Source organism: Rhea pennata, chromosome Z, assembly GCF_028389875.1.
Source record: "Rhea pennata isolate bPtePen1 chromosome Z, bPtePen1.pri, whole genome shotgun sequence".
Classification (NCBI taxonomy): Eukaryota; Metazoa; Chordata; class Aves; order Rheiformes; family Rheidae; genus Rhea; species Rhea pennata.
Window position 1 is genome coordinate 50,492,801 of NC_084702.1, and position 72,089 is coordinate 50,564,889.

Here is a 72,089-nt window from a genome sequence, read left to right on the forward strand (position 1 = left end):
TTAGTGGGAGTGCAGAGTGAATGTAACTTGTATTCCCAGATATGGAAAGGGCTGGGGGAGGGGGAGGATGTAGCAAAGTAATCAGATAATGGAAGGGTTAACCAATAAGTTAAGCAAGTTTACAGCATCCACTGAAAGACAAATTTCTTCAAGATACTTGCATATTTCACTGTTTTTCTTTTCGATCTGTGTCCACAGGGTCAGATCTTCAGCTGATTTCAAGGGGGCTGCACTAGGCCCCTACTGTTATGTTTAGGATTGTTTTTGTCCCTGTTGAATTGACTTACAGTACATCTACAAGATATTTTGTAAGCAGACACAAGTTTGTTCTTCCTGCGCTCTGAGCCAGACAGATGCAAACTGGCTTCAAACCAGAAGCCATGTAGCTGCAGTTAGCAGGCACCGAGCCCAAGCTAATAAGCCTTGCTGAGAAGGCAGGATGTATTTGCTCAGGCTCAGCACTGTGCTACTGCAGCTACACAGCTTCCACTTAGCTCCGAGTGTAGACAGCGCATGCTCGTGTCTTCTTGGACTGCGGGCAAAATGAGATCTCATCTGCTGCTGAAGCCCCAAATTGACCCTACGTGCACCAAAGGCAAGCCTGATCCTTTATCTCATATGGTCTGAAGCACACAACTGGTGATTTAAAATAATTTCAAAGTTATAATGATAACCGGCGATATCATTATGGGAAACAGTTGAATTGTCCAGAAGGGCTAGGATTCACCAGAATAAATTGACTCTTACATCTAATAATCCAGTAGGTTCTGATCATACTGCTTTTTAAGGCAGCCATCTTTTCAAAAATTTTTCATGTAGCAGGACCTCTGCATAGACCTTGGTACAGGTTTCAGGAACTCCTTATAGCAGGAGGCCAGAAAGAAAGCTAGAAATGTTCCATACCCCTTTTTGTATATCTAGGGTAATCTTTTGTTCCTTCTGAATCACCTTAACAGCCTTTTCAATATTTGTTCCATGCATACTGGCATAAATGATCACCTGTAATCAGGGATGCTGTGGGGGCAGGAAAAGCAGCAAAAAAATCTGCCTGAAAATCCCCATACCATCTCTGAGGAGGAGGGAAATTGAGGGAGATCTCCAAAGGTTTGAAAATGCTTGTAATAAGCACTTACATTTTTCAGGAGATTTGCCCGTCACTAGTCAAAGGTCTTATTCATGTATCACGTGTATTTTCCCTGAGTAAAATTGTCTTTTCTTCTGGAAGATGCATCTCGTTTTAAATTGCTGCCAACTCTAATCAAAACCACCTACGCGACAATACTGAGCTTTTTTTTTCCACCTCAGTCTTAGATTTTCTTTTAGCATTGCTGAAAATTGCATACAAGCAATTCAATAGATAGGGATAAAAGAATTTAAACTAACAAGGTCTGTATCCCATGCATTTGTATTTTTGTGCTCTAGCACCATTTCTCACAGACACCTGAAAATGTATCCAGTGGCTAAAGTGTTCTTTTGCTGTCACACAGATATTTCACAATAGCATTAATACCCCTCTTTCCACTAGTAGTGTTGCATGAAGTTTAATCAATTTTCTGCATGGAAGAATGTGATCGGCAGTGAATTATTTCTGAAATTCCCACAAAAAGCTGTTGAGGTCTTGGTAAATTGTATCATAATGCAGAACTGGGCCATGGCAACCGTTTTTGGATTAAACGCGTGCAGACTTACTGAATGTAGAGGGCTCACTATATAATAGAGCTCTTCAAGTATTTTTAAGGGGGACTAATGGGATAAAAGTTGAGAGGAGGCTGGCCAGCCTGGCGTGGGTGATGGGATAGGGTTTCCCACGGTGCTTGGGCAGTAAGAGGCAGCCGCAGAAATACCTTGGCTGGTGATGGGGACCTTCCAGCACACCGTGTCTCACTTCACTTGGTTCATGTAATGCATTGATTTTACACCTTTGCTGGCTCCACCTTTGTCTGTTCAGACCTCTTTGTGCTGTTCCTTCAGTTTTCCTACAAAAGGGGTAACACCTCCTAGCACACACAAGTTCTCGGGTGGGGGCATTTCACTGACATTTTGGGATAGATGTAGCTCACCAGTCAAAAGGTGAAGAGCTCCACTACTCATTTAGCATGAGTGAGTACTGGAAGCTGATCCAGATTCAGCAAATGGTATAAGAAGTTTCTACTGATGGAGAGGAAAACACATTTTCTGAATAAGTTGTTACTGAATGTTTAAAGTCAGAGAGAGAGTAAAGGTAGGATCCAGAGTTCCACAACTTTTCCAAATAATATTTTCCAATATTATTTATAATTTCCAATTATTTTCCAAATAATATTTATTTAAGGGAGTAGCTATTTATTAGGTATTTCATTCTTGAGGTTGTTTAGCAATGTTATGCCAGGGATGTTTTATTTCTGCTATTCCTAAAATACATGTTCTGACTGTATATATCTAAGTGATATAAGTGGAAGAGGTAAGAAGATATCGCCTACATAGGAAATTACTCATGAGGTGTTACTGGTAACCTTAAAAAAAAAGATGAAAAGGTGAAAGACTACGCAAGATCAGTACTGCTTATTGTCCATAGTTTTTAATTATCGTGTTTAACTCATGGCAAGATAGTTTAGAGGTAAATAATTGAATACAGAGATTTTCTCTGCTAAGTTAATATAATTAATCTAGCCCAGGTTAAGAGTGATTGGAAGGCCTTGCCCTTCTGTGGTTCCTTAATTGTGTATTTGAAGCAAGTTGGAACTAAGTCTCCTTAGTTCACCTATAAGGTGACAGATGCCCACTTTTAATTGACAGTGTCAGCCAGTTGTAGCAGAAAAGCCAATAGCTAAATGTCCCTGAACTGTCTTTCTGTTCAGTTTGGTCCCTTCCAGGTCAAGGCTGTTGTTTATCAGAAGTTCACTGCTAGTGCCTACATGTAATGGTCTACATGTTTTGTGGATGGAATAGTTTAATTTCTGGATTTCTGAGGCTACAGGCAGACACTATGTGCACTTTACAGTGTGGCCTTCACTTATTTCAGTTGTTTTTAAGTTTGTTAGCAGCTTGAGATATATCTTGATAAAACACAAGGTGATATCCAAATGCTTAAGTAGGTAATTAATTCTGGAAAGTTGATCTATTTAACATACATTTAGCTATTTTCTCCCCCACTTCCACCCTCTCCAATTCTGAAAATCATCAGTAAGCAAATACTGACAGTTTTCCACTTTCATCTGTGGGCTAGATTCTGCCAACCTTATTTCCATGGAACATTAACTAATTCAGCAAAGATCACTCAATGAGAAAAATGCTACATCTCACTGCTCATTAGCTTTCTCAGATAACTTTGAGCAGGTAGACTGGTCACTCAAGATCTCACCACAAGTAGCTGTTACTTGAACAGTGAGTCCTTGATTAGATTTTATTAGATAAATAAGCAGTAGGGTTCCCAGTCACTGCGCAAGTTAGCATAACTCTTAGCTTTACAGTAAGAAAATAGTTGAAGATTTGCTGAAGTTCCCTGTTGAATCTGGCCTTGTAGGATTACTCTGCTGAAAAGCGGTCTCTCGGTACATATGACCAACTTTATCCTGACTGATGCTGGGGACAGTCTCATTTGCTTTTATGTAAGTAGAGCTGCATAGCATGTAATATTGCAAAGGTGATTAATGGTCTTTTGATTTGAAAACTATAGGTCTGATTTTATTCTCAGATACATTGGTTTTACTTTAGTATAACTCTATTGTTAGTGGGGGATTACTACTGATTTATACCAAAATAAAGCTTCAGAGCTCTTTTATGCCAGCTGTTTTGAAAATGCTCCAGAATAAGTTAGCTAAACTAATTTCCACCCCACCAGTTTCTTACCTCTAGCTTAAAAAGAATGATTGCAGAAACTGTATTTTTCATTGGATTGTTCTTTCAGTGGTGTCTGCAATTAAGAACCATCTCACTAAACAAACTGTAATTATTGCAAATTGTAGTAAGCAGTGGTAATTGATACGCTTTGGTAAAGCTGGCTAGTTTTAAGATGGCCTTTTAGGACAGTAAAAAATGAACTTGTGACTTTGAACAATCCTTCTTCAGATTCACGATTATTTAAAATCTAGGGCACAGCTATTCCTTACAGTGCAAAGAGTAAGCACTAGTAACAAAGTGATTTATGAGAATGTGCGTATATGATACCATGCAGCTTGTGTGCAGTCAACCCCTATCAAAAACTGCTGTAGTCGTGAATATACTCTTGAAGAGGGTCCGTACTGAATGGTTATGTTCAGATGTCTGTTTGTGAAGCTTAATACGAGGCAAAGAAACTTGAAGTTCCAGCATTATTTGTAGAGAAAAGCTGAGTTAGGCCATTTGTAGCTATTTTTGACATTTTTTACCCATATTTTTCCTTTTTGAACTTAAGGCCTGTAAAATTGGACTTGTAGGAAAGTGCATTAATTTTACAGGCAGAGGTTAGGAAATAGGCTCCCAACAATATTTTTAAACTTAGTGAAACATTTCCAAAATATTTCTCTGGGAAAGCGTATTGTTCAGTGGCAGGTGTATGAACTGTGTGATTTAACCACTCACTGTGCATCACATGTGAGTGACTTAGGCTTCCTCAGCTTATCACCAAACCACTGCACATTTTCCCCTGTCATTACTCTCTATCCTTGGCTATACAGAACGCAAAAGTTATTACGCTATCACACGTCCCTTCGGTGAGCAGATTTCTACACATCTATGTTTGTATAGCACATAAAAATGACATTAAAACATCTGTAGAGATGCACATAAAAGCCAGCGATTCAGAGTTAGGAAATGCCAGAAGGTAGCTTGTCTGTGTGACCTTCATTCCATTCCCTTGTGCACAGCACAAAGGTTTAATATGCATGTGCTTAAAAATACGTTTTCTTTCCACTCACACTTTTTTTTGTTGTATTCTTCTAAAAATTTCTGAATGGTATAACAATGGTCCCAACTACAGCAGATAGCCAGTGCAAATTCTTCAGTTCCAGTCATTTCTCCTGGGTGTTCAGGATCCTTAATTTTGTGGTAATTCCTGTTGCTGAAGCTGGTCTGTGGTGATTTGGTTAGGTTCATTACAGCACATCTAAAAGAGTCAGGCCATTAAGTCTATGATTTCTGAACAAATTTCTAAGCAAATAATTTCGCAGAGAAAATTAAACGAACAGGTAGAAAAGGGGGAAATATTTTAATCTCTCTTGAGCAGTGGAATCAGGAAATCATTTCTTGTGAGGAAACAATTGGCTTAAACATGACACGTCCTGTGTCCAGTGGTCGCACGCAGCTTCGGGAGCCTCTGGGATGCTACAGCCCGGGGCAGTGCAGAGGGAAGGGACAACCCTGTGTTTCTTACCTCGGTCTGTAGCCTGACCACAGCTACAATGCTTGAAAGGTAACTTCACATTTTTGAGGCCTGTGTAAGAAAAGACTGGGTACATTTTACTCCAGTGAAACTAAAGCCTTCTGCTGGACTCTTGGCCAGATTTGCTTAAATCTGATTGAATCTGCTTCTTCATGGTACTTCTAAAAATACCACAGGTGTGAGCACAGTTTAACAGTATTGCCAATCTATATGCAGAATATGCAAAACATTAGATCAGAAAAAAGAGCAAATTTAGAAGAGCATTATGAAAAATTGTTTCTAATACTGTGCAATGTGCAGCTATAAAAAAAGTTTTCATTCTGCTCATCTTGTTAAACAAACTTGAGTTACACTTGGAAATAAAATTTCAAAGGTATGAAGGCTTTAGCAGGAAATACACCACTCCAACATATATTTGTAATCCTTGTGTTTATTTTAATTATTGATTAGAAATGCTTATCAAGTTGTGTGAGTCCCAAGAGTGCTTCATTGCACAGGAAATGTGAGCTAGAAAATGTCAGTGCTGATCTGTCTTGAGTCTTTTTATGTCATTCTAATCCTTCTCCAAATGCTTTCACAGTCTTCATTTCACTCTGTGTTATTTAACTGAAGATGTTTTTATATAACAGTTTATCATGCTCAACAATTTGTTGAGTGAAGAATCTCGGCCAGAATAGAGTATAGCATACACTCTGGAAGCCCCTGAAATGCATGCTATTAGTAAAATGTTCAGCGTAGCTATTCCATTACTTACCTTGCCACAGGGATTTATGAGGAAGTGAGGTAGTGCAGCTGTATAAAGAAAAATACAGTTGATGATAACATTGACTTTTGGCGTATGACGTTTATGCTGAATGGCAGGGGGCACGGTTACATTAAGAGGAGACTGCAAGTTGTGAAGAAAGGAAAATTACCCTTATCCTTTGGTAGCATCAGGCATAATTAGTGAATGAGTGAATGAGTTTCCTCAATGTTAGGCAGGAGATTCCTCCCTTGCGAGGGTCTCCCTATTGTTGACAGGCATGAGAAGATCAAGACCGTCTGGCATGGCTTCTCCTTCACAAATTCTGTTTCTGTGATGTTGTGGATGCCACAAACGCTTGTTTGAGTAGATCAGAATGAAATTTTTCTCACTGGGAACCAAAATTTATAGAGAATCAGATTTAAAGGTTAAGTTGGGATTTGGTTTTTTTTTTCCTTTGTAAGAGCATTAAAGAGGCATAATTTGGTTTAAAAGTATTAAAATAGTTATTAATTTTTAAATGCTCCATTGATTGCATTTTGTGGCTAGTGTCACATGCAGAGAAAAAGGTGGCTGTTTTGAAATATAAGATCTGTAATTTTGTTGGTGGATCTTGTAGCTATGGGAAAAGGAAAAAACAAAGAGCCTTACAGATAGAAGTTCTTTTTCTGAATACCCTTAATCTTCTCTGTGGAGGAGGTTCTCTCTGAAGAGAACAGCACAACTAGTAATACCTGCTTTTAGTTCTGTGGGAATTGTCTGATACAACCGCTCAATAAAGTTGTGGCCAGTCACTTTCACCCTTACCTTTTGTCTGTCTTCAAATGCCTAAAGGTAGGAAACAGAGAGTTGTATTTAAGGAACTGTGTTAGGTTTAAGGATGATGGGAATGGAACCATCGTTTAGGACCATCATGGTCCTAAATCATATCTCCTTTTTGATCTTGGAGAGTCATCTCTGAGCCTTAATTTACAAACTGGAATTAAGAGAGCTAGCTGTTTTCTGATAAAGCAAAATTTTATCAGAAAACGCCAGCTCATCAAAACCATACTACATGATGAAAATCATCTTGGATTGAATTAAACTTTACCTTAATCCCTGTAGCATTTTCATGAGACCATTGCTTAGGCACCTGGAAAATTTCTCCATCTCCAGCTTTATAGGTCTCCAGTCCTGAGATGTGCTTGATAGGCTTTCCTAAAGAGATACAGTGCCCTATGACAGTGGCTAGAGCTAACCCAGAACTTTGGATCCTGAAAGCATTTGGTCACCAGCTTGTCCATGGTCCTGCTGTTGGCTGAGCTGGTTGGTGGCCCCCGAAATGGCGAGGTCCATGTCCACTTTCAGCCCTAGTGAAACTGACAGGAATGCCAAAGTTTACGGAGCAGCTGCAAGCTCTGCAGAGCTATTTTGTTGCAGTCACTTTGTTTCATTGCTCAAATTAATGAAAATGCATTTAGTGTGATTTGGAATAAATGATATTTCAAAAAGAAAGAGTTTTTCCTGGGAATTGGAAACCCAGACTTCTAGCAGGTCTGCTTAGTACCAGGTAGTCTCTACATACTACTGTAATAATAACAGTCAGTTCATATTACCTCAGTATTTGCAGTATTCCCTAGGAGAATATTCAAAGGAATACTTTTATTTAATATAAAATGTGAAGACAGAGGTAGCATTGTTTAATTATCTAGACAAAGTGAGCAGGACTATTGCATTCGGTACAGTTTCCTCGTAATCGTCAAAATTATTTGTACAAATACATGGTAACTTATTCAAAAACTGTGATTTTTACTTTATGAGTGGATCACATCATCATCATATTAGACTTTATAATGCTTTATACTGCAGTTGTTCAGTTTATGCTGACATATCCACAAGTTACAAGTCTAACTACACTTTAAGTATTCAGATAAAGGCAACTTGGGATTGTTTGTCATGATGAAATGATTCAGATTGTTTAGACGGATGAATGAAAGTGTCTTGGCAAGGGGCATACTTCATTCCATTTACTTTAGAATAAACTGCTATATGCTATCTACAATGTTTGATTACAATCTGACTGATTAAATTTGTCACACAAAGTATTTGATCTACAGTTTATTGTACATTTAAGAGGATGTAGTCAATGGCAAACTGCAACAAGAATGGGTCAGATGCTTGATTAAGAATGGTCTCCAGAAAGGGCACACATTCGGGCACTGGGAGTACAGCTTTAAAGTTCCTAGGTCCAGGTTTGCGCAAGGCCAGTTCTCAGTGCCAGCCAAAGAGTGAGCCACAAAGAACACTCAGCTAAAGAGTGCTCCTAAAATATGACGCAGTTCACCTAATGGCACCTGCTTTGGGGTAACTGGTCCAGTAACTCAAGTGTTACTTCAGTTTATAACGTGAAACATTTGAACTCTGCTCCAGGTGTTCTATGAGATTTGAAAGTAAAGGTAAACTAAAACTGTGTACCTGCCTCCAGATTTAGACAGCATTGGAAGAAACTTTTACTGAATCTAGTCTTAAATCTTCTGTATAAAAGATTACCATCTATGACATAAGGAGAATATCATGCCTCCGTGTCATCAAAATGTTGTGAAAACAAATATATTAAGGATGGAGAAATGCTAAGATACTTTGGTGAAGTATCTGCACAATGGTGGATCTCAATACCCTCAGTATCCTGCCTCATATAGCTATGCTGTTGTTGGTGTTTCTCCAGTAACCACTGGAAACAAATGACCCATTGCTTACCTGTTTAGTTACACTCTACTTGTTTATGTTACCCCATTTTGAATTTAGAACTGAACACTGCATCCATTTACCCATTATTCGCTCTACTAACGTAGGTAGCTCTGTTGAACCTAAGCGTGTAAGTGCTTGTGGAATACATCCATTGAGAGTCTCCAAGTGGGTGCATTATTTGTAATGAAAAATATCATCCATTACATATTTCAATACATTTAATATATTTATTCCTATTATACAATGCTGAGCCTTGGGAATGTCGTTTTGAGGTTACTAACTCTTCACATATTATGCCTTAGTGTAATGCCTTAGCTTATATGTCTTAGCATTTTAACAAAATCTATAATCATCAAAATTTGTATTGTGGAAAATAAGGATGACAAGAAAAATGATCATATGACATTAAGCAGTCCCATACTGGAATTAATAACAAGGTGATCTGTGGGAATAATGTCTTCTAAACACGATCTCTCAGCCTCCTCCTTGGTTGTTCCATTGCAGTAAAGCAGCAGGATTTTACGTAACATGCAGCAGGTTATAGGTCCTTCCTCCAGACTTTGAGCCACAGAAGCACAAGCTAAGCTGAAAAAGGTACTTCACTAAATAACGCCATTCATCTCCAAATTGGCAGATGTGGCAGGGTGGCTCTATGGCAGTCAACTTCATTGTCCATCTGTTGATTGGAGTCCTCTTTAAGGACTGCTGGGCATACTGAAGCTTCTGGAGAAGTTTCAGTACTTGGGCATCTGGACTTCCAGTGCATTTTGAGACTGTGGAGGAAAGAGAATTAGCTAAGTCTAAAACAGCCAAACCAGCCCATTAAGCTGAGTTCCCACTAGGAACTGAATTTTAACTGCACAAGCTCAAAATGTGCCCAAGTTGTAGCAGCCCAAGCTCAAAAATTGCAGAAATTCCTGTGTCACTGGCTTTCATTTGCTCCACACGCAAACACTCACGGAGGAAAATCCCACTGACCCTTTGTTCACCTCCTTGCTTCAGAACCTCGCTTCCCTTACGGAATAACGTCAAGCTGAAATACAGCACTCAGGGTTTTTTACTGAGAAGTGAGATGAATGTTATGCAGTGCATCTCTTATCAACACTGGAAATACAGCACCTAAATGAGTGCATTTATAGAAACAGGCCTAACGGCAAAACTGTTAAACTACAAGCAAAGCTGCCTTAGAGGAACACCGAGTAGGCGTCTTACTTATTTGTCTGTCCCTTAGACGAGTGGAGATTTTGGCTGCTCTTCTAGAAAAGCCTGGCCTTTTAGCTCTACCCCTCCCCACCTCAAAGCAGCGCTCTTAGGAAGGAAATGCAGTGGCTGTTGTTGCCTGGGTGAGGAGAGCAAGGGAAGAGCATTTTTCAGGGGAGCCCCTTCAGCTGTGAAATTAATTCCTTTATTGGTCCAGCAAAGCTCAAGTGTGCTGACTCTCAGGGCATGTTGCCAGCTGAAGCCTTCCTAAGAAGGGAGGGCAAATATGATAGGATAAGCTTTTATTCTAGGAGAGACTGGCAGTGGCTTACATAGTAGATCTACTCACATAGATTTCTTAATGTTTTCCACTGTAAGCTCCTATTTTGAGGAGCTTTCAGTTTTCCTACTTGGCCTGTGTTCATTGACTTTTGACTATAATAGATGAAGTTTCAGCAGAATGGTAGAGCAATATCTGAAAAAGTGAAAAACAGTTTTGCCTTACTTCTTCCATATTCCTCTAAGCTCCACAGTAAGTGTTCACAGAGGGGTTCAAGCTGCATATTTGGGACAAGAAAATGGAATTTGGTCAGTGGCAGTTTTAGAGTCCTGTTCTCATGAAAATCCATTCTGATTTAGATGAATTATGTTCTTGATAGTATTATTGCTGCATTCTCAGGAAGGATTGTTCAGAGACATGCTGCTAAAATCTCTGAATATTTAAGTCTGCATTAAACATGGAGATCCGTACTCAACTGATCACATTAGCTGTACTGAAGGTCTACAGAGAGTCCCATTCCTCTGCCATTCTCACATTCCTTGTGTGAAATTCAGCAGCGAGAGTAGTCTTTTCATCTCTACAGAAGATAGTAGCTGACATCGCTTCTCACCTACCAACTCTCAATGGCAAAATGCCATTTGATTTTGATGGGTCAAGGATTCTTATCTTTCTCAATTAGTGTTGTTAATAATTTTGTGCATTTTAAGGCCTTTATTGCTGAGCTGATGTATCTCAAGAATGATACCTGTTGAGAAGTGCACTTGTCACTCTTGTGGCGATGATGCATTGATATGCAGTAACTAGGGCAGTCAGTGTGGTCCTCATTGTACAAGATGAACACAACTTAAGAACAGTGCCTGTGCACACTTACATTGTAGGAGAACTGTAGTCTCTGCACAGCCTCCTTACTAACATCTTCTGACTGGGGGGGGGGGGGGGGGAAGAGAGACTGATCAGTATGGCCATCTTCTCTGCTTCCCTCTTTTTTTAAAAACATGTATTACTTTTCTATGTATAGCAGATCCTATTCTTCTATCTGCTGCAGTAGATTGGAAATTATTCAACTTGAAAAAAATGGAGGTATGTTCCAAGGAGGTTTGAACGCCAGAAACAAGTGCTACCTGGAACTCTCTTCAGTGTTTAGAAAGTAGGACAAGATGATGGGAATGAGCTTTTAAAGCTGTTTCCTCTATACATTCAGATTCTTTCTGTTTCTAGAGAAACTCTCCCCAGAAACAAGCAGCTGTATATTCAGTAAAGTATAGCCCACGTGCCTAGACCTTACAATAAATGACTATGCCCCTCTTTCAGAATTCTTCTGCTAGCATTAGTCTAATACTTCCCATGATCAGAGAGAGGCTGTCACAACAGCCCATTAGTGGCTTTCTGACAGGCATGAACATTCATAGCAGTATTTTTATTCACAGTCCATTTTAGGGCTAAAGTTGAGCTGATGCCATTGGTACATCTATTACTATAGCTTTATGAATTATTGCAGAAACTTTGCAAAAACCTCTAATTCATAAAGTAATTTTTTAATTAATGTCTGAGCTAGTATATTTATAGCATTCCATAAATAAAAAGAGCACGAAATAAAAATAAACACAACACTTGAAAGTAAATCAGGCCAGTGGTTTGGTGGCAACTTTTGAAGTGGGTAGTGCATATATTGTATGCACTGATGTTTATTTATGTTTGACACCCTCAGTCCGGAGGTAGGCTGTAAAATATATCATTTCTTCAGAGGCTCGGTTCATCAGATATTCAGTCATGAGGTTTACTGAGCTAACTGTCCCAAAGTCAGTTGTGGCAGACACTGGTATTAGAATCTACATAATTTTAAATGTTTCCGTTACTAATTCATTCCAGTATTCACAGATGCCATAAAGTGGACATAGGTGATTGCCACAGAAAATAAAAGATTTTCTCTCACACACACGTGCACAAACATGTATGCATTCAGGCCTTGTACCAGGTATTTTCATGGAAATGGAAAACTCATGTTTGCAACTCTTCTGATTATCTGTAACCTCTGACTGAAGCAGAGGCAAAATACTCATCTTTTGCAGCAGTTTATTAATTCCTAGCTCTAAGGTTACGTTTTTTGAAAATTTTCCATTAATTTGAGACTATTTTTAATGTTTGTCAACTAGTTCTTAAAATGCAAAATTTCAACCAATATATTTCACAGAAATGATCCCCAAAAGGCAAAGACATTTATCCTTTTTCCTACTGCCTGTCTTCTAGAGCGACATATCCAGATCCATCAGAATCTGAATTAACTCAACTCACTAAAAGTTTCACCATATCAGGAGAGAGTGAGACTGATGCAGAATACGCTAGGGAGATTAAAGTTACATGTGGGTTAAAATATAACCTTCACTGAAGGCCCAGTGTACAGTCGCATCCCTACTGCTGTGGCCCTGGATTTATTTCCGCCAAGGTCATTTCATTTTCTGAAGGGCCGAGCACAGAGAGGGTTTTTGTTTTGTAGGAGGTAGGTGGGAGCTCTGTGTGTTGGCAAAGCCCTGTGGCATTTATCAAAACTAAAACAAAAACAGAAGGTTCATCTAATAGTTCCATTCCAGAGAATCTAGTAAATCAATATAGCTGAAAGACTGGCGTGTTCTAGCTCTCTTTTCAAACAAAAAGTAGCGGGCGATACCAAGGGGCCAATCCAGTACTTCCGCTAATTGGGGCTTCCCGGGATCTTGCTGAGTGCTGGATCAGGCCCTAATTAACTGCTGCCAGATACCGGCAGCCTGGATGCTTTGCGATTGCGATTCCCCTTCAGCCGCAGAGATGCTATTGCTTTCCGCCTGTTAAAAAGCCCTCTTTTCCACGCAGACAGGGCCATCTTTGATCTCAGCTGGGGGTCCGCTGTTAACTGCTGTTGGGAAGCAGTTTCAAATCAGCAGGTCAACCAGATCTTTTGAAGATAGAGCAATTTATTCAGCAGCAAGAACAGCAACCACAGGCAGCCAGAACAGCATAAATTTTATGTCTGCTGTTGGTCATTAAAACAGGGCTTTACTGTTCGTGGTCTTAAACTGACTCAGTAACACCACTGGAATAGCGCGATGATAAATGCGTATTCATTGCAGTTACAGAATTTAGGTATTGAAGGACGTATACAGAGCAGGCGTTTGAGAGCAGGCGCGGGGTGGCGAGCCCGCGCTGGCGCCGTTGGACGCGGCGCACGCGACGGGGCAGGGCCGAGGGCAGCGCTCGCAGCTCGGGCGGCAGGAGCCGCCCGCGCGACGGGAGCGGGCCCGGCCGCAGCTCCTTGCGCCTCTGGGCCGAGCGTCTGCGGGAGGAGCTCCGGGGCATCCACTGCGAGGCCGCAGGAGACAAGGTGAACGTATCCCTAGCCTAGACTGCAGCTTTACTAATTAAGCTGCCCCTGCTGCAGCGAAGGGGGTTTCGAAGGCACTGAGTATTCGTATAATATAGGTAATGACATACCTGTGCCAAAAACATGGGGCCGAGCGCTCTCATGGTTTCTCTCCTATATACATTCAGTGCAGATGCATCGTGAGCATTTATCCCTTGCTGCCCAGGATCATGTAACCATGATTTATAGAGAGAGGTGACATTTTAACTAGTTACAGTGAAACTTCTGTTTTGATTCTTGGCAATAACGATTTAAATGTACAACTCTAGAAGGCAGTCCTACATATTTGTAAAGTTATAAAATGAGGTGGCTTTTAAGTGTGCAATATTTAGTAACAAAATAAGGCAGCTAGTCTTTTGGGATGTTTTTTTTTTTCCATGAGTACCAGCCAGATGTGAAACTCCAAGGAAGGCTGTACTATCTTTTCAACCTTTGCCATAGGCCAAAACTGTTCAGTCTTTAAGCAGATTACATCCTGTGGAAAGATACTTTGCATGCTAGACTTAGTGTTAATCCACAAGAATATTATGAAAACTGGTAAATGAACAGTGAAAAAAAAAACCCTTCGCATTCAGATTGTATGTTTTCACTGCAATCAAGAAACTAAAGCAGAGCTAGGAGGAAATTAGGATTCATTGCAGGTACTGTTAGTTTTGGAAGGTAGCAAGCACATGGCTATGTCATTAGAGACTATATTTTTGCACTCCTTCAGTCCTTTAACAAAATTACATTTGGCAACTAGAAGAACAGTGTCTCTTAAACACACAAATACTCTTTCTGTGGCTTTTCCAAGATGATGTTTCAGATTGCTCTTTTGCCTCACACTGTCTGGCAGCCCTGTTCCACCGGCAGAGTTTACAGAAGCTCGATAAAAACCCAGCGTATTTTGATGGTCTGTAACATGAATGTAAGAAAACCTGCTGTTGTTGCGGTCAGTGCAGTGTCCACAGATTTATTAGGAATGCTCTCATTCCTGGAAGTGCCAGCTATTCCTGTAACTCACTGCCGCCAATGTTTTTAACCATATTCTCCTTTCATGCACACATTACAGAACACAAAACCATGTCTGCACTCTCACCACTTGGATCAGTTCTTAGTTTGTTATTGGATCATATCGTTTTACAGTTTGTCTTGTGTAAAGGGCAATCTAAAAAGCTGTTGAGATTTTAGCTTCTCATGCCTGCTGTTAATGGCTAAGCTTTGTCGCTGTTAAGGGCTTGCTTGAAGTTTGCATTGAAGTTGTAGCTGAATATCTAATAAAATCAACAATAAATCATTAGGGCAAGCAAAAGCAGGGAAAATTGATGATAAAAAGGGGATTTTTTCTTTGCTCCATCTCTCTGAGGACTACTGGTGTTTTTAGAAATGATGGGAGCAGAACTGCATGAAGTGTGGGTACAGAGTGCATCCACTGGTGTAGTATGGTCTGTGCTTCATGGAGAAACTGCGTATCACCTGTGCAGACAGAAGAGTAAATGTCAAACATCGTGTTTTCTATCTTTTACCTCTATATATGACAGCCTAAGTATAGTTACAATATATACAGGCCATGCCAAACATGTTCTGATCATGACTTGAGAAAATGGTTGGATTTCTTTATCCTGTATCATCACTATTAACATGAAACTATACTACAATATGCAATTACTGTGTATAATATTAGAACTTTATAGGGATGGCTCTGAAGCTCCCCCCCCCGCCATTTACTTTTTCTCTTTCAGTGTTTAGGTTAGTGAAGAATTAAAACTTTAAACTACCAAGGAGGAAACATGGTGTGTTTATACCCCCACATTCAAACACTGATTTATGAATAGATGTCTGGAATGAACAATGTCAACAGCAAAATACTCCAAGTACTATTTTCTTTTCTCTGTTGCGCATTTTTGCACATAATCAAGGCTAGGATTACTAATTTAAAGATACCACTGAACTTGTTATTTACAGAGGAATCAGATAAATTTTAACTTTGACTGCAGCTGCCATATTAGTGTTCCCTGGATTCTAGAGGAATAGTATCAGGAATGAAAGAAATCTATCCAGGAAAATGCTCTATATGGTGTTTTTAGTTTAGCTGATAGATGAAACAAAAGTGCTTTATTTCAGAAAGACCCTTTATAAAAATCTTGCTGTATTCTGTACTACTGAGAGGACTACTCAATGGCAGATGCTACACCTTGGACATAGATCTTTCACAAAGGTTACCACTAAAATCCTTTAAAAAATTGTCATATTCTGACCCCATAAGGTCTGCATTTAGGGACAGCTAAATCTGATCATTCTAGTTTGCAAATTTATGGCAAATGTGCATTTGTCCAAAAGCTAAATTAATCATTTGTAATAGTTATTAGTATTATTTGTGTTTGTATTATACCATCACATAGAAAGTCCAGTAAAAATGAGTCCTCTCTTTTGGGACTCGCATAATAAGAGTTTTAAACTCTCTGGATTAGTTCTGGAGGGGGAAAAAAAAAAGAATGCAAAGGCTAAACAGAGAAATAGAGAGCTAAGAACTTACCACAGCAGCTTAGCAGGTTGGTGGAGAGGCTGGGAACAGAATTCAGGTCTCCCAGCTTCTAATCTAATAGTTTTTTCTTAAGATCATGCTGGCCTCTGTATTCCCTTGAGGTTTAGTAGAGATTTAATGAATCAGGTATCTTTAAATACTTGTGGTCCATGTGGGACAGAAGGATGTTGGCTATTTCATGATGAACCAAGATTGCTGCCCTCAAAGACATTAGAAGAAAAAATACTATGTAAACCATATAAGTCCCCCTACAGAAAACATACTTAAAATGTATGAATTTCAAGAAAAGTGGATTTAGACAGGCTAAGAGGTAGGAATGCAGACTTCAGGTCTAGTGTCTGAACCAGATTTAGAGTCCTCAGGTTTCCCTGGGATCTTTTATTGTGAAAGCTGTAATATACATGCAATATTACATATTCAGAGGAAGTGTTTATATGTTTTTGGTTCAAGAGGTCTCACTAGTTTTACTACAAATGCAATTCTTCAGAAAGCTATACCTCAGCCATGCAAATTTTCTCAAGGCTGTAACTTTGCAAATAAAATCTCAATTTGAGAATCACTATAAAAAATGTTCCAGTGTTTTTCAGTCAAGTGAGTAACAACTAAAAACAATAAAAATACTAAGAAGGATAAAACTTGTTTACTTCTGTATATTTATATTAACTAATCAAGTATGTTCTCTTAAATTTATCCATGCTGCGTAGCTTGGGGTGCCATAGGCTGCCTGAGCTAAGGAATCTATGTCAAAGCAAATAGACAGAAACAACGGTGGGAGTGCAAGCAGCTCTCCTCCTGTGTGTTATCTGGCTCCATAAAGGAGTGGGCTGATGCTAAAGCACTATTAGATATCATTATTGTATGGCCTTTTTCCTTTACCCCAGCTTATTTCTTGCTGAAGAATCATACTCCTTTGGTATTTTTCGGAAGATGTGACTCAGTGTTTAAGCTGAGAGTTTATATATTTCAAACCAAAGCAAGTAAATGTTAATAGTTCTCATTTTGTTTTCAGTTAGAGCATCATGTAGTTTTGTGTCCTAAAACAAACATTCTGTAAAATATTGAAGTAAACAACATTTAATGCTTGTGGAAAACATAATAAATTCTATAAAACAGTCTAAGTCATGTTTTGAATATTAGAAATGTCTTTTAAACAAAATGAACAAAGCTATTTGTTTTTCATGCAGACTCTCCCATTCTATTGGTGATCTATATATATATATAAATTTAAGATTTCAGTGCGATACCTAGACATCTGCACTTCAGCGCTCCCATAAACTCTCTTTGAGAAATGGTATCTCATTTGCCACAGTGTGATCATAGTATACAGTCTGTTTCACCTGGGCCTTTCAGAGCTGAAGGAGAAACGTGGCCTCTCAGTCTTTCCCAAACACTTGAAAATCTGTCAGCAAGCGAACAGACTAGGATCTTCACAGCTAACAGCATTCCCATCCTTATGTCAATAGTTGGCTGGTCCTCAGCTGTGTGAAACAGAAATCTGTCACCTAAAACCAAAGCAGTGCAGGTACTAAGATCAGTATGTAAAATATCTGTTCCCTGAATCTCTGCGAAGGCTGCAGAGCACAGCTTGCTCTGTGTGAGCCTGGCTCGATCAGTTGGGGTGAACACAGCAGTAGTGTTGGTCTGGTGTCCCTGTGTCGCAGGGACAGGCCCTCCAGCTAAAGCAGCTAGCCAGCACCTAAGTCCTGGGCTGGAAAAAAGAACTTTGTTCTACAAAGCTCAGCTCTTTTGCCTAGCTTCGAATGCTTGCTCTTGTAGCAGTATCCTCTGAGTGAGGCAATTGCTCCTCGCCAGTACATCAGACAGGTAGAAAAGACAGCATGCTGTCTAGAGAGGTGCTTAAACGTGGCCAAGAGAGAAGGGGAGAGGACACAAAAAGTATCTTAAAAGCTGCTCCACTTTGAGATCTAGGAGTCTTTATCAGTGTTAGATGTTCCCTCCATTCAGGATTCAAAGTCCAAAAACTTCTCCTGAAGGGAAATAATGATGCCTTTTTTTTTCATAAAACAGCAGAGAGGTTCACTAATTGCTTTACAAATACAAGTGGTAGAGGAGATGGTAGGCTTTCCATTATACAATAGCTCAGTGATTAGAGCCCTAACTCAACATATGGGAGACCCAGATTCAATTAATTTCTCCGCCTCAGAGGTTTCCAACCCCTACCTCTCCTGAGGGTAGCCTAGTTGTCAAATTACAGGCAATTTGCAGTAGGAGGGAACAACGTACTCATCAGCTTCTGTTGAAGCTGTTCCACTGGCCATTACAAGATGACTCAGTGAGCCAAGGGGAAACAGCAAAAAAGGTCAGGAATCTCCAGCTTCAGGCTTAGGGTTTTCATCAAGAAGCGGATGTCCATGTAGCCCTGTTCTGCCAAGTGGGTGTTTGGCTTCCTGTTGCGTGTCTGTCCAACCAGCAGTGATGATGTGGCTGAAAGGAGTCTTTCAACTCATCCAATTTCTGTAGGTTATAGCAATCACCATATATATAGCCAAAAATCCAAAATTTTTGTGTGTGTGTGTGTGTGTGCCTACAGCATCTGAAGTTTCAAGGAGATCCCAGTAAGGCGTGATTTGGCCCAGCTTCAGGTATACAAAGGCAGCTATGAAAAGACTCTGTTGGGGGTGAGGGTGGGGGGAATTATTAAATAGCTGCTCTTATCTAACTATAAGAAATGCAATGTTAAGCAGCAGCATTGGAGTAAGTGTGATATTTATGATGAATTTTTTAGATTCTGTATTTTATTTTCAGTTTCATTATTTTCATTAAGTCCAAGGACTTCAGTGGAGCTACTGATATGCAAAGAATTAACAGACATATGTTGATAATGTAGAGATGTTGCTAAACTATATGTAATGGTATGAAGTCAGGGAGGGATTAGACGATGTGAAATTATAATATCACGTGGATTTTTATACTGGATTCCCAACGATCTATTCCTACACTGCACACTTTTCAGTTTGTGAAAGGTCATTCAGATTTGTAGAAATTAAGGACAAAATATGACCATTCTCATTCTGTAACATTTTCCGTTCACTTCGTACACATTTTGTCCAGATAACTGAGTATGTAAGATATATCATAATCATTTTCCTTTTTTGTGTTTATTCACTAAGCTTTGTCTCCTGAAGCAGTGTTAAACTGTAGGAGGACCAGTCTGTGGGGCTTTGTAAGCCGCTCCAGAAAGCCACTGAAAAAAATGCTATACCAGATGACCTATGGATTTTTTAGGTTAGTCATTAAATCAGAATTAAAGATGAACAAGTAATATTTAAAAGACTAGATGTGACATATTTGAATCTTCTAAGTTTTCAGCCCTTCACCAACTCATTTCTAAAGTAAGTCAGGTAACTATTGTATTAATAGGAAAGGTACGAAGCAAAAGCATGGAAAAAATGTCACAGGCTGGTAAACTCTATATGGAGAGTGGGAGGGGAAGAAAAGTAATTTTCCCAGTTACTCCTCCATTAATCATAATATTATTGTTGGCTAATTCTGCCTTCCCTTCCCTCTCATATCTAAAGATCTTCCACTCATATTGCTGCAGGATGGCTATACTATGTATTTTTTATGGTCTTGAAAAATGACTTCCTTTTCTTTTTAAAGTCATGAATTACGGAAATGTTATACATCTTGTTTTTTTGAGGGTTATTTAGTTATGAAGATTCTATTAAAAACAGTAGGGGACAATTAAACATGGTAACCATTCTGAATTCTCTTATTCTTAATAAAAATATTTTCAATTATTAAAATAATTAAGTGTTTTTCTTTTGGGGAGGAGGGATACACAGTTCTACTTGAATCTGAATTTCTTTGAGCAGCACCAAAAGCAGCAGATAACCTCCTCCTCTGTTGTAGGAATAGTACATATATTCCGTGGGAGTCTGCTCAATGCTGTCTCCCAAACATTGCTAGTATTTGATAGTGGAGAAAGACAGGTAGGTTTAATTTGCTCTGAACTGCTTAATTTATCTTAGAGACTAAATAAAGCATGCATGCTGAGTCCCTGGTGCAAAGTAGGAACCTAGTTAATTCATTTTAAGCAACTTGGTCCTCTCATTGACATTTGGTTCTCCACCTGCTATTTGGCTCCCTTCTCTTTAAGCGTACGTTTGCTCTTCACAGGCCTGACTCTAAGGTCTTCCAGCTCCTGGGCTCCTGGATGGTAGGCAAGGAGAAAAGTCCAAAAAAATATCATGTAATACCTCTAAACCAACTCTTGTAATAATAAGAACATGTGATCTTGGTATGTTTCTTAAAGAAGGGAAGACTCTGAGAATAAATCATATTATTCAACCTCACTTCTTAATTTAGATGATAAATGTTTTTCTGAAGTCATTACAATATGAATAGTGAAATCAAGGACATACAAGTCAGCCTGGTCATCTTGTTTTTAATCCAATAAGCGATTTATAAGGCAATACCCCCTGATTTGCTGCTATGGGAGAATGAAGAATAATGTTCTACTGTGATAGCAGTAGCTGTCAAAAAGCCTTTTGGTAAGGTGGTTTTCGAAGGAATGGCTTTGAAATTGCTTTCAAAGGATTTTAGAAATCTTCTCTGGAAGCTGTATTGTGACATTTCTGTTGTGCAAAACATTGTGAAATACTCAGTTTAGTTCCTTGTGAAGTGGCTGGGGGTATGGATTGCTACCGTGCTGTTTTTATTTCAAAAACTGTTTCTTGGCTTAGTTCCTTATAGTAAGCTGGGTCTGTTTCTAAAGTCACCTCTGTTTTATATGGCTGTGATTTATTTTGCTTTGATGGAGTCACTTCAGATTTTACCAGGGTAAAGGAAAACAGAATTCAACCTACAGCAAGAAGAGGCTACAAAACAGCAAATGAGTCTCTCTCTGCCTTACTTATAAACATATATATGTGTGCATATGTATATATGCACACATATATATAGTGGGAGATTGAGTTGCACAAGCCTTTAGCCATCTGAAGAACTCTTGACCTACCACTCTTATATTGCTTCCATCTGAATGCAACTTAAGAAAGCCTCTTATGCAAAATAAACTATGCCCCTGGCCATGACTAAAATCACTTCAGTTGTGTTCTCTTTCCTAATGCTACTAGCAGCCACCCAGACCTTGCATGTGTGTCCTCAACCAGAAGCACTTTGAAACAAAACTTCCGACTCTGGTTAGCTCAGGCTGTCTTGAGAAATCAATCTTTGTAAATGCCTCCAATGGGCCTTCCAAATAAAGTGAGGTTAGTCTTGGCTACTGCAACAGTGTTGTGGGATTTGAAAATGGTTAGTAGAAGTTACCATAAATTAACATAATGTTTCTTGAGGTTTGGATTCAAGCGCAATTAGTTTGAGGGTCTTAGCTTACTCCTTGTTAAGTATTTTGTCTATTGAAAGAAATAGAAACCCAGAGTTCCCCTGGAATGGGAGAGTTTTGTGGTTTCAGTGGAGATACGTGAACAGTGGAGCTGGGGCTTTGAGCTGTGGAAGGGAAGAGGGCATGCCTACTCACTTCCTCCATGAAAGTGATAGATCACAAGCACAGCGCCATGAATAGCTTGTGTTGTACACTTTGAGCATTTCATTCAGTTCTCTTTGTTCACGATCCATCTACAAAAATACACATTTTCTCCAGTGTATTTGCTGTTTGAAGTTACTTGGATCTTTTCCCATAAATTGATTTTATTTTGTAAAGCTAGTCTTAACTGGTTGGTGAGTGTGTCACAAAGTTAATTAGATTTTGTCTTATCTAAATGGTGCTGGTGCATGGTTTTGACCTCTTCTTGAGTTTTATCTTCCATATTTGAAGATCCATACCTTCCCTACATGGTTGATCACTTAACTTCTTCCTTTTATGACAACCATTTGGAAGTCTCAGAAAAATCACTTACTTGTTCATCTGCACTTGACTTTATAATCGGTCTGTCTACATGGATGGTTAGAAAAAGAGACACAGGCTATTCCATGCCAGATCCAATCTGAAAGCTGTCTAGCTGGTTAGCGTGACCTGCCAGCTTGGGCAGAACGCCGCACTAACTCATTGCATGTCTTCTGGGTGAGCTGGTTCCTGTTCAGCTCTCTCAAGCATGGACACAATGAGATGTTTTCTGTGTCATTTGGTTACGAAATGTCTCATCCTAAAATCTATCCCTGATGTTTTGCTGACTGAGGGTAATTGTGTTTAGTTTTGTGGTCTCACCTGCAGAAGTATCTTTGTTATAATATAGGAAGGAGTTCCTTTCAGAACTACTAAATGGTGAATTTGTGACTGATAGACTTTCTGGCACTGGATTTTGTAAGGCCTGAGCAAATGCTTGGTTTCTCAAACTGGCCCTTCTTTCCTATATGATTGTTCAAATATTTTTATTATAACGTGAAGTAAAAAAAATGAGTAGTCCGTTGTTGTGGCTACCAATGAAAATAGATAGCAGTGACTTCTGCTGAAGGCTTATGTGGTCCAACAAATGGTTTAGACACTAGACAAGAATTTAGCATTTCTAAATTCTGTTTGGGATTCTACTGTTCAACTTAACTGTGGGTAATTGTGTCTCTTTCTTCACTTCTGAAAATGGAAAAGTAGTAATGAGCTCCTGACATCTTTGAAAGAGCTCCTATGTCTATCTAAACAAAATTTTTTATATAATCTATCCATTTATGCATCTCTTACTATTTAGGCATATATTAGCACGGTTTTTTTCAAGCACCGAATTTTCATCTTAAAAATACTTCACACAACCACACAACCGTAAGTAGACATACACATTTTAATAAGAGTAGTATTTGGTTGGAAACATTAGGAGCAGGAACAAATTTCCACTGAGTAGGTCTGTGTTAAAGCAGCTGAGGCTTTCATCCAAAACACGCCTCTCAAAGCTATGAATTCAACTTCAGGGGTTTGTACATATTATTCCTCTTGCATTGTTATACTTCAGTTTCAATCATCAGGGAAGATAAATCTATTAAAGCAGAGCGGCTTTCTCAGCCCTCTAACTGTAACATTTTCTGTGCCCATATCCTGTTTCTTTGACCTTTATTAAGCGATTTGTGAGCACAACCTGGTCCCACTGTCGTCAGCGTTAAAACGTCCACTTACTGCAGCAGAGCCAAGATTTTCACCCCAGTGCTTTGTTCTGCATTAAGATGGAAAATGCTCTTTGCTGGTATGAAGTCAGAAACATGTTTGGACACCCGCGTGCCATTTCTTACCCACATGTGAAGTACCGCACATGGATTTGCAGCAGGGTTTTCTTTCTCATCTTGATGGATTGCACAACCTTATTAAAGCCAGTAAGTGTCAAGTTTTGAGCTATGGGCTAGACGATGTTGCCCAATAACCACAATTATAGTTTCCAAAATCTGTTGTTCCTCATTTGTAAATCTCAGTGATTCCTGTTACGTGATAACCACACATGCCAATATATGCCGATGGAGAATAACCTCTGGGCAGTGTGTCCAGTGTGTCCGACTGTCTTTTTGTGGTGTTCAGAAGGCATTTGATCCTAATTCAATACAAGAATGAATCATTACTCATTTGACACAAGCTTTTAGAGCAGATTTTGAGTTTTCGTTTTAAGTGTGTATTTTCCTCATCTGCCTCAGCGTTGCACTTGCTGCCTCTGCCCTTCTAGGCACTCCTGCTTCAAATGGTGAAGGCAACATAGTGAAAGGGCAGAGTCTGTGCATGCAACGCTTGTGAACACAGGCCAGATGTGCGTCTCATGGGATTCTTTGTGCGAGGTTTATGATTTTTCTCGTGACAGGTACAGATGACTATGCCACAGCTCACTGAACAGGGGGAGGTACATGTCGATGTGACCCACAGAAAGGCTGGACAGTAACAAACACAAATATAGCCAGCCTGAGAAGGAATCTCAAGGCTTCCATCCACTCCTTCCATCCAGACCACATTTGTCTCCCAGCATAATCCTGTTCTCCCTCCTCTCCGGCAGCAGCTGCAGTCGCTGCACTCCTCTTGAGGTTGATAAAGTAAGCAGACTCCATAAAGACTGCCGCGTTGCTCTATGGCCAGCTGCTAGGAGATACCAAAGTGCAAGGCATGAGACACCCTCCCACCGGAGCTGGAGAGCATCCCATCCATAATATCTTACTTAGTATTTCCCTGCCGAGTTGATGCAAGTCGGAGAGGCTCTGGCACTGTGGGAACTGTGCTTTTCCAAAAATAGAACACAAAGATCTAAGAAACTGCATATTAAAGCAGCATTCCAAGCCCAGATACTTATGTCAGGCTCCAAAACATTGTACGGAGAGAAGGGTGTGGAATTGTTGTGACCACCTGTCCCTGGTGAAGATCAAGACATATGATGATGGCTTATGCCAGCTGTTGTTTTCCCTCTCTGCTGCTGGTTGAATTTCTTCTTGTCTGGACTTTACTAACCTCAGACTGCCGCTGTTGTGCTACTGCCCTTGTTATTTCTCACCCTTCACAATCTCACAGAAATGGTGCTCTTATTAGGCTCCAAATTCCTCCAAGTATTACATCCCTGACATAAATATTTCTCCTTCACTCCCCTATTCCTGTTGCTTTGAGTCTTTGCAGACATAAAAGGCTGGCATAGAAAGGGAGAGAGGTGGAGGTGGGGGAGTGAAAGAGAACAAAAAGAGGATCACATAGTCTTTCAGTTTCTTATCTCTCGCTTTAGACTTTCTGAAATGTGTCATATTTGAAAAATATTTTGTTTAACCCCTGTGACCGCTAGAGCATTGTACTACTGCTATACTCACCTCACTCTTATGTTTTCTGTGTATCACAATAAAATTATTTCACATATTGAGGGAAAGAAAATCTGCAAATGAATTGGCAGTCAGAATTTGTTTAAAACAGAACAGCTGCTGTCACTGCTGGCATACTCATGTCCAAGCTTTTGATGAGCTCTTTGATACTGTGCTGAGGTAATCCAACCACTTTGATGCAGCATTACAGTGATCAGGCTTTTAGATATTGTTTTTGAAATGATCTAAGCTTTTTAAATGTTGCGTGGAAAAGGGGCCAAAGCCCTAAGTTCAGCACTGAGTTACTCCAGGTACTTAGATATCGTGGTGAAGCAATTCAGGGTTTCAGTGGCTCTGTGATGCAGTTCACATTCATGCTGCACTGAAGTAATCCAGTTTTCTCCTCCTGTAGTGCTTTGACAGGGTATTGAACCGGTACAAAATCTTTAAGCCCACTGCAGTATGGTAAGACAAACCACCTACTTCCAAACTCCCCTCAGATGCTCAGTTGCAGAGGTCTAGGATTTTTGTAATCGCCCGCAGACTTTACAGCATTTGTTATTTTACATGGTTTATAAATACATTCTCATAATACACGACAGATGCCAATACTCTGCAGTACTATTTTTAAAGGACTGATTAAAAATTGCTTTCATTTAAAAACATGTTGAATATGAAAACTGTCCATCTAAAATAAGATTCAGCAGTCATCCTACTGATTGTGCCTAAGTTTACAAATCACATCAGCCAGATAGCTGAAGCAGGAGAAGAGCCTGAGGCTTGCTACATAGCTCTCTTGTAGCACAGGAACCAAAGTGGGCTCCGGGCCCCTTTTTGCTAGAACAGATTGGGAACTGCTTCCATCTCTATACTGTTTTTTTATTTCCTTTTTTCCTTCTGAAATGTGATCATAGCTTAAACAATGATCTTCCGATTTGCCATGCTGGGATGCCCGGCTCTCTATATGATTTACATGACAAATGTAACAAGTTTACAAGGAAAGTACTTTCATCAACCACTTAGCTAGTGTAAACTGGTGAAGCTTCAGTGACCTCAGGGAAGTTTGCTTAGATTTTCTTGCTGAGGAACTAGCATGACTTTCTAAGTGAATGCTCAAGATATAAAAAATACAGTAAAGCAAAATCTAAAACATACAAATACACAAAAGTCATTCTGCATGATCAAGGTGTATAAACAATTAAGATAGTTGAATTTCATGCACACTTGCACACACACGTGTGTGCCTCATTTACATGTGCAGTTCTGGCAATTACACAGCTGTGCTGAATGATGTCTGTTCGAAGGACTGAACTGGCTCCTGCAAAGACCTAGGCAGAGGCTAACATCTAAATCCCCACTGGCTAGATTGAACTCACTATTTTTAAGGTTAATGCATTCATTGCAAATTAAACTTTGTGTATAAGATAGTGTTTGGAAAGTGACACTAGGTTCAGATTGCTCATTCCAGCTTTTTAAAACACAACTGATGTCAGTGTTTACAGCTCGGTCACAGATAGAAATCTATTCAGGAGTCTAACTCTTGTCTGTATTCTTGAAATACAGTTTTTCACCTGTTCTTTTTTTTCCTTTCTTTTTTCATTTTGGTAAGATCTTTTTACATGTAGAAACTCATTTAAAGGACTTTGAAGTTATATGCTGTGGACTCATTGCTCTAGAGACTGATAGCCTGCAAAGCAAAGAGGCTCTTCTTACTCCCCAGTGACTCTTATTGAGAAAAAAAGGGAGAGACCAGCAAACATCCTCCGACTCATTTCCTGACAAGCCTAAATGATAATCAGAATTATCTATTTTTCTACAGGAAAGGAAGGAAGAGACCCTTTTTCACCCTCCTTTGTGGAAGCAGTATCTTGGTTTTCTCCTTTCCAGAGAGCATACGCCTGCCTTGACTGAGATCCAGCTCTTTCCACATTCCATGTCTTATCAGTGTTAACACTTTCAGTCTATCCTAATATCTAAAGCATTTTTCTGTTTGCAGTTTCAGCATTAGTTGCCTCTATACTACCTTGGGCTGTTGTGTTCAGCTGCTGGATACACTATGGCTCTCTCTCAGTATTTCTTACTAGCTCCTGCTAGACCTAAGCCAAAATTTAAAAATAAATTTTAAAAAAGGCTATGATAAACTTTCAGTAAGACAAACCTATGACAGCCCATCGCCAGCTGTGAAGTTTGTTCACCAGAGTTAGAGAAGCACTGACAAATACTGCAAACACTCGTGAACAGAAAGAACCTGCTTTGCAGAACGAACTAACGAACTTCTGGAAGAAATACAAGCATTTTGGCTGATTAGCTTTCAAAATGTATTTCTTCAGCTTGCATTTCCCACGATAATTTGCATACCCCCAGAGAGAATACTCATAAACAAACAAGAAGGCACTCAGCAGGAGGGGGGTGAGGGCAGCTCAGCTACTCACTGGGCTGTGTAGGCCTGTGTGCCTCTTGTGGTAATTAAGTGGCCAACTGCCTATTTGCCTGTGCAAGCATAGGCTTTGTGCAAGTAGATGCCCTTTTGCAAGAACCCCCCTTTGGAGATGATGTGGGTCACAGAATAAAGGTTGTCAGCTTTTTTATTTAATTTTGATCTTTTTTTTAAACTTCCGTGATAACAGACACAGTCAGCTAGCTAGAAGCACCTAAGAATTTATCCAAATGAGCAGAAATGCTCTATCCCTTTCTGCTTTTGCCAAAGAAATTGCAGAGCAGTGGAATTGTAGGTGGCTTTACTATCTTTATACATTTCTAGAGTACAGAAACACACACCGATATATACCCTGACAATTCACACATTTCTTCCCTCCATCTATAATCCCATTATTCTATCAATCAAGCATTTCTGCTTTTTTCTCCCTCCCTTCCTTTATGAAAGTGATTATATTGTGAGCTGGAAAAACAAGGAACTTTGAAAGTTTGTAAGAAACTAGAATAAACTGCATTTGAAAATCTGGGAAAGTCAGGAGAACGTGCAACATATTTTCCCTTGATAAAATTGTGAAAAGCACAAAAGTACTCTTGAGACATATGTGTTTCCTTCTGCTGAGTGACAAGCCTTAAGGACAGTACATGTGAGAGAGAAGTTTTAGAGGTAAAAATATTTTTTCTTTTAACTGAGTAGCAGAGAATCAGGGGTGTTTGAAGCACATGCAAATTGGCAGTACAGTCTTTGTCTTTCTATATTATTTTTCTGTCTCCTGTGTACAAGTGGATTTTGTCCATTTTCTGATTGCCTGTTACAGTCCTGAACCTTTCTCAAAGCAGAATTAAATGTTCAAGACAGGATTTTGAAGAATCATAATAAACAATAAGAGCTGTGTGAAAGAATCTCCTAGAAATCGAAGGGTATTTTGTTATCCATTAATTGTTATGTCCATAGAAACCCTCAAAATACCTGTTCAACATAAGTCACCTCAACTGACAGCACAGTACAGATGAGAATTGCATCCTTGCAAATCTAGGTTTTTGTCGTAGTGATGCAGTTTTCAAAGCTAATTAATAACACTACAGAATAAGATACTGAAAAATACGACAGTTTGTATATGATTTAAGTGAAAAGGAAGAATAAGGCTCATTAACAGAACTGGGAAAAAATTATTTATGATTTAGACCACAAGGCAGGTGGAAGTGATTTCCTCAGAACTGCTTCACTCACTCCAGCCCCAGCTCCTGTTCCCCACAGATTTCTGTGAGTACCAAGTAGTGGAAAGAAGGAGAATGCTGGCACAAATATGACACATACAGAAATGAAGATGGGGAAAAAAGGGCTACCAAAGGCCCTTTTGACTGAATGAGCAGAAGGAGACATGAAAGATACTGGAGGCTAATATTCTGAGAAGACCAGCTGTGTCAAAAGCAGGTACTGTTTGAAGAAGGAGTACAGAGCTTAAGCTGTTGGGGTTGTCAGAAATCTCTGTGCGAGTCATTGCAGAGGAAAAATGTTAGACTGTGCAGGACTCCTGGAAGGAATTAGAAATGAAAATTATATTTGTGTTTATATTTATTTAAATGTTTGTGTTCTTAGCAAAATGAGATGAAAGGAAGAATGAGACATTAGATGTGGAATTAATAGCTCAAGCTCTTGAAAAGGATCAGAGCAAAAGCATGGGAATAATGGGAATAATTCAGGTTAAGGGTAGAGAAAAGGAAGAAATAAGGAGAAAGGAATATATGAGGTGCTGAAGGATGAGGTCCCAGATTTATGAAGACAGGCAGGAGATTTTCCAAACAGTGGCAGGGCTGAATGGAAGAAAAATGAAGTCAGGAAGTAGAAGATGGTGCATTTAAGAAACACTTTTATAAAACAGTTAGGAAGCTGTGGTGTACTCATTAAAGCCTTCAGCCAAAGTTGATTTATTGGAGTAAGCGATAGCATTATGCAATTTCTGCAATGATTCTTTGATATTTTTCTGTTAAGATGATTCAAAGACCCTTTGAAAATCAGTCCCATAATTCTGTCCCCTTTGCTATGTGTCTGGATTTGTAAAGCATTTGCCACTGTTATTTGATAAACCTGGCATTGCTTAAAGAGAAAATAAGAACTCCTTGTACAGTACAGAAACAATGGATGAAAATCTTATATAAATTTATATAAAATTACAAAACACTAAATGTTAGTAATTCTAGAAATTACATTTACAGTTCCAAAACCTCTTCAGGAACCTTAGTTGGCCGTTTTCCACCCTCCAGCCTCAAAGCAAAAAGATTAAAGCAAATGGTTAAAAGGCGAACAGAAAAAGGTTTTGAGGTACTAACCAAAACCAGGCTACAGAGGTCTCAGAGCAGCTTTATCTGCTGGTGGGTACTTGCTCAGTTCAGTAGTCACATGATTCACACATTGGTTCATGTTTTTTTCCAGAAATAGAATCAATAGAGAACAGACAAACCCGCAGTTGCCAGTTTGTACAGTCTTGTGGTTTTTCTTGAGGGCTTCAGGCTTGCACAGGTCTACCAGATAATGAAGACACACTATTTCAGTTCCTGTGTGTCCATATGCTCCTCTACTGGGTTCCAGTTATCAAATAAAAAGTACAGAAAAATAAGTGGTGGCTAAAACTGTCTAGCTAAAGTCTACATCAAGAAAAAATATTCTTTAAAAGCCACCTTTATATTTTCAGCAATAGACTATTTGCCATGTATTTCATTAATCACTTGTAATTTATGTTAAAAGCTTTTTAACAGAAAGTCAATATGCTTAAACCATCATGAAAGTATATCATGCCATAGTATTAGATGTATAGTAGTAAATATTATGTACCAAGTCTTTTACATTATGGACATGAATCTATGCCCATTCCTGACTAAAGCTTCCACTAAGAAAGTACTTGAGCCTTTCAGCAATTTTCTTAAATTTATGTTACAATTAATTTTGATCACCTAAATATGTGTAGCACTTCCACTACCAGAAATATGATGCCCATGTAAGTAGCAAGCAGAAAAGTTAAGTTCAGACATATGGATGTGTAGACAGAAATTTTTTGTTTGGCTAGTGAAAGTAAAATCAGAGTAAAGGAAAAGGTCCCCAAAATTAATGAGAAGTAATAAAATTACAAATCCAGAGAAAGTAGAAATTTTGTTCTGCTAAACACTGCAGTAACTATGTGTAGGAACCTGGACATGCTTGTATGCAGGTTGTTTTAATGCTCCTCTAAAGCAGCAGGAAAATATATTATCAGTGTGACGAAAAGACTGGAAAAATAACTTTCCTCATATTTTGTTGGGGGGGAGAAGAGCTAACTTTTCTCTGCGTTTAATGCAGTTTTAGTACCTGGCAGTGCCAGGAAGGATGCACATGGGAGCACATGGGAAAGAGCCGGAAAGCATGTTGCTTCACAGAGAACTGCTTCATAATAAGCGCGTGGCTTTCAGTGACTTGGTCAAGTGGCTCTGCCTGGGGCTCTGTATCAGGCTGAAACACACTTTTGCCGTCCGGTTTCCAGCATTCCAGTTGAATGATCAGATTCATTTGTGAGCAGGTACTGAAGGAGCAGCATGAAAAACACGGTGTGTTTATAGCTACACTGTGCTGTCTTCTAGCACATGGAAATGGCTTCATACTACCAACTTTCTTTAAAATCTTACATATATTTTAACAAGCGGACTGGTCCAGCATAGTATAAGTTCCAGGAAAAAGGATGCTATTATGATTAAGTATGAATTGTAAAGAACGGAGATCAAATATTTCCTGCGATTACAGAAACAGCCATCCGGTAAGCTGTATATTCCTTCCTTTTCAGAGCCCGATTCTGCAAGTTGCTGGGCATCAAAGTACCCATTCATTTCAATAAAAGCTGAAGAACTCCTCATTAGCTCCCAGCATTAGATGTAGGACTGAGCTCAGCATTGGAACAGGCTCCCTGCTAGAATATTGTTCAAGTGGAAGTTTCAGATCCTCAAGTGTACTTAAATACGCAACTCCTATTTAATTGATTTTGATAGCAGATAGAGGCCTAAATATATTTGGGAATGTGGACTTCAGTGTGTTACTTGCAGCAACCCTAAGATATATTACATAGCTGTGAAAGCTAGTATTTGAAGATGAGGTCGCATAAAATAAAAGCTATTTAAATCTTATTTTCTGAGATAGGATTGTGTCTCTTCTCAATGTCCCAGTAGTCTGGGCTGGCACTGGAATCAGAACAGCGTAGGAAATTCTTTGCTCACAGTATTTCCAAATCAGATGGAATAAGAAAATAACACAAATCTTTCAGATGGACTGAAAGTTTCTATTCACTTCCATCTTTGCAGTCTGGATGGGCTTCAGCAAGCAGCTAAACTTTGAGTGGTTAGCTAAAGTGACAGTCAGACCTTCTCCCTGCTGCTAAATGGATCCATTTCAGGGAAAATTCAGCTCTGTCTCTGCAGCCCTTGAATGGAAAATGTCTGGAAGTGACATTACGCTCCAACCAAGTGCTGCAGCCTGCAAAGGAGATCGGGGAGCGCGGGGGGGTGCGAGAGGGGCATGGCGCGCGAGTGCAATCTGTGCTCGCTTTAGGAGTAAGTGACAACTGAAGTTACTCCGTGCATACTCAGTACATGCAGTATATGCGAGTCTCTTCTGATTTTTCTGCTACAGGCTTTCTGCAGCAGCCTGGCTTCTCCTACTCTTGCCATTGGGGTTGGATTGCTCCCTGGTTTAACCGTTGGTCTCAGTTAGGGAGCTTGTCACTTGTCACGGGAATGTCCAAGGCACCTCCCTGCCCCTGGGAAACTGTTTGCCGAGCATCAGACCATGGGAGAGCCAGAAGGTCTTGCACAAACTCTTTAAAGCTTTGGGGAGTTTTCTTTGGCTGTGTGTTGTTTTAATCTTAGGGGAAATCATGCCTTTCCCCCTAGCTGCACGTTGAGAAATGGTCTTCAGGAGACCCTCACATGAAAGATTGCAGTGTGAATGATTAGAAGGAAAATTCAATTTTATAATACACAGTATGCCTTTTATAAAGAGTCACAGCAGCATCACAGAATTGTGAAGGTGATAACCTCAAGGAGTTTGGGCAGTGCCGAAATATCTTTTTTTGTTTTCTGACAGAACAGTTTTGATTTCCTGTTCTATGGGAATGTCAAACTTTGGATATTCATTTGCAATTCAGAATTTTAAAGCCAACAATTCAAAATGGTCCCCACAGCAGAAATCCACCATAATAAATACAGCTGCAAAATATCTTTCTACCACCAGTTTCTGCAAAAAAAGTATATGCCTAAAACATACTGGCTGGTCACATCAGTTAATATGCAGTCATATATTTTAATGCACTGCTACTGAAATAAATCTGTTGGTCAGCAGAATCTATGTGCTTCTTTTATTTCTCTTTGTGTACAATTGATTTGTGATCACTGAAAGCAAGATTGGAGCTTGCTAATATGTACTGTAGCTCACAGGTTCACTGGGAAGTATTTATTTCGTAATCATGTATCTCTTAGATTAATTGTTTGGGATGATCAAAGGCTCAGCAGGTGGTGGGGATGATTTAGAAACCACAAAATTGGTGTTATCTTTCTGATTGACATCCTATTAGTGCAGCATATATTTCCTGTTTGTCAGGAATGTAAAGTTTGAGCTTCGGTAATAATATCTAGTAATATTTTGGAAAGGAAAACCATTGGCTGGCTGCATTTTAGCAAGATCAAAAATCTTTTGATTTCCTTCTGTCAGGTTTGAAACAGAAGCTGAGCACATGTAGCCCAACCTTTCCCGAGAAAAAGCAAAACTAGCAAAAAGACACCTGCTGCTGCTTTTTACTGTTCCAGCTTGAGCCATAAGCCTTCTCTTAGCAGTGCCCCCTAAAAACCACCAATCTGGTAAAATATGAAAAAGGCACAAAACAATAATCAAAGTCAAATACATCAGGAGAACAGTAATTTGAAGGCAGACTTGAGGGGTGAATAAATAGAGCTGGTCCTGAAAGCTTCCTCCTCTCACCTCCCTCCAGCTGCACTCCTCGGTTTTGGTGGAAGCTCTGCAAGGTCCCCGCAGCCCCGGGGCAGGAGGTGCTCGGGCTCTGCTCAAAACTCAGGGCGAGGGGCCCGAGCTCGGGTGCTGCTGCAGCCTGGCCTGTGCCAGGTTCTGCCATTTTGCTTCCTTCGTTTCCCCAAGACTCAGCTAGTTCAGGACATGCTTTAAATTTTTGCAAGTCGTTTGCCCATCTTTTTTAAATACAACAAAACCGTAGCCTAACACTTATTATGTTTCTTCCCCCTGCTTGGTCTGAAGAAACATTTTTTATTTTACCTTCCTCAATCCTAGAGAAGACTGAGATCAATATGTGGGATCAGATTTGCCAGAAATGAAAAGAGAAACAAAGAGAAAGAAGACAGTAGCTGGGTAGTCTGAGTGAAGGAGCAGAGAAAGCAAAACTCGAAACTCACTGAACCCAGTTGTTCCCAGCCTCTTGTTTTCGATCAGCTCCCTCCCAGGGGAGAGGCCTTACTGTAATAACAGCTTTGACCTCTTTCTCTTAGTAAACAATTTGCCTTAAACATAGAAATATATGTTCTTTCTGTCGGAAGCAGAACGAACAACCACAGGGCATGCACAGGCCCACAGGCAGGAGCATCTGAAGAGCAAAAAAGCTACATTTCCAGAGAAGACTTGACTTCCCCAGGGCTAGAATGACCTGCCTGGTCCCAGATTTGCATGGTGGTCATGGAGGACACATTCTGCTTGGCCCTGCAATGGCAGTGGTCCCCGAGGAAGAGCCTCCGGCAGTGCCCCGCAGCGAGGCCCCGGCAGCCCCACCACCCGCTGCCCAGCTGCTTCCAGCCCGGGCACCGAACCTGCGACAGCGCAGGCTCTCCCAGTCGGCTTGTGCTCTCTCTGCAGCAGGATCCTGCTAGATATTCTTCCTAGGCTTTAGTTGCTGCTGCCACGCTGTGCCAATGTGCTTCATCTTGAACCAGCACCGTTTTCTAGGTAAAAAGAATAAACTTCATACTGAGGTTCAAGCTAGCTTACGTCATGTTAACTGGATTCAGTACAGGACAGTTGGGACAACTGGAGGGAGTTAAGGTATGCAAAAGTCTTACCATGTTACACAGCTAGGGCCTCCACTGATGAAGTATTCCTAAGAATAGCGGTTGAAAAGACACATTAATATTAAAAAAAAAGCCTTTTGGCCGAAAAGCTGCAGCTATGTTACAGTACCTCTGCTCTAAATGACACCTTTTGTTTTCTATTTCAAACACATGACAGAAATAATATTATCTCCCTTAGAGTTTTATTACAACTGCTAATCAAGATCCTAAATTAATTTTGTGTAGATGCTATTTTGCTTTTATCCAGGTTTAACAAAATGTTGCTAGGAAATAGCACTGTCCAAACCTCCTGCACTGATTATTCTAGGTACGTTTTAGTTGGAAGTTTGATTTAGAAGAGTTGAAAGATTCCTCCTTGATTTTTCCAAATCAAATGTGTCTTAGTCATATATGTGTTTATATATACCATGCAATATCAGTTGTGAAAAGCTCAGCAGTAGTTGCTCAACACTGCTTCAGTCTCCCCATAAAAGAAAACAAAACCAACAATAACAAACAACAGCCCCCTCGCATGAGCCCTGTTGTATGCTAATACAAGGGTTAGAAACCATCTATTTGTGGTTTTGAGTCTATTTTGTTCAGCAGACTATGAATTAACTTGTTGCTTACAAAATGGAATAAGAAATGTGTAAAAGCCACTTTAGCTCTTCTCCATTAAGTAAAAGAGTGAGAGGAGTGTAAATGTTCCCTAAAAGCCAACGGCAGCTGAGATGGGACTTTTTGGCAGAGTGCTGCTGAAAGCAACCCAAAACTGGCTTTCAGGAAGCCCCTCTTGTAAGAGGTGTGCTGAGAGATGCTCTGGAGATGGGAGGCCTGCTTTGAGGGGTGTTGTATATGTGTGTGTTCAGGTTCGCAGTACGCCGTGCTCCAGAAAGGGCCCTTGGCAGCTTTGGCAGGCCCCCAGGAGGCTGTGTATGGTACTCGTGTGCCAACGGACTCAGAGTGGTATTCGCAGAAGCTATTTCAAGCAACCTCAGGCCATGCCTTACCATTACTGGTGGCTCTTAGAACATCTGGCCCAAAGGCTTATTGGAGGAAAGGAGGTAGGAGGAAGAAAACATGTAAACCAACACCTGAATATCACATCTTTCTGTTTATATAACAGACCACAAAAAACCCTGTGCAGTCATCCTTATTTGCTGATTTTTGTGATGCTTATTAGGAGGACATTTAGTGGGAAGGTAAGCTTCTGACTAAGAAGTCATTCCCATTTCTGGGAGCTTTCCAAACAGTTATGGATCTAATAGAAACATCTCTACTCATCAGAAAGCTTTTGAAGCATATCAAGAAACATAATCATGCTATAGTTTCAGTGCCTTCCTTTGTGCAAATATTACATTTAAGCTCCAGCATGAATTATTAAACTTCTTTCTAATGGTTGTGATTAATCTTCTACCAGCTAATCACTTTCAAGCTATACCTCCTCACTGTGAGTATAATTTTAGGAATGGCACCTTCTTGCATCCTGCCCTGTCACTAAAATGTATGTGCCCAATAATCTGCCGACTTCAGGATCTTTGTGTAGAGGTTAGCATCTGTTTTCCTAATAACGGGGGAGTTGGGGGTTGTGTACAGCATAAGCCATGGTTCAGCAGTATCGGCTCATTGCTATAGGTGCAAAAAGGAGTACTGAAACTGGCCTTGTGGAGGACATAGTAGTGGGTGGCCACAGTTTGAATGCCGTGTGGTAATTGTGTCAAACTTTTCAAACCGAGTTTGCTGAAATATTTCATTAACTTTTTCCTCTCGTAGTCTACAGCTGACTGTGAACTTCTCTTTCGTTTCATATTGCATTTAAGGCCCATTTTGCTTTGTCCAGTGTTAGTCAATGAGTTATCTTACCGTTCTATCTTATTAAGATCCCTTTCTATTGAATCATTCTAATTTCTTAGATGAGACTCTGCACTTATCAAAAGTCTGCAGAACTAAAGATTTCTGCACCCTGCACCCAGGAGACGCTCCGAACTTTGCATCAGCTGTTAGGAGAGATTGTGTGTGCTGTGAGATCTTCTTAGCCCCAAGAACTGGTGGTAGTTAAACTTGCTACACCTGATGGCACCTTCACACAGTAGGGACAGAGCTGTCAGGAGTATACAAGCTAATATTTTGCTCGGTGTAAAAATTTCCAGTGATTTCAGTGTGAGTTAAGCTTCAGTCCTTAACTGCTAGCTTCTGTACATTTTATCTCTTTGATGGGTTTAAGACAAATGTGGCTGACATATGGATTGTGTTCTTTTTGTTTTAAATGGGTGGTTTCTATTAAAATATTTTTGTAGTTTTTATATAATGTTTTTATTGTACAGCAACCCACCATGTCTCAATGGGGAAGCATCTTATATGTTCAGGCTTATTAGCAATACTTATTATTGTTTCAGAAGGGTGGATTGGCTCATTTGTAAGCTAAAGACACAAAGGTATTATGTGCTCTGTATTTCCTAAACTTTAGGTTGGGAGAACAGAAGAGTAATAGCAAAGTGGATCCTGAGAAGTCAGTCTTAGTATTATTTTGCATAAATAGTAGTATTTATGCAAAAAAAGTAATTATGTATAAATAAATAAAATCTGCCTTGAAATGAATGCCATCAATAGTATTATAATAGGGAGAAACATTTGAAATCTGGGTCCTGTTGTGCTAGGCAAACAGAAGACATATCCCTTCTACCAGAAAGGGTTTCTAATGGTTCGGAGAGACAAAGGGAGGGAGGCAAAGAGGAGAAAAGGCGGCTGATTATCTTTGTTTCTCAGTCGGGAAAATGAGCCTGGGAGGATGAAATGGCTTGGCTCAGGTCACAATAGCAGAGGAAGGGACTGATTACAGGTCTTACACATCTCTTAAAAACAGGACAGCCCTACGTCATGAATTTGGGTTTCATTTTTTACTCTTTTACAGCAGGGGACACAGAGTGCTGGGGAGGATAAAAGGAGAATTCCACCTGGTTTTGTAGGTTGGGAGTCCTGACAAATATAGTCTCTGAACTCAAAATAGGAGAGAAACTTTATTCTGTCTCAGGCATGGGCTTTTCCACAAAGGGACAAAGCGAATCTAGGAACAGAGGGAGGTCATTGATATCACATAACTTTCAGCATTTTGCTAGCTACAAGTTAGATGGTGTGAATGACCTTTTGTATCCCTGTTTTTCTATGTCCTTTGGGGCAACTAGTCAGGCAGAGGAAAGAGATCCTCCTCAAAGCAGGATGCTCATGCTGTTTGCTTACGACTTTCCCAGGACAGAAATGCCAGAAGAAATGGAGGAGCTCTCTTTCCCTGTTAGTAAACAAAGGCAGAGGCAAAAAGAAGTCGTTTGCTCAAGTTCTCTACCAGAATGAAGTTCAAAGTGATGATACTTAAAATGCAGACTTGACTAGCTGCTGGAAACAAGCTCAGAGAGAGCGAAAGGAAAAGCAATCACAAGGAGCCCATCTTCAATAGGAAGACATACTGAAGATACATTAAGCCATGTGTTACAGGATTTTAATATCTTAACCTTGGGTAAGAGTTCAGCATTGCACATTGGCTTGTGCGTATGAGTATCCCCTTCACAAAAAGCAAGCCTGAGGCAGGACGGGAAGAGGGCTGGAAGGAGGGCTGGAGCGTGCCCAGGGCTTGGCCCAGTGCAGGGACAGGCACAGGGCCGACTGTCCTGCCCTGAGACAGTGTACACACAAATGGGGGAGCCTGAAAGCTCTCCTGAGTTCCTGGGATTTCGTTTAACCTGTGAGACTAGCTTGGTCTCACCAGACAAACAATGCTGTTTGGCGTGCTTTTATGATCTTTGTCGTAAAGATCAGACTGCTTAACTTGGTTATTGTTAAAAGAAGGCCTTCACTCGTTCAGTCTTCCCTTTTCTGCTGCTGCCAACATGTAGGAGAAGGGCCATATTGCAAAGGGCTCAGAGATACAGACAAAAAATGATCAGATAGGGTGAATGTGCGATTACATAACTGGGGAAAACTGGATGTGATTGTCAAAATGTGATCTTCATATTCTGCAGAATTGTTTTGCCCTTATTTTAACAGACTTTTATAAATGTTTTTATCTCCATATTTTTGACATAACATAATGTAACACAAAAGGCTACTTTTTGTTGTTCTGCTTTGTTAAAAGCCAAGCCAAGACCTAAGCATGGAAAACCAATCCTGAGTGAACTCAGTAGGAGAAAGTGCCGGATTTTCAGTTTTTTTAGGTTCGTTTTCATTAAGAACCAAATCCTCAAGTGTCTCTGCAGGCAGAAACGATTAGTGTTCTATTCTTAGGTTGAATGGAGTCTGACTGACAAAGAATTAGGCTTTCACAAAGTTTGACAGCAGCTTTTTTGTTGACCCATACATAATGTACCTTCTTAAAAGAAGAAATTAGTTTTTAAGTTCTGTTTAAAACAAATGATTACACTAAATTATGTTATACCAGTGCAATTCATTAAAAAAATGTACTTTGTGGGGATTTCTACAGACACTCTTGCTAGCATGATGACATTCGTGCTTAACTGTAACATAGCTGCCAAACTAGTCCCATTGCGCCATTGCATCACTGCAGTTTTATGCCAGAGGAGATGCACTAGTATCAATAAAAATACTGCACTGTAATCTAAAGTACGAACATGGTGAATGGAAATCACAGCAAGTTTTCATTTTGTTTGTTAATTTATCATCATGATACTAAGCAGGTTAGATGTCTGAGGTGCATATAATTTTGTTGACTTAAATTTGAGGTCTTTCAGTTCCCTGAAACTTCATGATGTATATACAAATGTTTGACTATAAACTCTATTCAGGTAGTCCATTTAAGTCCAAGAATCAGTGCCATTATTGAACAATATTAGTTAGTTGATTTTCCAAAGACATGCCAAAAATTTCTTGTGTAGTTTTTTTGCAATCTGACTAGAAGTGTGAGATCATTCTCTGTCATCTTATTATGTCCATCTGAGACCCAGAAATGGAGGGTTGGGGTGAACAAAACCTTTAAACCTGAAATTTTTATACCAAATGTATTTAAAGGTTTGCATCAGTTCTTAATTCATCTTACGCTGATCCTTACTGTATATGTTAAGAATATTCAGGTACTGAATCCACTTCAGGTTGATTACTTTAGTGTATCTGTATTCAGTAGAATCAGAAGAAAATATAGAATAATCCTCCCAAACCATGAAAAAAACCCTAACCACTGGAGTGAAAATAGAGCAAAATAAGAAGCTGCTACACAACTGCCTTACCACGAAGTTACAAGAAAAATGGAGTAGACAGAAGATTTAGCAGCAAATAGTAAGAAAGGGATAAAATAGGCCAACTGAAATAAATGAGACTAGTAGCATGCACTGATCACAGTCACTGCGACATTCCAGTGGATCTCCTCCGGGATGAATTTCTGCAAATGAGGAGTCTCAAACAAGAAAGATCTGCCCTGGGGCTAAGTCTGAATGAACCCAAGGACTAAGAGCACATTGCCCCAGCTGATTGGAACTGCTGCCTACAGTTCAAAAGTTTTATAAAATGAAAATTTGCAGAGCCTTTGGCTAGAAAGGTCTTCTAGCACTAGTATTTGGCCTTAGCATCCAAAAAACTCTCAGGCCTTTCTTTTCTGCTTCCAAGGGACAACTTGCTGCACTCTTAAGACCTTACTGCCACGGAAATCAATGGCAAAACTCTTACTGACTTTAACGGGAGTGGGATCAATACGGCTATTCTTATGTCTCTGAGCATGTATGTATGCAATCTAGGGGCCAAGTCCTGGTCCTCTTTTGTAAATTTGTATCTGCATTCATTAGTAAACCTACTTAAGGAAGGTACTTGCAGAGGAAGATACCCCATTTCTGAGGGTGGCAGAGTTGGTTTTGAATCAATCTTTCTTTCAAGGTCTATTTTTTTCCTTCCTTGAAGGGCTGGATGGCGCTCGTCCATATCCTGGATGCTGGGAGAAGACAAGCCCTTGTCTGTATCCATTTGCCCTTCTGCTTCTACCCTTCTCTCTTCTTGAAACTCTTTTAGATTCCAGTCCACTCTTTTTAGTTTAGCTGAACAGATTGTGGCACTGTTATTGTTTGTTGTCTTGTTATTGTTATCTTTTAAATGCTATCAATTCTTAAAAAGGCTTTGCTGAATTTTCCTGCTATGTTATCGTAGGGAGTATCTCTAAAGTCACTTAGGACCAGAGACAGATATCTAGGAACCTATTGTTATTCTCTAAGTCCTGTTAAAATCAAATATGAATTAGGTACTTACATGGTTTTGCAGATCAGGGCCGTAATTTTTTCATATGAAAAAGTTACCTTGTTTCTCAACATATTTGCTGATATGCATCATATCAGCTTTTTAAAAATATAAGTATCAATGTAATGGAAAACTGGACTGCGTGGAAGGGATTGCTTAGACTATTCTCAGCACTGTTCCAGGCAAAGCAGAATATTCTTCATGTCACAGTCCTTCTGAGAGGACAGAGAAAAAGGAGAAAACAAGATATAGTCAGATTTCTTTTCCACTCACCAAATAAATCTTACTCTTTCAGTGAGAAAAATTCTGCCTGGTCCTGAGGGACGTTCAAGACTGAGGAAGAAGCCCATCTCGGTACTGTTACTTCTTTACCGCAGCTATAACGCCCATAAAGAGACAGAATGGCCATGAGGGACTGAAGGGAAGTGAAACCAGCCCTCTGCTCCCCCAGATGCTCACCAGCTTTCAGCAAGCTCTAAGGAAGGTGTGCGTGCTGTCCTCAGAGCAGCAGTGTGCAACCATTCTCCTCTTCTGCCTCGGCGTTAAGATGGCCCTGAGCCATCCTACTGGATTGCTCTCTGGTTTGTGACCAGGACTTTATTTCTTTTGAGGCCCAATTTGCCTGTGCTGTGCTCTGTGGTATTCTCAGGGAATTTGGCCTGAACCTATTACAGTCAAGAGGAGCTTTGCCTTTGCCTTAGTAAGATTTGGGTGAGATTTACAGAAAGGCAGGACTTAGTGAGAACACCAGTTATAAAGAATCAGGCCAGAAGAGAAAATCCAAATTCCTGCAGAGAATGAGTGATTATTCTGATCCATCTGAGAGCACTGTGAGACTCTCACGTTCTTTCAAAAGTCTTGTCTTTATGTGAAGCAATTTTTCTAAAACATTTATTTCTTGTCTTGTTTTCTTTTCGGCATAACCATTGTTTTTAAATCACTGTGGCTATTTGTTGAGTAAGGTGCTATTTAACATGAGTCGGAGTGGCAGAATTGGGCCCTCAGTGAGCAGAGCGAAAGCGAATGCTGCAGGCTTGGTGCCTCTAATCTGTGAGGACAGAGGCGGACGACGAGATAGAGTCAGAGTTCGGTTCTTCTATATTTAGCTCCAGGCAGCCCCACTATCTGCATGCCATTTGTGAGTGGTGGAATTACATCCGTTCAGTTTACTTTCGTGGGAGTTCTTATATCACCCAATTTATTTTTAAGAGAATCTGAAGTAGATATAACTAGGAAAACTGGAAATAAATACTTACCCTCAGAAATAATATTGTGTTGGTTGCACTGTTACTCGTCTGTGGGGCATATCCACAAATGTGACAACAAATTCTGGCTTGTTTTCTGCACAGCTTGCTTTGGAGAGAGTGAAGTCTAAAGAGTATATGACAGGAAGGCACTAAGTAAACTGGTAAACTGGGTTGAGTTGTACTGATTGGGAACGGCCTGTGGGTCAGGACCATCTCGGTACTTTCTGCATGCTCACAGGGACTGCAGCTCTGGGCAGCTCTTCATGTGCACTCTGCAAAGAGCAAGAAGGTTTCTCACTTCTCTCTCCCTCTTGGGCACTGCAGCCTCGCACAGGGCTGGATCGAGGCAAAAGATGCTGCCGTAGGGGCAGCTGCTTCAGACAAGTGGCAATACCCATGTGAATGAATTAAAAAGTAGTAAGTTCAATGAGTTTGACACAATCCATGAATTCAAAAGTAATTAACAAGGATAATTAACTTTAAAGGGGAAACTAGATGATTTGTAAGGAAAACTGGAGGAGAGATTGAGCATTACTTATCCCACTGATTCTTTTAAATAAGCTGGTTTAAACTTCTGTTACCAAAATACTGTAACAGCATCAAACACATCTGCTTTTTTCCTGTCTATGTTTGCTTGTTTTTAAACTGTGGTTATGTCAACATAATTTTATGGAAACCCTTGAGCATGCCTCAAAAATCAATCATTCATTGTGCAAATACTAACAGGAGTTGTAGCTAAAGTAACTGATGTATAGGCTCATTAAACGAATCATTTAACATTGTTATTGTTGATCCAGTCATTACATTACTTTATAGCATTACCACTGCTGGCAAGGTGTTAGTATCTAAATTCCATGTTTAGGCAGAGTCTTTGCCTTATTTTTTCGTAGTAGTTTTGTTTGTGTTATGGCTGTATGGAGGCAACCATGTTATGGACGAGCACCCATCTGGGTTTGACTCTGTACAAAGAGACCCTAAGGGCAGACCTTTCACAGAGAATTCGCAGACTGAGATAGGGGATCACAGATGAAGGCAAATGAGGTGAGATTTGTAGGAAGAGGCGCCTTTTATTAGGCCAGCTAACACAGCTGGAGAAGAAGAGACATCAAGAGTTTGCGTGCCCTCTTTTTTCAGCAAAAACAGTTGGTCTAATAAGACATATTACCTCTTCTTATAAGCCCTACCTTGCTCATTTCCTCAGTCCATCACATCCGCAGCACCCTTACTGCAACAACAGATGGATTCCAAGAGGCTGAAGTTGAGCATGGAGAAGCAAGGCAGCAGTATGGATTGGCCTGGTTGCAGCCCACTGACTACTCAATTGTTAGAAAACAGAAGTTTTCTAGCAGATATTGTGTAAGAAAAAAGTTTTAATAGAGAACTTGTAGGACAATAGTGTAGTAGATTTGCAGATATTTCCAGGAGATTCTCCTGAAGTTTGAGGTGCAGCATCAGAGAAAGAAGAAAGCTACATGTTTGAAAGACAGCGACCTCCTCCTCGTGTCCACTTGGACGACTGGGGAGAATCTCTGCTTTGTGGTCCCACCTCCAAGATCCTGGAAAGATCAAATTTTCTTTCTTCAATGAGAAGAAAGCCACTGAAGCAAAACAGTGGGCCTGGCAGTTTCCTGACTGAACATTAGGAACATCTAGAAACAAAAAGAAAGAGCTAGTAATGAATCTCTTCTCCTGCCTACTTCCTGTCTATGTCCAACATTTGCTGCCTGGATATAAGGTATGGTCCTCAAATCATGTCCATACCACTAAACTTGTAGGTGGCCCGTCTGCAAACATCTGTTCCCAGGGCGCTTGTTCCCATGTTCTCCCTTCACCTCAAAACATGTTTCAACTTCATTATGTCTCTAGCCTCCTCCTCCCCATTTCGCTGTTTTCTGTGGCTGCTGCAGGACCTTTGAAAGCTAGCACTGATCCAGTACATAAAAACACTCCTTCCTGCAATTTGTGCCCATAGTTTTCTTCTTCACTCCATTTCTTTCTTTTTCTTTTTTTTTTTCTTTTTTGTTGAGAAGTGGTTTTGCAAAATTATGCCTCAGTTCTTTTTTCCATAGCTGCTTTTATTTAATACAGGTGTGTGGATGCAATGTAGACTGATCATGGCCTCAGAAATATTCATAAGAAATTTTGCTAAAATTAATGGCAATTGTGAAGGAGGCAAAATTTGATGATTTCTTTTTCTTAGGCTATGCTCCTTAGGGCAGTTCATGTTTTTAATAGTGTACAGCCAACCAGAGTGACAGTATCAAATGGAAAATGAAGCAATTGCCAGATATTTTCCATCCCGGTTAATAAGTCCCTTGCTCTGTGTCAGATTGGAGCTTATTCCAGGGCAGGCAAGGATTTTATTTTATGCTGGAAATATATTTCTAGTGTTCTTCTAAAAAAATTTTTTATGGGCAATTCAGTCTCCATATTTTTAATCCTTAAGTTCCTTCAAAGGCTACCAGTGCTTCTATGCCAAATGCTGAGTGATTGCATAATATGAACACAAGTCCAGTATGGAGTAAGTACAGCAGAGAAAGCCATTTCACTTCAGACCTTCTGCAATCATTTGATATAATATGTTTAGTAAGGTTTACAGTACTGAAAGATGGCCAGTGTGCTAATTCAAGATTTGAATAAGCATATTACTTATTAGGTGAAACGGTGGGTATTTTATGGTGCTTTACAAGACTGTTTTACATACAAAATAATGATATATATGCAAAACCTAAATCCCATGACAAAGTTTCTGACTCACTGAGTTTTACACTGTTTCCTGTTAAGAAATGCTTCCTTTGTACATGTCAACAGTGCTTTCGGTTATTCTGTTCAGTTTGTTTTTATAGGCTCAAAAAACAGCTTCCCATTTTTTTCCCCTTTCCTTTCTCAAATAATTTTTCTTAATTTATTGATACAGGACTGATCTGTGTTTGAAAACTAAATGTAACAATCTAAATTATATTTTTAATTTGTCAAAGGTATTGGACATATGCTTTATTGTTAATTTGTCCAGTGTGACACGCATTATATGGTATGTTAATTAATATTGTATTTCACAGGCTGGTTTAAGTGCACTTTATTCTTGCTTGTTACAGACATTAGAGGGAAAAGCAGTGTAAAGCTCAGATAAAAATTTCAGCAGGTCTCCAAAGGCGTCTCATCTTTTTCTTTTTTTTTTTTTTTTTTTTTTTTTTAATTTACTACTTGTAAAAAGTGCCAGATTAACAACTCTGGTGTATCCATCCCAGTGCCTCAGGAAAACTCAAGATTCTGATTTGGACATGCCAAAGCCAGATGTAAGCCCTTTTCTCCCATCCTTTTTCTCCCAGTGACAAAAGTAGTAGGTCTCTGTCAAATTTTTGACAAGACTATTGCTGCCTGTGGGTAGTTTTAGCAGCTAATGGACAAACTAGTTTGTTGACAAAAACTGGCACATATCTACTAAAGACATTTGGACTTTTTACATTTTCAGCAGCAGAGAGTTTGGCTGAGAGAGACAATTCAGAGAGAAGAGAATGTTTCATTACAGCCCGCTGGCTTTAACAAATAGCACATGGAATTACAAATACTGCTGGCCACTTTCAAATACACAGTGCATGTCTCTGAAGAGCAGAATCATTGCCAGGGAAGACTCCCTCTGACCCAGTAAAGCAAAGTCCTATGACCTTCCTGCATCCTTGGGTCTGAATGTCTAATATGTAGGGGTTTTTTTAAGTTTATGCCAGTATCAAGTGCCATAATGACAGTACTTGCGTATCCTTAGTTACAGCAGGAAATGTTAGAGCCTTTCACTAATGCAAGTGCCCCTGGTATGTAGTGCTTCCTTTCTATGTGGGTTTTTAAAGGCTCTGATGTCCGAAATGTGTCTTTCCAGAATTTGGTCCATGGGGCAGAAGGGTTGGATACTAAAAGCAGGTCCAAAATGCAGTCAGATTAACCTTCAATTTACATTAATTTATGGTTCATATTTAAAGGGGAAGACTTAAAGTGTCATTGTGCAGATGACATTTATAAAAAATAAAATACTGATTGTAACAAAGACAAGACTATGCATTCTTGAAAAGGTAATATTATTACAGAGATAATACAACATATGCTAAACAAAGGTTGAAATGCTCCCAAATACATACATTTTCCAGGACCCACACAACTTCGAGAATGCAGCTAAGAGTACACAAGGTATTTTCTTTGCCTGTTTGCCAAAGTTCACATTACTCAGTAGTCTGGCTTAGCCTGGGGCACTGTAATAGCTGATGATGGTACGGATGAATGAATTTGTTAAATTCTCCATTGCCTTTCTGAGTAAGTTTGCCTACGAGGCTCTAACATGGATTCATCAAATAGATATTACAAAAGCAGCGTGGGACTTGAATGCTCAATTGTAGCTGATCTGATACAGATGAATCTTAAACATGAGGAAACCGTAGTGCTCTTTCATTTTTCATACATTAACTTTAAAGTAAGCAGTAGGAAAATGTCAAAGAAAATAAAGGAGGCAAAATAAGGTACTTAAGGCTTAAGAAGTTAGTTTCTTTTCAAAGTGATGCATGGGTGGTACTGTATAAATTCCTGTTTGTGAATAAGACTTGTGTATGCCTCCCATGTTCCATGTTGAAAAGATATGCTCAGTCTTAGAACATTTGTATTTGTCTTTCATTAAGAAAACGTAACACAGTGAGTCACCTATTGAAAAGAGGGCTGTAGAACCACTATTGTAAAAGCACATGATTGCTGAAAAGAAGGACTGTACCTGTAAAATACCACAATTGCAAACTGCAGAAGAATGTCTTTTGCTTCCTTCAATTCAATATATAGATATCTGTGCTTAAAGAAATTCTTATCTCATTATTGATATTATTATTATCAGTATTACTATTATCACTTATTTATTTGAATACCTCAGTAGCTTGCTAGGTACTTTACAGGTGGGTGAAATGCATATTATCTGCCCTAGATAACATGCAATTTTTCTTCTCTGTTATTATTTTTCAAATTATTCCACAGAGTCATAGTCTGCAGTTACAGTATGCCATTAGCTAAAATTTCAAGCATCATAAACATGGAATTAAGATTTCAGTCAGCAAGAAGAAAAAGATGAGGTATGATTGAGTCAGAAACTATTTGTCTCCTTACAGATAAACACCTTAATAATTAGCAGTTAGAGGAGAGAACAAAGCGCTCAGAACTAGACTCTAATGTTTAATCACTTATTATACATACAACGAATTGTTCTAACTGAATTTTTAAAAGTGTGAGGCAGATACTTGCTCAGTTCAGCTGCGTGGAATCGCAAGCCTGGCCGTGGCCAGCAGTCCCTCTGTGCCGCCCAGCATTTAGCAGGCGGCAAAGGGCAGCCTCCGTGTAGGTGCTAGTCCTTCTTCCCCAAAGGCAAAAAAATAAATCAGCCCGTGGAGGTGAGAAGGGAGCAAAGCATTGCCCCGCTGTCCAAAGCACCACTAAGAAAGCTGCTTTGTCACAGAATGAAAAGTAGTTTGAGGATGATAGAGCTGCTCCAGTTTATTTCCCTATAGACCCCAGCAAAAGGAAAAGGCAGCTGCCATCCAGATTAGGTCTCACTACCGGGAGCCAGGTTGCTACTGGCTTCTGCTCCGTTCTTGCAGGCACGCAAACCAAACCTCATTGCTTAGGCTCCTGGACCTAAGCACTGGGGACTCGGCAAGCCAACACAAAGAGACATTTTCAGCCCACTCCCCAGTGATGAGTTGTGTAATACCCTGTGGGAAATAACGGCTGCTGTTTGGCAGTAGTAATCTTGTGGAGTATCTCATTACTGTACTGCAGCGTGGATGCAAATCGCTTATGTATTTTTTAGGTATTCAGCTTTGCAATATCCTAGGGTATGTCTCTGTGGAGGTTGCAAATGAAATATTTGTCGGTTGGTACGTGATGGGTCTCATCAATATACTTCAGAAGTCAATGGAAAGACTAGGGGCCTAACTTAGGTCCAGTGCAGAAATGTCCATCATTTCATTAATATGTGAGCTACTGCTTTCGGCAGTACAAGATAACACTCATACACAGCTATAATGTTTAAAAATAAGTAAATATAACCTATAGTAAAGTCCAAATTATAATGTAAAATGAAGCTGAGACTCTAAAATATTAGTTTGTCCCTACAGGCTCACCAAATGAGCATTACTGTATTCTATTTAAAAGCATGAGATATGGAATAAATATTGTCAAATATTTATGTCAAATGCTTAAAGAAGGAAAACCTCTTCTAATACTTTATAATGTATATGTTTTCTTTTCACTAGTATCTTTAAAAATAGTAACCACAGATTTTGTACTCTATCTGAATACAGAAGCTTTATTAGTAGTTATAAATCTGAAGAAGTTTTTCTTACTGTATTTACTACAGCATTTAGTTTTTGAAGACTGCTGTTCTGCAGGTCAGCTTTCAGGAAAGGCAAATATCTTTGCCCACAGTTTCTCTGTTTTCAGTAGTCGTGCAGTTTGTATGGGGTGCAGGAATGGCAACTTTACAAGACCTTCCCCGCAGTCCAGCAGGTAGTTTCCTGTGTACAGTCTCATAGTTCAGAGCAGCATTTTCGGTCTGCCCGTGAAGTCTATTTCAAGATCTTGGGTCTTGAAGGATAGTGACAGACGTGCAAAGGATCTAATTTTCTCATAGAAAATGCAGTAGTTCACCATACAGTGACATAACATAGTCGAGCCAAACTGTCTTCATTAAATACTTTCCTTGTAAGTAACATCTTTTCAATCAATACAGATATTGTAACATCCAGGGCTCAATTAGCTGTAGTAGTATTTCTAAAAATTGGTGTGATACAGGCCTGTTCCGTTCCTAGTCATCTATACTACGAGCAGAGGTATAGATGGCCTTTTACTGACTTTTATAAGGGTTGGATTCGAATTGGTGGTGTAGTTGAAGTTAAATTGCTTTCATAGGATGGAAATATTCTGCCAGATGACTTTGAAATTGCCATGTTCATATGCATGTCAAAGCCATAATAAAGCAGGTCCCTTTAACCAGATGTCAGAAATACCTTTTTACCAGACAGCTATATCATTTGTTCTCCAAAAGTGTAATTTGTTTTAGAGAAAAGTTATTTCTAAAAGTTTTATTGGCATAATAAAGGCAGTTTATCACATAATTCTGTAATTCATCATATGCACAGCACTGTTTGATGAATATATATTTTCTTGCCAAATACTTGTATACTTGCCAAATTGTTACAGTTAATTAGATATTTGGCTTTATTCATTGGCTTCAGTAAAGTTACCCCAAAGATGAAATTGGCCCAATGTTTGTGAAATGCTAAATAAGAGCTAAGTATAATGTTTCCTAATTAGGTGTGGGGGGTGCCTTGTGGGCTAAGTTCTCCTATTAATTAGACAGAAACTATCAAATACACTTTTATATTATGATCCAGACTCAGACTAAAACAAGAACTTCAGAAGCATTCGTTTATTTTCTGTGAGCTGTATTCATTTTGTTTTCATTTTTCAGACCAGAACACATCACATTTTAATTATATTTAGTTTTTCTCCTATTCCTCAATTTTTCCTAATTGAAAATTTCATTTTAAAAAGTAAAGCATTTAGGAAACTTTAGAGGTTAAGTAGTTGAAATGGAATGACTTGAACTGGTTGTTATGAAAAAAAGCTAAATTAGAAAAGCAGATTCTGTTTCTGGCATGGAATGGGCATAACGTTAGTTGAGCAGAGCATTGGAATGAGGAAAGAAAATGGTAAAGGGCAGGAGAAGAAAAATTAAAAGTCTTTGTATAACAACCATTGTTTACTTTAAATGCAAAGGATATTCTTTTGAACTGAATATTGTGTTAAGTGTTAAGCCAAAACCAAAATTATATGAATGGAAAGAAAGTAAAGACTTTGACTCCCTGATGAATTTTTTAAATTCCTGTGGAAAGTTTGGTGGCCTGTCTTTCTCCTTATAAATAAACTATTGTGGTTTTAAGACATGTGTTGAGTCTTGGTTTATTTAATTCAGAATAGCCAGAAAAAAGGGACCCAGTAGGTACTACACAATATATTGACAGTCAAAGTAAACTGTGGCCAGCATAATACAGTGAACTGCTTATGCTACAGAGATAGAGATGTTTATAGATTTCTATAAAAGAAGCTTGTGTGCATGCCACATTTTTTTCAGCAGCTCAGGTGGGGATATGCTATCTGTTATTGGGAGCTTTTGCATTGCAGTGATGGTTCCTAGCTAGGAAAGATACTCACAACAGAACCATGTCCTTGGCTTTCTTTGACCTTTTTTTTTTTTTTTTCTTGGTGCCTTTTCTCAGATTGACAAGGAAGCCCCTGGCACTGAATCACAAGGCTATTGAAGTAGAAGGCAAAAGTTCTGTTCAGTTCAATACAGTCGAGTTGCCATGGTGGTGTTGAGCTGTCGGGTCAGTTCAGGAAGAGTTGTGCGCTCTGTATCGGTGTTGACTCAGTACTATAGGTTTAATTCTTCTCAGGTCTTTCAGCATGATAAATGATGTTTACCTAGCCAATATTCTACTAGCTGATATTGTAATTCTTCATTTGTTCAAGGAGTGTCTTTGTTTTGTAGATTTCCCATGTCTTTCCTGTCTGGTCGGAAGTATTCCCTGGTGCCTTTTACTGGACTGGAAAGTAGGAATTTTTGAGAGTCCGTTCAGAATACAAGCTTGTAGAAGTAGGACTGCACACATACTTGATTTTATTCAGGACTGTGACCAGAAAGGCAGAGAAGTGTAAAGCAAGGTGGAATTAGGCGTTTGGATCCATTTGTGAATACTCTACATCTTGTGTTAGAGTACGTGATTGTAGTTGGCACTACTTCCTTTCTCCTTGCCTGCTGTAGGTGGCAGGTAGGAATGAGGAGCATGAGGTCAAGAAGCAGTACTTTGACCCCATTTCTCTCAGGCCCTACTTGAACAAGCCGGAGCAGTGCTGTTAAGCCAGGTGAAGTAATCCTGCCCTCAGCTTCTCGGGCTTGGTGTGTGCCGCCCCCGCCATTCGGCTCTCGTATGGCTTTGTGCAGCCCCATGGTTGTGCAGCTGAATCAGTTCCTCAATCTGGTTCGCCACACAGCTGCACAAACAGCTGCATGGGCATGGGGGAAGGAGTGACGTGGGTCAGCGTGGGATGGCGGTGGGCACTGCTAGCAAATAACGCACATCCTTATTTAGAAGGCAGGGTAATTGATCCAACATGCAACTGGTAGTGAAGCAGGCAGGGAAAAACAGCATGAAACAAGGGATAAACATGATCTACAGACCCTGTTGCACATATGATTTGTCACCAAATACCAGTCCTGGGGAACTTGACACATAATTCTTTGCCAAGGCAATACGTTTAATCATGATCTAGCTCTTGGCTTAACCAGCTTCCTTCTAACCAGTACAGAATCATGAGACTAGCTCGGCACGTTTGGTGTTGCTACTTCAGGAAGGTCTGACGCTCATCAAAATATGTTCTCCATCATGCATATTTCTCTGAGGAGAAGATAGACAAATGCAGGAAACACAGCATGGGAACAGAAGGGCTTTGCTGTCAAGTGGTAGCAAGATGTTGGGACATGAGGGTTGGCCTTACTAGGAGGAAAAAAAAGCAGTGACAGAGAGACCCTAGCTATTTATTTTTGCCTGTTTTCTTCACAATATGTGCATAAGATTTGTCTACACTGAACTTATTCTTTAGAGGGACCGTTCTATTTTGGTAATAAAATATATGCCAAATATCCTACCTTTGCTTTTCCGTGGGGTTCTTTGCCTCGCTGTTCCTCATTACGAGACGACGTTAGCCACATTCACTCTTACTGCTCGTCCCGTGCGCTTTGGCGCTTTGATTTACAGTGTTGCCAAGCGTGTTGCAGGTGTGTGGCTCTTTCGATGAGGCAGTGATCTTGTGGAATTTTTGATTATGTAAAGTTCGTGTCCCCACTCCTGGACCAAGACAGGACTCCTCCCTTGCTCATTGCATATCACTGAACATCACCCAAGGGTACTCCTTTCCAAACAGCTTGTCAAGGCAAAATATAATCAAGGTTCGCAGGGATGATTGCTGCTTCCTACAGAGGCAAAATATATGACCCATACTAAATGTTGGCCCCGTATTAGCTACTGCAGCTGGTATTCTTCCCCCACCTTCCCTGAGGAGTAGATAGAGAAGCGTAGAGCCGGTGTTGGTGGATTTGCCCCTAGAAGCATCTAGCTTCTCTATGATTGACAGTGATAGCACACGTACTTTGAAAGCTCTAATGTTGATGATTAAGCCTTAATAAAAGCAAATAAGGTGGTGTCTGTGTGTACCCCAGTCAGCCGAGGAGATATCTACCTGGCATCTTGTAAATTAATCTGGGTGTTTATGCTGTAGATCATGATGAATGTGTTGCTATAGCAACCTACATTTTTTTCCTTTTTTTTTTTTTTTTTTTTTTTTTTGCTGCTAATTATCCTAACATCACCACCAGCTACTAAATCTTTGAATTCCTAATGAACGCATGTGGAAGGCAGTTTCTTGACATATCTCTCTTACTATATCAGCAGGATAAGGTAATTAAAGATTAATGGATATTGATTATGTAGGGTTTATTGGAGCCTGTCATTCTGGTGCACATGTGCTTATGTACCCGAGCAATCTGCCTGGTTGTACCTGGCTCATTCAGCCAATCTGCTCCAATTACTGGCTAAATTAGTGGTCAGATGCTCAGTGCACTGTTCCCACAGACCTCCAGCCTTGACCAACTTGGGATTCAGGCCTCTGAATTCAGCTCTCATCACTGGTAGTGTTGTCACAGCACCTATGAGCACAACCTCCTTTTCCAGGTTTTTCTCGATAACTGATACAGTATCAAGAAAGGTGCTTATTGTCCTGGAAGGGTGGATGTTCTCTTTGCTTGACAAGCCATAAGGGCTTGTCAAGGTAGCCCCATGCCTGCTATGCCTCTTCTGCGTGGTTGTAATCACTGATCCTTGCTGCGCTGGGGTAGGCTGTGCATATTGGAGAAAACACTGGGCAACAGACCTCTCTCAGAAGTGTTGCTGCAGGCTGTTAACAAGATCAAACGCTCATGGTCACCTCCAGGATGTTAACCCCAGAGTTTCAAGCTTCCTTTGTAATGTGTTACAACCAGATACCCTTTGTTTATGTACAGCTATAATTTTGATTCAGTGTTGTAATGCCAGGACCAAAACTCCTCTGGAGGAGTCTTAATATGTGAGTCTTCATCTGACCTTGATGAAATCCCTTTTCCTCTGGAAATTCTGTATTAAAACTGTTACCTCCATGCGTTGCCATCTGTGGCTAATATCACCCTGATATTTCATAGTTGCAAATGTCATTTAGGAGAGGGAGGTAAACTGAATTGTAGCAGGAAAATGGATATAGAAACAAAAATCAATTTGATTTTGTCCCAAGAAAACAGTAAGGGAAGCAAATGTTCTTTTCTTTCATCTTGAATTTGACTTTCAAATACTGGTTATTCTGTAATTTTTATTTATTTTTGTTCTTAAAAGTAAGCTGAGATACAGGCTATGAAAAGTGCTGCTTAAAGTTTTTGGATAAAAGACTCTAACAGATTGGAGGAAAGAGGAGAGCTAGAAAAAGTGATGGCAATCAGGAAGCCATAAATGTGTCTGTTTGTGTTTTTAAGGCATTTTCTTATCTTTACATTGTAATTAAATCTAGACTATGTGTTGTTTTTGCTCCCCACCTGACATCTCTACCTGGCTGCTAGGTGTACATTTACTGGGCTTGATTTTGGGTTTCACTGAATTTTGCATTGATGTAAAATGGGACTAATTCCACTGATAGCACTGAGATCTAGAGCAGAATCTAGAGTGTTAATTCTATATGTTGGAAAAGTATCACAATTTTATGAAGTAGTTGCAAAGGATAAATATTATTGAAAAAATATTTATTTAAGAGAATTGCTTCCTAGCTGAGACCTTGAATACCAATTTCAGTAAAGAGTGAAGTTTGAATGTTGCCCTATATGCTCCTGTAAATGGAATTTTAACGCACAAAGGCTAGCAGTCCCTCAATTAGTGTTTGCAGCAGTGCTCATTGGAGTGCATTGCTGTTTAGGATATATATATTATGTCCACCTAATATAATTACTCGCCCTTATACTCTGTGCAATAAATAATAAAACAGTTTCAAATTTATCAAGGTAGCAGTAGCACAGAAACCTTTTGTTCCTTTGTTTACTGTGTGGATCCTGAAGGCTGGCAGGATAACATCATACCACAATCATGACTTAAAAATTCTTTTTGTACAACGAGCTAATGAAATTTGGTATTTCTTTTGGATTTTCTGCATGTGGAGATTAAGTACTTCATGGAGCAGAGGTCAGAACAAAGGAAAAAGCACAATTTCTCAAAGTGAGCACGATGAGTTAGAGTCAATTCATTTATAGTAGATTTGTTCTTTTTCTCCACGTGCACATAGGAAAATTGTCTCACATACCTATTGTTTTGCCTAGCAGCCATATAAAACAAACACTCCAAAGCTACGTGAGTGAATTTTATCCTTACATGGGTGTACCAGGTCATCAGTAAAGTGCCCTCAGTAGAGGAAAAGAGTAAGGAAAATCAGATTAGGTTCACCGAGAAGCTGCGTTGAACCTCAGTGCTACATTTTGATCTAAGCTAAATTTAATTCAAACCTGGAACAAGTTAGTTTCGAGTGGAAATGTCTGTCTCTGTTTTTGCATACCTTCCACCATAAACCAAGAAAAGACTGTTTCAGCTGGGTTTTGCTTTGAGTTTCTTAGTTCATATGAAACTCAAAATGAAACTCATGATTGTGTGAACCGAAACTGGAAAAAAATGCACACAGCTTTAGACAGCGTGTTACTTGCAGAACAACTGTGTCATCACAAACATGAGAGGCAACGCTTCAGTTTTCCTTGCATACGTATACAAAGAAGAGGGAAAACTATCCAAATCCCGTTGTATTTCAGTGGACTGCTATGCAAGTGTTAGGTAGAATTCCATTCATCTCTTAAGTATAAGTTCTGGACATCTACTGAATATATCCGTGGGATTTATGCATAAGGGAAACAACTCTGCCATGCTGTGAAGTTAACAGTTTCACAAGCTTGGAAGCGATATGCTACTTAAAAGTGCAAACCTCTTTTTCTTACACACACTTTCAAGTACATTTAGAAGGAATTTGTCTGATATATTTTTAGTGGACATGTGAAAAAGATTAAAGCGGATGAATGTTTATAATAATAATTCTTGCCACTCCATCCACCTCCATCTATCTCCCTAATTTTTCTCACTAGTGAAGACACTAGCTACTCATACTCCTCCTACTGATTTCGTATTTTATTGTCATATGTGTTAGAGTAGCACTAAGAAGCCCCATAAAGGTTTGCATCTGGTAAAACACACATCAGTTGAAACACTGTCTTTCCTGTAGTCACTTGGAAAATGATGCTGTGATTCCTACCCACAGAGTTTATATTGTACGTAACCTAAACAGGACCCTGACCATCTGACTCGCAGTAGCTTGTCCTCTAAACCAGGACTTCTCAGCACTGAGATGGTCTGATCAGCAAACAACAACTGTGGTGTAACTCCTAAGGCTGGTGTACCGTGATGAAGGAGTAAGAGGTTTTAATATCAATGAAGCATGAAGTGAAGGATGGGCTAAAGAGATGAAAAGCACTGTGCCAGGCTCCCTGTTGAAGTGCGAGTAGGGTTGGGTTCCTCATGTTATAGCCTCTCTCATGTTAGTGTCTCTCTCATGTAAACTTGCGAGATTTGCGCTGCCTAGGGATAGTTTGTCTCCTCAAGCTTTTACACAGACAAAGTGTCTCCAGTAAGGTAGCCTTGTACGCAGTCTCTCTCTGTCCTTGTAATGTTTGTCTTTAGCATTGCAGCTCAGCCTGGTGCGCTGGGTGTCCAAAAATTGTGCTTGTCAGAGGAAAATGTTAGCACACCAAATAAAGCAGATCCACAACTGGAAAAAAAGAAAACAAAAGCCCATCCTAATCATGTTATTTATAGGTTCAAGACTTTGTGCTGATTTTAATTGAAGAAACATTTTAAACATTTATCCAGGCTTTCAAAAGCACGTATTAGTCATTGACTTATATATTCTCCTACATGTGCTCAATATTTAGGCAATTTACTATTTTTATCTTAATTAAGATAGATCATCTCAGCCAGCAACAAGCTAAGTCATCTGTACTGTCATAGCAGTCAAGTCGCTGAGGCTCTGAATTTTGAGATGTGTCTGCCTCAGTGGGAGGGTTCCTAGAAGAAACATTCATTTTTGTGCTGCTGCCATTTAGAAATAAATGTACGTAAACCTGCCTTACAGTGAAAAGACTGAAGGAGCTTAGTCTACTTAGCTTAACAAATAGAAGGCTAAGCAGTAAGATGCAGATGAAGATGGAGGAGGGCTCCTTAATCTAGCACACAAAGGCATGGCAAAACTAAAAGCTGTTCTGAATAAAATACTTTTTTCAGGTACTTAGCCATTGGAACAACAAATGAAATGTTGAATATTACATGAAGTTTCTCAGTCAAAATGGATGTATTTTAAAAGATATTCATCAGGTGACTTGTATATTTGGAGACTGGACCCCGTGGTGAAACTTCGTGACCTGTAGGCAGATTAGGTGATCATAATGGTCCCCTCCCACTTGAAAGCTCTGTGTGGCCATGTATGTATTTGCAGGATCAAATGGTGTATGTATTTAATATATAAATGACATGAATCCTAAAGAAATTGTCTATGCTCTGTTGGAATTATTTTCAGATTTCACATATAAGTTGGATAAAATAGTAGGGAAAAACAAGTTCAATAGCTCACCTTTCAAGATCATTTTTGGTCTCTAATGATGGAATAGGCAAGTTAAATTATGCATATGCATAAATTACCTGTTCACAGTAACATAAAATTAGCAGCCTAACAAGAGCTATACTTTTTCTTTTTTTTCAAATTAACCAAAATGTACTTTGGGTATTCATGTTCCTAGTAACATCTCCATAGACTTTGGACCAGAGTATAAGCCAGTTTTAAAATTAAAACTGTTTACCTAGCTCTGACAAGCAAATTTTAGAAGTTACAGAAATTCCATTTCTTCTTAAAATGATTTGAGATTAATCAGACCTGTAGAACTGGTGGAGTTAGACTGGACTTCATGCACAGTTGTTAACATTTCTGAATTTCTGAGTTTCACACCACCATAAAGAAATAAGTTTGGGATGCTCTCCTAGTTCTCCTTCTGTTTCTTACAGGAACAAATAAATAGGGAAATGAAAAAGTAGAAAATAATCATGAAAGCAAAATGGGCTTTCTCTAGAAAGAAGCATTGCGGGGAAACATTTATATGGAAATACTAGAGAAACTTTTTTTTTTAATTTTATTCAGAGCAGTTCTGTTATCCTGTTCTCTTATTAATAGTATATAATCTGCTCTGAAAAATTCACTGGGATAACCTGGATAAGTGTGTATTTCCCCATTAATTCTTCTTCCACCTCATAAGACAGAGAAGGCCACTGTGTCTTCTGGCTAATGGCATCATAGTAAGTATAGATGGCATTTCCAGGACTGGACCTTTTGTTTTTCCAGTGAGCTTTCCACGCTTCAGTCTTCATCCCTAATATATGTGGCAAATACTAAGCCTGTGCAGTATCTTGCACAATCACTATCTTCCCCATCTAAAACTCCAGTTGTCTGGTTGTATATGTGGCTTCCTTCAACTTTGATTTGTTCCCTATTTTTAGTCACAACCCTCACCACCCAAAAGAAAGATGATGTACATACATAGCTATATATATAATTATTTGTATACGTGCCTGCATGCGCACATGTATGTGAGCACACGCGCACACACAAAGGCATCCATATATTGTTTATCTCCAGTGCCGCAGTTTTTATTTTTCATTCTGTTGCTTACAAAGAAGGCTGCAGGGGAAAGCAGCCCTAAAATTGCCAGGACATAGGTTAAACAATACTATGTTTTGTTACAAAAATATAAATTGTTTACAGTAATTTATAATACGTAGATAAGTTTTAAATGGACAAATCCTAACATTGCTTTCTTGAATTCTACCAGCTAAGTATAATTCAGCAGTACTTTAATTTTCTGTTATATTCATACTAAGTGATTTTCATGCACATCAGATTCCGTATGCAGCCTGAAGTAGCAGTGGATAGAGAAAACTAAAATCCTTCTAGCTGGTACTGAGAGATAAAGAGACTGAATTGTTTTTAATATTAGAAGTAGATTTATGGTAAAATTAGATGACTGGCTAATCCCTAGACACTATCCACACTCCGTTCACAGAAAGAGCTCTTTTCTTGTGGTTTTTGCATATCTTCATTTAAAGTGTTGTCTCCTCAACTTATCAGTCTCTGTCTAAGCAAAATTTGATCAAGTGCAGGAAATATCATGAACTGACTATTGACAGGGAATACCCGAACATCTGTATCACATGTATTTGACTGTATCCAGACCCAGTTTTGTGGTCTTATAGCGGATATTACCATTTAAATGGATAAAGCAGTTCCTGAGCTCTCCATGCAAACTAAGGAAGCCACTGTTCTGAATAGTACTTCATGAAAAAAGAAGTAACGATAGTCAAACGCAGAAGTATAAGGGCTTGGCCACTCCATTGCTGGAGTAAATGATCCCTCATGGTAAAAGCAGTCTCACTGAAATCCTAGAATGAGCCTGTTTACAGTGTAAGGACATTTTAGCAGGAGGAAAAGCAGTAAAATCTCACTATCAATGAGTTGGTTTTGTTTGTATAACCAGTCTCACAACCACCGTTATTAAAAGTACTAACAGCATTTCTATAGAGACTGTAGGCTTTCATCAAAGATTAGGTATTAAAAAAACACATCACAAATAGTTTCAGCCCCCAAGCGCTCTACCAACCAAGCAACTTCAGTGAGGCTGCCCTGTGAGTAAATTTAATCATACATTGCTGGTTTCCAAAAGCATTTTTAAACTTTTCCTTAGGGTACCCAGCCTGGGAGGCCCTGAAGAGCATCCTTTTCAAGTGCAGTCTATGAGAATTACAGCATCAGCACCTGATGCCCCAGGACATGTCACCAAGCTCGCAGAAATCGATAGACGTCAGGCCAGATCACGTAGCGTGCCACCCGTAATGGCTTGCGTTGTTTCGATAAAGGCACCTAAGTTTTCTGTTGACCCCAGCGTGAGCACAGAAAAGGTACGTTGCCAAAATGTTCTGACCAAAACAAGTGTGGACTTCTCAGCTGTGACAAAATTAAAGTTGCTTTATGCACAGGCATGACAGAGATCTTTTTTATATATAAATCTAACGGAAAAAACATTTTTCTAGACAAGGTATACTATCATTTTCTGAAGTTTTATTACAGGAGTTCTCTACCTATCATTTTCATATGCTTCCTTAACCAGCAAATGATGTGGTAAAATTGTGGGTAGTGGCAGCATGAAGAACAGAACCATTTTTAATTTGTCCCATCTGGCATATTAACATTAATAAAAGATGTTTAAAAAGAAATGCCTTGAAAGGCTTTCACCTACTGATTTAACAAGATAATAAGGAAAGCTTGCAATCTGCCACTAAATATAACTGATAAGAATAAGAGTGAGTTTAAGAGGATGATAACAGAGATTAACCTTCGAAACACTGATATAAAAAGGAAAAAAAACCCTGCTGATTGCAGCATATGAACATTAAAACTGGCAACTAAACCCTCTATTATTTTTGGCTAATAGGGTATATCCGAGTACAGACTATAGCCAATTTTTCAAATATTACGAACCGTCGAGGGACTTGCAACCAATCAGGTCAGCGCAGAGACTGAACACTCCTAACCCTATAATTGCCCGCGACGGGCGCCTCATGCTGAGGAATTAACTACTCCTTGATTGTTCCATTAAAATTTAACCAATGAATCGTCCTACTTTCAGGCTGCTCTAAGGGGGGAGACAACATTTTTAATTTATCTAAAATAATTATACCATTACTTATTTTGGTTATTTGTTCTTCAATATTTAAATACCCTGAGTGGTTTGTCAGAGAGAGAGAGTGGGCTGGACACTGAGACCTGCAGTCTACAGCTGTAATGTACCGTCATATAGGTAATTCTCCCCACTGTCCCATTTGGTCCCAAATGTATGTGCTCAAATTTAAATTCAGTGAAATAAGTGGAGTACCCAGGATTTTCACATGTGTCCTGGTGAATTCTGTGGCAATAGGTTTGATGTTGAAAATGGACTCACTCTTCCTTTTCTCTGTCAGCTGCACAGAGTCATCTTTCAGTCCCTGCATTGGTCTGTATCTCAGACCAAAGTGACATTTTTTCTTTCATTGGTCACATAGGGATTTTTATCTAAGTCTGTGAGAAGGTGCACGCTCAGTTTTCATTCCCAGGAAAACAACAGTTGGTATATAGTATGCCTGATACTGTAAGAGTGAGATTCACCTTCTGTATACCCAGCTGGGATGAAAGAAGCTGGTGACATCCAAATAGGGTTTGGGGGGTCATAGCAATGTGCAACACACCAGTATTAAAAGTTAATAGCCAGGCTCCTGTACTACTCCAACCTCTTGCACATTATTCAAAAGCATGCCAGAGACACTTGGAGCCTTAACAATATGAGCAAACAACTATTTCAGTTTGCATGAAACTAAGAGGCAAGTTTCTGAGCCAGGCAGCCAGTGATCAGATAGTCTCAGCATCCCTCCAGAGTCAGTGGTGAACCGCCACTCTGCCCATGTTATGCCAGGCCTCATTCTCTCTGGCCAGTGCTGCCAGTCTGGCTTAGTAGTGCCAAATAGTTTTGTCGGGTTTTTTTGTTGTGCAGAAATGGGAGTGGGGATAAGAATGATCTGCATATCTTACCAAACCCTGTAATGCCCTATCAGGAAACTATGGATTATGTGCAGGAGAAAATCATTTGAAAAATACTAGAAACGGATGTATGTGTCAAAATATTTTTAAATATAGTAATTTCCATTAGCTGTATAAATAGAGCAGCAAGCAAAAATGACAATGGCTGTAACATAGCTGTGACAATGAGACAGTGAGAAGTAATAACATGTATCACTGTTTACAGAAATAATGGGGGGGGTTTAGCATATCTATTTTCAACTAGTTAGACAGTATATGTATTTCAATGTGTTCATGTCTCCAAATCAGGGATCAGATTACAGAATATGACAGGTGATGAATTAGGAAGCTGAGAAGATAACAAGACAAAAGTTTATTAAAAAGGTTAAGAACTCTCAATACCAGACTCAGTCTAGACAAATTATCATAGAATCAGAATCAGTAAGGTTGGAAGGGACCTCTGGAGATCATCTAGTCCAACCTCCCTGCTCAGCAGGGTCACCTAGAGCATGGTAGACAGGGTTGTGTCCAGGCAGGCCTTGAAGATCTCCAGAGAAGGAGACTCCACAACCTCTCTGGGCAACCTGTGCCAGTGCTCCGTCACTCTCACAGGGAAGAAATTCCCCCTCACGGTCAGGCAGAACTTCCTGTGCTTCAATTTCTGCCCATTGCCTCTTGTCCTGTCACATGGGACAACTGAAAAGAGTTTGTCCCTGTCCCCTCGACACCCTCCCTTCAGGTACTCGCACACACTGATAAGATCCCCCCTCAGGCTTCTCTTCCCCAGGCTGAAGAGGCCCAGCTCTCGCAGCCGTTCCTCACAGGGCAGGTGCTCCAGCCCTCTCATCATCCTCGTAGCCCTACGCTGGATTCTGTCCAGTAGCTCCATGTCTCTCTTGTACTGGGGAGCCCAGAACTGGACACAGTACTTGAGACGAGGCCTCCCCAGGGCTGAGTGGAGGGGCAGGATCACCTCCCTCGACCTGCTGGCCACAGTCTTCCCAATGCACCCCGGGAGACCATTGACCTTCTTGGCCACAAGGGCACATTGCTGGCTCACGGTCAACTTGTCATCCACCAGCACTCCCAGGTCCTTCTCTGCAGAGCTGCTCTCCAGAAGGTCAGCCCCCAGCTTGTACTGGTGCCTAGGGTTATTTCTCGCTAGGTGCAGGACCCTGCACTTGCCCTTGTTGAACCTCATGAGGTTCCTCTCTGCCCAACTCTCCAGCCTGTCTAGGTCTCTCTGAATGGCAGCACAGCCCTCAGGTGTGTCAGCCACTCCTCTCAGCTTGGTATCATCAGCAAACTTGCTGAGGAGGCACTCCATCCCCTCATCCAGGTCATTGATGAAGAAGTTGAACAGGATGGGACCCACTACTGAGCCCTGGGGGACGCCCCTAGCCACAGGCCACCAGCTAGACTCCACGCCACTGATGACGACCCTCTGAGCTCTGCCTTTCAGCCAGTTCTCAATGCACCTCACTGTCCACTCGTCTAACCCACACTTGCTGAGCTTCTCTAGGAGGCTGTTATGGGAGACAGTGTCAAAAGCCTTGCTGAAGTCAAGGTACACAACGTCCACTGCTCTGCCCTCATCTACCCAGCCAGTCATTCCATCACAGAAGGCTCTCAGATTGGTTAAGCAGGATCTCCCCTTGGCGAATCCATGCTGGCTACTCCTGATCACCTTCTTTTCCTCCATATGTCTGGAGATGACATCCAGAATGAGCTGTTCCATCACCTTTCCAGGGATGGAGGTGAGGCTGACTGGCCTATAGTTGCCTGGATCCTCCTTCTTGCCCTTCTTGAAGACTGGAGTGACACTGGCTTTCTTCCAGTCCTCAGGCACCTCTCCAGTTCTCCAGGACCTTTCAAAGATGATGGAGAGCGGCCTGGCAACAACATCCGCCAGCTCCCTCAGTACCCGTGGGTGCATCCCATCAGGGCCCATGGATTTGTGGATGTCTAGCCTGCCCAGAAGGTCTCTAATCCTGTCCTCCTCAACTAAAGGAAAGTCTTCCCTTCTCCGGACTCTCTCCCTCATGTCCAGGCTCTGGGATTCATGGGGGCTGCCCTTAGCAGTGAAGACTGAAGCAAAGAAGGCATTCAGTAATTCTGTCTTCTCTGTATCCCCTGTCACCAGGGCCCCCGCTCTGTATCTTCAGTATCGGGCCCGCATTTTCCCTAGTCCTCCTCTTGCTGCTTATGTATTTGAAGAAGCCCTTCCTGTTGTCTTTAACATCCCTTGCCAGACTCAATTCCAGCTGGGCCTTAGCCTTCCTCGCCGCATCTCCACATACTCTGGCTGAATTCCTATAATTCTCCCAAGTAGCCTGTCCCCTCTTCCGCATTCTGTGTATTTTCTTCTTCTGTCTGAATTTGGCCAGGAGCTCCTTGCTCACCCATGCAGGTCTCCTGCCCCTCTTGCTGCACTTCTTACTCATAGGGATGCACTGCTCTTGAGCTTGGAGGAAGTGATGTTTGAATACTAGCCAGCTCTCCTGGACCCCCCTTCCTTCTAGTGCCTTAACCCATGAGATTCCACCAATTAGGTCTCTGAAGAGCCCAAACTCCACTCTCTTGAAGTCCAGGGTTGCAATCCTGCTTGTTGCCTTACTTCTTTCCTGCTGGCTCTTGAACTCCACCATCTCATGATCACTGCAGCCAAGGCTACCCCCAATCTTCGCATCTCTAATTATGCCTATGAAAACTCTAGAAAGTATGGGAAAGTCTAACAGATATTTTTATTATTTAATCAATTAAAAAAAAAAAACCTATCATCTGGGCTATAAAATGGCTGACATTGGTAATTATTTAAAGAGATCCTGAAACAGAAGAACTTTATGAACTTGTTCATTCTGTGTTGTCTTTGATGGTAAATGTAACATCTTACTGTAGAAGAGTAGAAAATCAGCAGAATGTTTTGTTCCTAAAATCAAGCGACATGCTTAATAGCTGTGATGCTTCCGAAGTTTTTGAAGACACCTTGTATGAGGAGAATGTACTAAACAATGATTTAACTGTTTCTTCGGAAAGTATTTTGGGACATCATTCCTTTCATCAGTTTCTGAGACTTCTAGGGAAGGGCATCTTTTATTTCTGTATTCAGATGCTTAAATGTAGGCCTAGGATACCTTTTCTCTCACCACACCAAATGTCTTAGTTCATTGCTACCAGTGGTAACATCATCTAGTGTTTTCCTTTAGAGCAGATGTTACTATTTTCCTGTATTTTTAGCACTTGGATGGCTAAACTTGTCTAAGCCTGGTTAAACTATATGATGGCAGAACTGAAGCAGCCACCAGCATTTTGACTGTGCTAATGTTTCCACCATTGCTACCACCAGAGTAGATTTGCTGAATTTAATTTGTTTGGCAAGTCCAATGAATTAGAGAAGTGATTTGTCATGTAGTGTCGTATTGCTTGGCTGCGTATTTGCACCTTGCATAACATAATGGGAACTTGGTCCGGTTCGAGGGCTCCATCACCACCCCCTCCTCCTCCTCCTCAGCCTCGCCAGCACTACCCAACACCATCATTCAAAAAGGTAAACACATTTTATTTCATAACATATTCCAATATGTTCAAAATGTATTTTGACATGTTCTTCTTCCCTAGCTATGCCTATTTTCTAAACACCCTGGCACATTGTCAACACTGCTGATTCACTGTGGTCTTTCTTAGATTGCTGTGATATCAATTAAAATTGGAAAGATGTCACAAAGAACTGTTTGGGGGGGGATTACATTTATGTCCTACAACACAAATGTATGTGCACATCTGATTATGCACAGGATTACAAATTCGCGACTGAAATTTAACCAAGACTTAGACACTGACAGTTGTGTAACTGACAACTGAACCCTTAAAAATGCTATAAAGATTTGATTCAGTTATATAAATGAGCACAGGTGAACAATCAAATACTGACATACTGATTTGCCAGTTTCTTTTTTCTTTTATGTGAGCCTTTTTTAAAGAAATGGGAAATGTATGGCTAAAACACATGCTGCAATTTTTCCCTTGTAAAATAAATGTCCACTTAGAGCACCTTAGAGGCTTGTCCCTGCACTCTTTAAATTGTCATGGACTTCTTAGGGACTTTGACATGGATAAAGAATTCAGGATTCTCCGCTTTCTAGCAGAATATGGAGTTTTTCAAATTAACCAAAGCAACTATTTGGATTTTCTGTTAATGTAGGCTTATCTAGATTCTGTGAAGTCAAAGGAGTCACCCGTATTGGAAGCAGCTTATGCCATAGCCCACAATGTTTCTGTCTCTCATAAAAGAATTTTGCCACATTAGTCTGAAAACTACAGTCAAGCTCAAAGTTTTCCAGTATACATCAGGATCACTGATAGAACAGGTGTTAACTCAAAGAATTTAAATGTATTACACTAATGAAGACTCTGTATATAGATGAATATAAAGGCCAGAGCTTGTAAAACTGCTGGCAATGTACTTACTCTTTCCTTCTTTCCTTGGAATCTCTTTTTATTGAAAACACTGCTCACATTTAATAATTCACAAGTGACCATATTGAAGTACAGGTAAAACAAGCTACAGAATGAAAAATGTGGTAGATTTGAAGTTTTTTACTTGGACTAGACTAACCTGCAGTGAAGGCACGTCTAATTAACATTTACATGGAAGACTCAGACTGAACATACGCTGGGCTTGGGAAGAAGAAAGTGTTTATTCAGACCTTGGAGACTATTGGTTTTTTGCCTGTGCTTAGCAATATTGATATTATCACACACCATTAGATCAGTGCATGTTCACAGCTTGCAAGAAAAAAAAACAGAACATATGCTTAGAGGAAGCATTTGTAATGCAATTATCCCCAGAACACACTGAGACCTGAGCATGTCTAAATAGCTTGAGGAACTGGACCTGATGCCTAACATTTACTCTTTCATACTGGTTCAAAATTCACAACTCCTAAAATTAGTAACTGTTGCTTATGGGCTGAAGTAAGGTCTCAACAGCCAATTGTTGTTTGGCGACTGATGTTCAACATATCCTCTGTCTTATGGATAGAGAAAAGATATAAAAATAATGTGTATATCACTATCATTGTAGGTTTCCCTGAACATCATATAAAAATAGTTAGATCTTCCGTGCTCTAAAGTAATATAATAAAAATATGAAACAAAAAACAGCAAATGTAATAAAAAGCTTGTTTAAAGGTGAAAGAATTTATTTCTAATGTAGTCCTCAACTTGCTCCATGAGAGAAGCTTGAAAATGGAGGATGGAAAAGAGCTCCACAGATAACAAATCCTATTTCACCAGGAGTTTGCAGCATTTATTTTATTTTAAGATGCTACAAAATAGACTTGATCAACTGTTTTTTTCCCCTCCCATAAGGTTCTACTTTAAGACCTCCATATGTTCAATTTTAATAATTTGCTTCCAAAACCCAGGAATGATTCCAAATGTAAGTTATGGAAATATTATGCTTCTTATTAAAAAAAAAAGAGAAATCTAAAGTCCAGGTACCAAATCTTTTAAATACACAGCATGGAAAAAAATATTTTTAATCACATTCACAGATTCTGCCCCTTTCCTTCTAGAAACAGAAACTGATCTAACAGCGTTGCTGTAAATGTTATAAGGAGGTTTCCTCTTGTTGCAGCGTGGTTTCATAAGCTATCTCAGTAACTTACCATTGCTAACCATCACTTATCATGCAACTGCGGCTCACGTTCCTACTAGACAGGCATCTCTACAAAGGTGAGCTGGACTATTTGAACATTGTTTGCCAGGAAAAAGGCAAGTGCTTTTGCAAAAGTAATCATTGTATTAGGGTGCTGGAAGGATGTTTCTGAGGGATGAAGAGGGATAAAATTTCTTGTTTTCTGAAGTTTCTGAAGTTTCTAGGGCCAGGATGAGGTGTTTCTTAGTAGCGGTCTTATAGTTGTAGAAACTCTTTCCTCTACATAGTGTATGAGACGTATTTTAGTCATCTTCAGTCAGTATTAGTCTTCAGCATCAGTGTCATCTTTCTGCTTTGGTTCATAACATAATACAGGAGATCAAAGTATTCATGGTCAATGAAATGGAAGACAATCATATGCAGTGAGTGAGATGCTGCAGAAATAAATATTGGAATATTGTAAATGTATTGAACTGTGTTAGAAATTACTCCAGTGGTAGGTCACAGAGTTTTTGAACTACTTTTTTGCAGCACCAGACCTTTATCTCGCTGTGGTTCTATCTATGCTGTGGGGCTATGTCCTGGTCCCCCCACCAGGCCTAATCCCCTGTTATACTCCCTAGCAGTGCTCCCACTGTATATAGGAAGGAGGGAGCTGGAAATTAGGGGAGCATTGCTGCCCAATGTACTATATTACAGTACACAGTCACTGATACCCCAGTGAAACCAGGCCATTCATGTCTACCAGTGGAGAGTCCTCCTCTGTTTGCATTGGTCAGTACATACAGAAAGGAGCTAAGCCAAAATTACTTATGTATTTACAAACAAATGAACCCACTACCAGTGTTTGTTGTCTTGAGCAAGATCTGTAGGTTGACATGTGCTCTAGAAAGCTGTTTTAGGGGGTTGGACATGTTGGAATAGCTCTTCTGAAGATGTCAGTCTGACAAATATCAAGCTTCTGCTGGTCAGTAAAGAAGTGATGACAGAAATGATTGGAAGCTGGAAGGCACCATCCAAAGCTTGTGGAAATCAGTGAAAACATTCCTAAAGACTTTAATAGACTTTGGCTCAGTCCTGGAGAGAGTAAACGGGGAATAGGGAGTTGTTTCCGAATGGAGTCAGAATAAGGGAGTGTGGCTGGAGTGAACACATATGTTCCTAGCATATGGGTGGAGAGCTCTGGGATTTCTGCCATATTGGTCCTGAAGTCAAATACAAATTGTTTTTCTACTTTGGATAAACTGGATCCTGAAGTGAAGAATGTTTAACTTCAGAGCCTAAATGCTGTCTGATGTCTTCAGAGACCAATTTGTAAGCCTGTGAGCCTGTCTTGACCATGGGAGGGAGGGAGCACATCTTAAGTTGACTGAGTTTGACTGATAACTATGATTGAAAAGCTGAAGAAATCTCTACCTAAAATGTTGGTGTATTGATTGTATTCTCTTTGCCTGTATTTATTGTATTTGCCAAACTTAAAGAGATCTGGTTTCTTCTTCAGTTTTACTTTCCATTGATTCAGAGGTCAACTTTCAGTTGTTCTGTAGGAACAGCATCGTGTAGGAGACATTTTACATTTGATGAAAGGGAGGGTTTAACAGGCAGCATAAAGACGTATGAATCAATTTTACTAAAGTGCTGTACTTACTAATTTGCATGAACTTTGGGAATGATATCAAGGTAACATATTTGCATGTGTTTCTCAGCATATTTTCTAATTAGTACCCTTCTAATCATTATTTTTATTTGTTTCTAGATCAAGTCCTGTATGCAACAGAGATTTTGCATTAATTGGGACTAGCTAAGTATTCAGATTTTGGCCTGTAGTTCATTCATAGTTCATTTGAGGCCTTCATAATTAGTAAAGGGTGAACCTTAAATAGCCAGAAGCTGAACTTGGATAAAAATCCGTAATTTCTATGTTGAAATATATCAGACCTCACAAAACAATGAATCTCATCAGTCTAAAAGTTCTCTAGGTTCCATTTCAGTAATCACCAACATGGAACCTTTTCATGCAAATTTCATAACTTCCTGTGTCCTTTGGGGTGAGGAGTGCCACAAGGATCACCCTTTATAATGGTAATTTTGTATTTTTTACCAGCCAGATATATACAGAAATACATGAAATTTTTTAAAAGCAATGATGGTAAGGGAGTTATTCACACTTTTTCAAAGCCTTAAGGTTTGATTTAGGTTCAGTCTGAACTCCAAGAAAAAGCTCAAAAGATTCTTTAGTTACTAGGACAGTTTATCTGCCTGTGTATAGATGAACATAGGATACTCTTATCCTAGGTTAGAAGAAAACAATGTGCAGATTTGCTTAGATTAATTTAGACATAATTCAGATGGACCAGAGTGTTGTTTGAAAAAGCGATTAGCAAGATTACTAGCCACAATTGTATTTGATTGGCATGTGTTTCAGACTGCAATTAATTAACAATATGGTCTTTTGTCACCATCATTTTTTACACACGACAGTGAACATACAACTTTAATTCAAACAGCACCTCTGAGGTGGGATGACCTGAGGAGTTTCCAGTGCGAAGACTATTGCACTTTCCTTCTGATCGCTGCCAGCTGGCTATAGAATGGCAGCCACTTACTCCTCACTTGAAGAAGGGTGATAGGTAACAGCTCCAGTATCAAGTGGACGAGGGGAGAGAAAAAAGTAAATGCATGGGCTATGCAGATAACTCTGGTGACAGTAATAAGGAGGACTGATAAAGTGACACATAAAAGTCTACTTTCATTTCAGAGAACCTGGCAATTTCATTCTTTAACAGTGATGATCCAATGAATTTTCTCCTCTTGGGCCTACACAGTTTTATGTTAAAGATGGGGATTTCCAGTAAAGGTCGAGAAAACCCTAGATAGTACAAGACCTTCCTAGACTGGATTTTAAGGTGTTTTCCTGACATAGCACAGCACCAGTTTGTGAATCACCTGCTGACTGATGAAGCACTTGGTGGCTGTTTGGAGAAAGCTGGATGGCAACTCTCAGTTTGAGTTGCTACAGTACGCTGAAAGCCCATGAAAACTGTGCAATGATTCTTGATTCAGTGCAAACAATTCTATAGCTGCCACAATGATCCCCCAGAATTGTGAGTAGGAGTAGGAGTGGTCTGCAAGGGAGATGGTCCAGGAGGCAACTGTGTGTCAAAAACATTCTACCAACAAAAATTTGAGGATTCTTCAATACATCGACAAAACAATTCAATCATCACCTACAAAATAATTATTATGTAGTTTTACCCAAAATGTTTCATATTCAGTGGGTCTGTTTCTCCAAACCATATGATTGTGGTATCAAAACTGCCTTCTGTAGGAATACGTTAGAGACTTCTGTAGAAGTCTTTTGTTTGGAGACTAAGGAGTGGTTTGTCTGAGATAAGTTGGGTGACTAATGGGTTTGCTATTGGGGCAGTCAGTCATCGTTCCTGCACTTTGGCTGTTTAATGCTTCCCATTGTAAAAGATACTTGTGAGCTTTCTTGAGAAGTTTGAGGAGTTTTAACACCTCTTTTGGAAACAAACATTTTCAGTTTGGCAAGGAGAAAGCGTTTGGGCTGGAGGAGAGCCTTTGTCCCAGATATAAATATCTGAGATATAAATATCTGCTGTGGTTTGTCTTCCTCAAGAAAATTTGGGCAGCCTGTCAAAAGAATAACTGCACATGAATATTCTCATCAAAGTCCAGACCTCTGCTGCCGCCAGAGCAGTAGCAGCAGCACTACATGCTGCAATGGAAAAGCATAGCTATGGACTGGATGCTTTAGCTGGAGTGAGAAAACAAGGGCAAACACATCCAAAGCTGAAGAGCCTCTGCTCTAAACAAATACCTTTTAGTGAATGCTGTGCTAGAATTACAGGTTGGAGAGTAAGTTGAGGAGCATGTATGCTCTGCATAGACCTCTCCCAGAAACCAGTCTGGATTCTGCCCTTGCCTGTCTATGCTGCTACTACGCCTCTGACTTTGGGAAGGAGAAGGGAGGGAAACACTCACAGGCAGGCTCCCTATTATGAGGAATTGGAGAAGGAGGAAAGAGAAGTGTCAGATTCCTCCAGATAATCAGCCTAGGCATGTGCATTACAGTATAGGCTTTGGTTACACAATAATGCTGTATTTTTCCACAAGGCACCTTCCACATTCAGTGCAGGAAGAAGCAGAATTGTTGTTGCAGAGTTCTCTGTCAATCTGACACTATTGAGTGTCCATGGACCTAGAGGGCTGTCTCACAGCCCTCCTGAATAGAGCTCTGAAGTCTTCAGCTGCCACTTGGTTGGCCAGTAGAGCCAAGCAGAAGATACCTTAGTTTAACATTTAGGCAAAGCACAACTCTACTACAGTGCAGCTCTCCTAGTAATACACTGCAATATTAGTGTTGGATTTGAGCCCAAATCCTGATGCGGGATTTAATTCACTATTCTGGCCCACAGGCAAATAAGTAATCCTGGCAAGCCACTGTAAATGGGCTAAACAGACACAAATCCTGAAATTATTAACATGCGTACTATCCAAAACTGTCTAAAAAAATAAAGCCTTTACCCCTCTCATATTAGCAGCAGAAAATATTCATGAAAGAAGCAGCCAGCCCATGAATGCTGAAATTTTATCCATATATATAATCTAGTTTTTATGCTTCTGCTGTTCGGTTCTGTAAACAGCTGTTAGCCAACTGTAATTCAGATTTGAACCCGATAACTTTGCTTCTCTTGCTTATTAGGTAAAAATAGCAAAATTGTTGGGCTGTATTTTCTTAAATGAAAGAAAATATTGAAATTCACATATTTCTTCCTAACATAACCCTGTGAAAAATGCCTTATATAACAGTGTAATGAAGATTACAACTGTATTGTCAAAAGAAGCCCAGTGCTAAAATTTGTTACAGAGACATTAGGGTAAGTGTTCCCAATTGTGAGCAGGTGGTACAAACACGAACCCTACTGAGATATAATGAGATGTGTATACATGGGAAGTTTAGGAACCTCCTGTGCATCTTTTTGAAAATGACATAAAACAACTTGCAATTAAACTCTATTTGATGCCAGATGAGAAACAAATGTTTGAGGGAAAGTAGCTTTTAATACAATAATAATTCACTTTACATGTGCATGCCAGCAGCTTTGCATGCTACATTCCCAACCAGCAAGAAGCCTTACAATCATTCAGCTGGGGCTGAGATCTTCCATTTCACATATCTTTACAGGGATATTTCCTCTAAATGGTTGCATTTGCATTTGCACAATGACGACAACTTATAGTGCCAGGTCTGCTTTTACGCTTGTTTAAGATCCCAACTGGAGGAGCACTCCTGCACACATTTAACTTTAAGCACATCAGTGTTGCTCATTAAAATAACATAAACAGCTCCACTGAGCTGAGGCTGAACATGTTTGCTGGATTGAGCTCTAAAGATCCAGGACGTGCCGATTTTCACACTGGTTTTGTGAGTGAGGTGCAAAAGGAAGCATCATTAGTGGTGAATATATCCGTTGGGTGCAGTGTGCCTGTCTACCAGTACACATCCTGTACATGCTAAATAGGAGATAATACTATTATCTTTATGTTCATATGGTATATTTTAATCCTATGCATATTCTTTCCAGTGCTTTCCCAAAAATGAATCTAAAGAGCAGACTGGAACAAGTTTGTCTGGATGGAACTAGAACAGAA